We start from the raw sequence: 72,089 nt of genomic DNA, 5'->3' as shown, positions 1-72,089 counted from the left end.
TTCTTTGGTTTTTGCTCTGACATGTACTGTCACACACAGGTGTGTGCTTTTCCAAATCATGTCCAATCAATTGAATTTACCACAGGTCGACTCCAATCAAGTTGTAGAAACATCTCAAGGATGATCAATGGAAACAGGATGCACCTGAGCTCAATTTCCAGTCTCATAGCAAGGGTCGGATACTTTTGTAAATAAGGTATTTGAAGTTTATTTTTATTTTTATACATTTGCGAAAATTCCTAAAAAACAGTTTTTGCTTTGTCATTATGGAGTATTGTGTGTAGATTGCAGAGGATTTTTATTTATTTAATCAATTTTACAGTAAGGCTGTAACGTAACAAAATGTGGAGAAAGTCATGGGGCCTAAATACTTTCCAAAGGCACTGTATATGCTTGGTTTTAGTAGTGTCATAGACATTGCACTTTCTACTCCACTTTGCTTTTATTGAATTTCATATTTCTGTTTGGTTTCTCTCAAAACGCTCCCCTGGTTTATTAATTCAGCAGGGTTTTGAGGGACAGCATAAGTCTTTGTCCTTTTCAGTATGTTTACCCCTGCACTTACGCCTGTAGCTTCTGACTGTTGATACTGTATATATACAGTTATTGTCAGAGAATCCCATCAGGATTGACAAAGTAACGTGTGTGAATCAGGATGGAATGTGAACTTCCAAATTCTGCCATTCCCAGTCTGTGAGTCAGCTGTGACTCAGAGGTAAACCCTCACCACTCAATAGGTCCGCCCTCCACCCCCTCATACCTGGGCACTGTTTAAATACATTGCGATGCTTCAACCGTTTTCCACCTCCTCTTAAGTTATCACTGGTCTGACTTGGCTGAGATGGTGTAATCTATGCAGTGGGATCCTTGCCGCTTCACTTAGCCGACTGAGTGAGCTTGATCAGTGATTACTCCAAGGAAAGTATTCACACAGGGCTCAGTTGTGACAGTCCCTGGAGAGGATCCCTGTGATAAATGCCCTTTTTTATAATTTGCCACAAACATTTTCATTATTAACACAATGCAATCATAAGTGCAAAAAATGTATGCCTTCAATGTTTACATATTTGGGTAGCCTAATTATTTAGAGCGATGTGAAGTGCTTTGCATCTTGCCTGTTAAGATTCACCTTGATTGTTCAGCGCTGGAACAGAGCTTAATAATATAATATGCCATTTAGCAGACGCTTTTATCCAAAGTGACTTACAGTCATGCGTGCATACATTTTACATATGGGTGGTCCCGGAAATCAAACCCACTACCCTGGCATTATACGCGCCATGCTCTACCAACTGAGCTACCAAGGACCCCTTGATGATCTGCATTATTTATAAGGCAGGTTTTTCCGTCAGTGGTTGAACCAGGCTGAGCATTCAGTCAGCGGTGAGCTGGCTACGGCTGTGGGATGGTGTGGTGGAGGGAGGGTAGCAGAGGGACTTTACAGGGGATCAAGCCCTTTCAGAATGCCCAATTACACCTCACCTGTTTGGCAGCCATTTTCCTAGCATTGAGGAAAAACTAAAGCCATGCACATCAGTATTGGCATGTTGGAGAAGGCCTTCATGGTGTTAAAACATTATTGATGTATCATGCAAATAAAAGCGCATCCCTCCAAAAATGCATTTACAGGCGATTACTACAAATATTATGGTTCAGTACATAAACACGGTAAATGAGATGTGAAAATACAGCTGCATCTTGTTGGTTTCCTGAGGTAACCGCATAACATGAAAGACATTAAGGAGATAGTATGTGTGTGTAACAGACAGACAGACAGACAGACAGAGATGGAGGAGAGAGAGAGAGAGAGACAGAGAGACAGACAGACAGAGGGAGGGAGGGAGGGAGGGAGGGAGGGAGGGAGGGAGGGAGGGAGGGAGGGAGGGAGGGAGGGAGAGAGAGAGAGATGGAGGGAGAGAGAGAGATGGAGGGAGGGAGGGAGAGAGAGAGAGAGATGGAGGGAGAGAGAGAGAGAGAGAGAGAGAGAGAGCGAGAGAGAGAGAGAAGGTATGGCCAAGAAAAACCTGGATGCATAACTGGAACTGTAAAGAAGAAACAACAATGAGGGAGCATTTGACTTGGCCCAAATTCACTGCAAGCAGGTTGTCCATCAGTCATGCTTAGAGAGTTGCGAGAGGCAGAGGTGAGTGGTGCAATAATTCATCCAGCTACTGCTACAGTAGGACGGGAGTCCACCCTCATTACTATCCCAAATCACATGCCTCCCTCAGCCAGGCTTTCAGTAATGAAGGGATATCAGTGGACAAAAAGAAGGGGAGTGACTAAGTGGCTCAGATTTCCTTTGCTAATGGCTGGCTTTAATGCAGACATTTTGGGCAGATCTTATCTAGTTGTTTGTCCGAGAGACTGTGTGGTGTTATCAAGCACTGAAAGAGGTTGCTTCACTCAACACCCTCAGACCACATCAATCCGTAACATCTCTATGGGGGATATAATGTTGGGCGCTGGAAAACTGCCAGGAAAGATCAACCTACAGTACAGTACTGTACCTCAACCACATCTAATGATTTTTGAATCTGAATCATTTTCAATCTGATCCAATCTTATCCGTCCTAGTGGATAAACTTGGAAAAAGAACATTATGTTATGGTTTGGAAAATTACAAGGTTCATTCTTACCAGAGCAAGGAATGTGTTAGTGTTCTAACATGAATCCCTTATTAACAGAATGAAAGACATTGAAGAGGAACCCAAATATGTCGATGGTTCAGCGATATCTGAATATGTGACATGTGGAGTGTTTTTGCAGGGATAATTTTGACCCTGGTTTGGCTGGGGATGAGAAGGAGGAGATCCATGGCTGGCATTGTTGATGTATCAGAGGAAGTGAAGGCTTGAGCCTGACAGTATTCTAAATGAAAAGGTCACATTGTGATGAATGAAGACTCACAATGTCTGCATGCTGGGCGAGCGTGTGAAATCACACATTCCACACAAACCAAACAGCAACAACTTCCAGCCAACTTTGTGGCTCAATGGCTGAACTTGTAAGAATTTTTTCAACATCATTTTTTGAAAGAGCATCATAGGGGAAGCGTGTTCCAAAATGATGAGCCTATTAGCATGGAAAGCGATTCAGGAAGATCCTTGCAAGTACAGTGAGTCATTTGTATCTTTCAATTCCCATTCAAACCTTTATTTTGAGACTCATTGACACAGTTAAAATGGACATGTCTATGTGTATTGCCTTCGGAAAGTATTCAGACCCCTTGACTTTTTCCACATTTTGTTACGTTACAGCCTTATTCTAAAATTGATTAAATATATCATTTCCCCTCAAGAATCTACACATTATGACAAAGCAAAAGCAGGTTTATAGAAATGTTAGCACATTTATTGCTTATTTAAAATAAAACAAAAACAGAAATAGAACATTTACATACACTACCATTCAAAAGTTTGGGGTCACTTAGAAATGTCCTTGTTTTCAAAAGAAAAGGCAATTTTTTGTCCATTAAAATGACATCAATTTGATCAGTTGTGTTAGCTAATCCAAGTTTCTAATTTGAAAAGGCTAATTGATCATTAGAAAATCCTTTTGCAATTATGTTAGCACAACTGAGCAAGAGGACAAGCACATTAGAGTGTCTAGTTTGAGAAACAGACGCCTCACAAGTCCTCAACTGGCAGTTCCATTAAATAGTACCCACACAACACCAGTCTCAATGTCAACAGTGAAGCGGCAACTCCAGAATGCTGGTCTTCTAGGCAGAGTTCCTCTGTCCAGTGTCTGTGTCCTTTGCACATCTTAATCTTTTCTTTTTATTGGCCAGTCTGAGTTATGGCTTTTTCTTTGCATCCCGGAGTCGCTTCTTCACTGTTGATGTTGAGACGGGTGTTTTGCGGGTACTATTTAATGAAGCTTCCAGTTGACATTCAAGCCTAAGAGTTCAATCTTGGTTTCATCAGACCAGAGAAGCTTGTTTCTCATGGTCTGAGAGTCTTTAGGGGCCTTTTGGCAAACTCTAAGCGGGCTGTCATGTGCCTTTTATTGAGGAGTGGCTTCCATCTGGTCACTCAAGTTGTAGAAACATCTCAAGGATGATCAATGGAAACAGGATGCACAGCTAAATTTAGATTCTCATAGCAAAGGGTCTGAATACTTATGTAAATAAGATATTTCTGTTTTTTATTTTTTATAAATGTACTAACATTTCTAAAAAATAGTTTTTTGTCATTATTGGCTAATGTGTGTAGATTGCTAAGGAATTTAATTTTGTTTTAATACATTTTAGAATAAGGCTGTAACGTAACAACATTTGGAAAAAGTCAAGGGGTCTGAATACTTTCCGAAGGCACTGTAGCAATAATTGACAGCTAAAGGAGAGACTCCAAAGAGAAAGAGACACAAATTCCATTAAATGAGAGTGGCTAGTGCAGACAGAGCCGAATACACACAAAAATACACATTTAAGACTTTTACTAGTAGCATAAGCTTCTCCCCAGTATTCAAGCTCAGAGATAATATGTCATGGAGCATAAGGAGCATAATTCAACAGGCTTTAAAGATAAGATAACACATGGAGTCAGAGATCGGCCACATGCAACAATGATTCCAGCATCAATCTAAAACTCCAGCGGTCACTTCATAAGTCTTTCTTATATCCCTCCAGAAGACAGGCTTTTAGAGAAGCTGTTGGAGAGGACTTGGCTGGGCTAGTTGTAGGCTAGAGTAGACCATACCCGTCTATTTACACATACACACATACATCTGTACAAATGATATTGTAGCGACACGTGAAATAAATCTACAATGATGATTCTTCACACACATACAGTATATGTGTGAGAGCATAAACTGAACATTGTTAAAGCTCATGTCATAAGGTTTCAATAAGCACATCTGAGAAAGTGAGTGAACTCAGGAATTTTTGAAAAAGTTATACACAAGTTCAAAGCCCCCATAAATCAATCTGTATTCCAATCTTAATCCAACATTTTTGTATTGTGTAATTTTGACAGTGAGAGATCACAAACATATGATACTTTGCTCTGTATGGGATTCAAAATTGCATGCCTGTTTCAATGCATGAGTTTGAAATGGGGTTTGGTTTGAACCAGTTAAATGGACTTCAGTAATTGAAGTACTGTACAGCAGCTCTGACTCCAGGAGGTCTTGATTACACAGCCCATATTTAATATCTAATGTATCCTGCTATTGCTGTTGCTCCATTGCCTGACGCCACCTTTGTGCCTGCCAAGTAGAGGTCAATGTGAAGGCATGGTATTAATAGAACCAACTGTCTTGTCTCTCTGTAAAATGGAAAGATAGCATGATGCTACACTGTCTTCCCTTTGTCACTTTGTCAGTAGACACAGCACAGAAACCTTCAGAGATACAATGCTCAGGATTTTGTGGTGGTGGTGGTGGTGGTGGTGGTGGTGGTGGTGGTGGTGGTGGTGGTGGTGGTGGTGGTGTTGTGTGTGTGTGTGTGTGTGTGTGTGTGTGTGTGTGTGTGTGTGTGTGTGTGTGTGGTAGTGGTGGTGGTGTGTACTTACACTATACTGTCTATATATAATACTACTACATTTTCGTTCACAGATATTGAAGCTTTTTACATATTTGATGACATGACAAGAACGTACTCCAGGGTGACACCTCTTTTTCAGACTGGTAGCTAGTTGTTAAAGAGTTCTGTGCCTTGGTGGTACAGTCAAGTACACTATGATGAGTGCTACAACCCTCCCCCTGGAAGCTAGGTTGCTGAGTGCTTTTTCTTCACACCATTATATCAGAGCTGAATGCTTTGAGTTTGTCCTGATATTACAGATATTCCTTGAAAGTCACCATACCCTCACTTAAAGGGATAGGCCATTCAAAAATGGCATAATTCTTTTCTTTTTAATTGACGTCATCTAAATCAAAATAGATTTGCAGAATTGACTCTCACTGGGACATAAAGGCAGTGACAGAAAATATTATAAAAATAGTTTTGTTTTATGCCTGTCTGGGATATCCGCCCACTCAATTCCGTCTTACTGCCTATGTTTAATGCTCTGCAACTAGTGTTGAACTTATAGCCTTGGCCCATAAAGGAAAAGGAAGGATTTCCTGGAGGTTAGAACAATGACCCCTGTCAATGGCCTCCTGACCGACGCACACCGCAGCCCAGGTTGACGTTAACTAGATTTAAAAGGCTTGTTTCATGAACCTGAGCTTGCTGATCCTCTGCCATTCCATTTTACCAACCTGGGAAGAACAGTAGAGTACATCACATGTACACTGTAAATGTGCTAAATCATTTAACACACTCACCTACATGATCTGACAGGCTATGGAATAGCATTTGATTGACTCAGAGGAAGAAACAGAAGCCACGTTTATACCTAGTTCTAACATGCATCCTTTGTCCTGATCTTGTCTTCATTCTGATTGTGTCCACAGTTTTTGACAAGTGTAGAGGATTGAAAATACTCATTGTGAACTGATTTTTATCAGATCTTATAAGTGTAAATGATCAAGATCAGGACAAGATCGGGACAAGATCAGGAAGAAAGACACATGCTAGCGGCAGGTAACATTCCAGGTATAAACGGGGCTTAAAAGAGGTGACCAGATGCTGAATTCATTGAAAATATACATTCTGCATTTCGCTGTATACACTTCATATTAAACCTCCAAGCCAAGGAAAACAAATCAATATAGAATGGAAAATGCACATCAGCCCCTTTTTTCCTTAAAACTCATTAGAATATGAGGATGTGTTGAATAAAAAGTCAGTATACTCCAGGCAACAAATACTTATTTTTTTCTTCTCCATTTACTAGACTTAATATGCAATATCGATATCTATGACACTATGAATCAGTAAGATTGATTTATACTGTATGTTGACATTTTGTTAACTTACTGGCCCAGTATGCCAAAGACGACCAATACTAGTATACATTACTATTCTGACACACAAGATAGTACAAATCCAATTTCCATTTTGATCAAATAGACATTTTGGGGCTAAATGTTTGGAAACGCAAAACTCAATCACTCCATGTTGGTTGGGTCTGCACTCCTCACTGTGACAAGGATCCCACCATACTGTATGTGAGCCCAAAGTAATCCCCAGATGGTGAAACACGAAGTTCAATTTGCAGGAGCAGACAAATGTAAATACATTTAGCTTGAATCATAATGGAATGGCACAAACCTTACGAGATACACACATACATGCAGGGCCTAAACACCCATTCATTGCATTCAAGTACATTGTAAATTGTAAAGAGGATTGATCAGCGCTTCCAGAAATGTTGCACAGTGGCCAGTGATTGATGAGACATGAAGTACACTAGCACAGTGAATGCTTTCTGTCACGAACCCCGCTTCCTGAGTCTGTGTTTGCCTGTGTTTCTGTCCTGGAGTGTGTTTCCGGTGTCCTGGAACGCACCCTGTCTGGTTGCCGGGCAAATTAGCTTGTTGGGAGATCGATGTTCACCCGCACCTGTATCCCATCAGTAATCTGCACACCTGTCCTGATCATCACCTCTCCCCTTCAAAAGCTCTGACCTGACATCCATTCCCTGCCGGATCGTTAGCCATGAACAGTATGTTGTGCCATAGTATCAGCCTCAAGTTGGATAGAATTTGTTTTGTTGTTTTGTACGTTTTGCTTGCCTTCAACTTACCTCACCTCCGTTTGTTCTGTCTTCAGTTACTCACCCGGATCATTTACCCCATTCCCGCCTGGTCATCGGAGGATTCCGCTTCCCCATTGGATCCACCTATTTACTCTCATCAACTCACCACCGCTGCCCGCTACGCCACCTGGATGTATCTACCCACTCACATTCACTTGTAAATAAATACTCACCTTCTTCCTACTCTCCTTGTCCTGGTCTGCTTCTGGGTTCGATTTTGAAGAAACGTGACACTTTCACACAACAATCAGTCACCCTGAGCAGCAGAGCCCTGGCCATCTGTGGGGTCTGTAGGAGTCACAAGCCTTCAGACAAACATGCCAATGCCCTGGGTTACACTGAGCATGATAGTGGAAGCTAAGCCAGGTCCGTGGCTGGAGCGGCTCATTTTTTACCTGACCAGCTTGAAGAAGAATCCAATGACAGGGTTTGGTATATCAGTCTTTGGTGTTTTAACATCTTCCTAATTGAAGTGTTGAACTGCTTAAAACCAGTTAGCTCAGGGAGTATATATGCAGTGTTAAAACAAAACATCCAATGGGAGACCAATTTTGTTACAAACTGGTTTAGGATTATTATAATGGTTACCCTAATGTATTTGTATGGACTGCGAGAGTGGTTATCCTTTGCAGGCACTTACATAAATGTACAGTATGCTACGTCACTTGGGATCAAATTAGAATCACTCACAAAGTATTTTTTATATGCTACATTTTAGTGGCTGAGTTCTGTTGTATATTAACGTGAATGAACATAAAACGCTTTCTTCTTAAATCCTGAAATGCTTGAGTCTCTCCAGAGGTCTCTTGTTTTGTGTAGTTGGACTGAACACATTTACCTTCACTGCAAGTGTCACTTTATCCGTACTTATAACTCTCTACCATGTTTTATTTGACAGACAATTACAAGACCACTTGCTAGACATAGTCCAACCATTTGTGATCCAGAAGTTTTTTCTCTTGCAGATAACCCTAACCTCCTCTCTCTACTCCCAGTCTACCCACAGATTGCCTGACTATGGATGGCAATCCTAGCCAGCCGTGTTACATTAAGGTTGTGTATATTTTGACAGAGATGCTATGCTGATGGTAAAGATGATTATTCAACTATTTCCACCCTCACACCTCTGTCAGAGGCTCTCATTTGCCCAACACACAGGACAGGTTACAGGTCAGATTCCTGGGGCTAAATAACCTGAGGAGGACAGTGGTTAAACCCGCTCTGTAAAACCACCTATCAGTGATTCTTTAAAGTAGTACAGCATACACCCATTTGTAGCAATGGTTGACTGTGGCCTGTTTCACTGGTGATTAACTTTTTCAACCACTGAACAACATGTTCCAGAGCAGGGCGACAAGGTGTTTGTTGGCCGCTAATGTAGTCTGATTTGAACCAGAGTGTTTACACTTGACTAACTATGCCAATGTTTATGTGGTCTCTGAGTTTCCTTTGAATTACCGCTGAACCCACAACATTCCCTCGTAGTGTATACAAACTCTCACAAGCGAGGAAGCCTGAAAGACTGTTTCCCTCAAAATTAGCTCCATGACTCCCATTTTAGAGTTATTTTACAGTCTACATTTTTTCTCAGTCATTTATGTAGATTTCATTTCTCCCCATTGGTTTGAAGTATTGATATTATCATCAAAACCATTATCATTGAAAACTATAAAGCAGATACTATTTATCTAATTGGCTGATGAAGTTGTGGCATTAAGTTGCTGTTAGCAGTTATCCATGTCCTTTTCACTCACATCCACTAGACTAAGATATATCTGAGAGTTAGCAGATGTAATAGATGTCCCAGGAAGACAAGAAGACGGGTCTCAGCGCCAGTGTAACAGATGTGATCGTACTTCGTAACACTCTTACATAGTTTTTTAAAGAAAGGACTACTCAGCCAGGAGTCCCAGTTGATTGGTGTTTATTCTGACGATAGACACAAGGAAGCACATTAGATGTGCAGGGCAACCGTATGTCGATGGCTGTAGATTTGTGCGTCGTCACTTGAATGTCTATATCAGACTGGGTCTTTTGTAATCAAGCATCGTAACAATGACAAACATTTTAGAAAATACAATAAATGTGCACTGAGTGTAGAAAACATAAAGAACAACTTCCTAATATTGAGCTTCAATCCCCCTTTTGCACTCAGAACAGCCTCAATTCAGACTCTACAAAGTGTCAAAAGTGTTCAATAGAGATGCTGGCCCATGTTGTCTCCAATGCTTTCCACAGTTGTGTTAAGCTGGCTGGATGTGCTTTGGGTAGTTGACCATTCTTGATAACCACGGGAAACTGTTGAGCGTGGAAAAAAATAGAAGCGTTGCAGTTCTTGACACAAACCGGCGCACCTGGCTCCTACTACCATACCCCGTTCAAAGGCTCTTAAATCTTTTGTCTTGCCCATTCATCCTCTGAATGACACACATACACAATCCATGTCTCAATTGTCTCAAGACTTAAAAACCCGTCTTTAACCTGTCTCCTCCCCTTCATCTACACTGATTGAAGTGGATTTAACAAGTGACATCAATAAGAGACATTGCTTTCACCTGGATTCACCTGGTCAGTCTATGTCATGGAAATATCAGGTGTTCATAATGTTCTGTACACTCAGTGTAAGTACCTGACGATGGACACTAGGAAGCACATTAGATGTGCAGGACAACAGTATGTTAATGGCTGTAGATTCGTGATTTGTTTGTTAGCCTGGAAATAACTGTGAATTAGCAAGGAGCCAAAAGCACATCCCAGGATGCCCCCAATATCTAACAGACACTGTACACGCACGCGCGCACACACACATGCACGCACGCACGCACTCACACACACACTCACACATACATACAGTTGAAGTCAGAAGTTTACATACACCTTTGCCAAATACATTTAAACTCAGTTTTTCACAATTCCTGACATTTAATCCTAGTAAATAATCCCTGTTTTAGGTCAGTTAGGATCACCAATTTGTTTTAAAAATGTGAAATGTAAGAATAATAGTAGAGAGTGATTTATTTCAGCTTTTATTTCTTTCATCACATTTCCAGTGGATCAGAAGTTTACATACACTCAATTAGTATTTGGTAGCATTGCCTTCAAATTGTTTAACTTGGGTCAAACGTTTCGGGTAGCGTTCCACAAGCTTCCCACAATAAGTTGGATGAATTCTGGCTCATTCCTCCTGACAGAGCTGGTGTAACTGAGTCAGGTTTCTAGGCCTCCTTGCTCACACACACTTTTTCAGTTCTGCCCACAAATTTTCTGTAGGATTGAGTTCAGAGCTTTGTGATGGCCACTCCAATACCTTGACTTTGTTGTCCTTAAGTCATTTTGCCACAACTTTGTAAGTATGCTTGAGGTCATTGTCCATTTGGAAGACCCATTTGCGACCAAGCTTTAACTTCCTGACTGATGTCTTGAGATGTTGCTTCAATATATCCACATAATATTATTTCCTCATAATGCCATCTATTTTGTGAAGTGCACCAATCCCTCCTGCAGCAAAGCACCCCCACAACATGATGCTGCCACCCCCGTGCTTCACGGTTGGGATGGTGTTCTTCGGCTTGCAAGCCTCCCCTTTTTCCTCCAAACATAACAATGGTCATTATGCCCAAACAGTTCTATTTTTGTTTCATCAGACCAGAGGACATTTCTCCAAAAAGTACGATCTTTGTCCCCATGTGCAGTTGCAAACCGTAGTCTGGCCTTTTTTATGGCGGTTTTGAAGCAGTGGCTTCTTCCTTGCTGTGTGGCCATTCAGTTAATGTCGATATATGACTCGTTTTACTGTGGATATAGATCATTTTGTACCTGTTTCATCCAGCATCTTCACAAGGAGATACTTTGCTGTTGTTCTGGGATTGATTTGCACTTTTCACACTTAAGTCGTTCATCTCTAGGAGACAGAACGTGTCTCCTTCCTATATACACAGTACCAGACAAATAGTTTGGACACAGCTACTCAATCAAGGGTTTTTCTTTATTTGTACTATTTTCTACATTGTAGAATAATAGTGAAGACATCAAAACTATTAAATAACACATATGGAATCATGTAGTAACCAAAAAAGTGTTAAACAAATCAAAATATAGTTTAGATTTTAGATTCTTCATAGTAAACACCCTTTGCCTTGATGACAGCTTCGGACACTCTTGGCATTTTCTTAACCAGCTTCACCTGGAATGCTTACCCAACAGTATTGAAATAAAGAAAAACCCTTGAATGAGTATTTTCAATTGCTCCTGCAGTTTTGCTTCAATACTGCGTTTTACTGACGCCTGGCCCAGAAAGACAATTTCCATAGACAGACACATAATTCCTAATAAGACACTTTAGCCATCACTTTTGTGCACAAAACGTCCATTGAATTATTCAAATAATTGTTGCTGAGGCCAGTGTTTTTTTCTCACTCACAGCTGAAGATATGAACATTTTATATTCATCTAATGGCTGCCATGTCTTTGGATGACGTCGTCACTGCTCGCGCTGCTCCCTGTGAGTGTGAGTTCTAGGGTTAGTGAAATGGTCAGAGTGAGGTGTTCTCTCATTTGTGTCTGGAAGTAGCTAGCAAGCCAACATTAGCCAGTTAGCTTGGGTGCTTGACTGCTGGCGTTGAGAGGTCAGAACGCTCTGATCAACCCTACTCCTCGGGCCAGGCGTCCAGTGTGCACTTTGAATTTAGGAACGGACAATCTGACAACACTCTGAATTTAAGAATGCCCAGAGCGCACTCTGGCACTACAGAATTCATTTACGAATATACCTGAAGTCGTATGATGTCTTGCTAGTAATTTCTTATACTAACAAGCTAGTAAGAGGTTGCATAGCAACGGCATCAACTTCCGGTAGACAGGCGAAGCGCTAGTATACTCAACTGAAAGGATGTTGTTCGTTTACAGTACACTAAAATGAACTAATAGTATATAGTATATACTCATTAAGTATGTAGTATACAGTATGTTAGTATGGGTATTCCTCTTACTGTTAATGAAGCTGAAAAGTCAGTCAAACGTTAATGGGCATCATTTCCCAAACGTTAACCCTGCCAAAGAATCTCTAAGAGACTATACTGTGACTGAGATAAATGAAAGCTGCCAAAACATCAACATAATACACTTCCTAAAACCCAGAACTAGAGAGCTCCTTGCATTCGCGGCAGGTAGCCTAGTGGTTAGTGTTGAGCCAGTAACCGATACTTTGCTAGATCGAATCCTGAGCTGACAAGGTAAAAATCTGTCATTCTGCACCTGAACAAGGCAGTTAACCCGCTGTTCCTAGGCCGTCATTGTAAATAAGAATTTGTTCTTAACTGAAAAAATTCACTGAGAGGACACAAATGGACCAACATTTATTTTGGACCACCCCTGCGAACGGATGAATCCTTTAGAATAGGGTGCATAATGTTAATTAAACATAACATAGGTTCCTGGTTGGAAATGCAGCTAAGTTACATTTGGACAAAAACAAATCACCATTGGCTCTTGAAGAGTTTTTGGTGGAATCAAACAAAGATAATATGGAGAGGTTTTATTTCTGAGTTCCAGGAGTTTTCAGGAATCATAATTTAAGTATGTGAAAGAGACTTAGTGGGTACTATTTTGAACCAGCTTTAACAAGTCTGAAAGTCTGAAAAACAATCATGAATATCCTGTTAGTGAGAATGTAGGCTTGATAGTAACAGCTATTCCTGATTATTTTGATTTCTCTTACTTCTGAGAATCAGGCAGTGAGGTGCAAAGAGCTGTGTCGCACGTGATGGACAGTCAGCCAATAATCCTCCCAACACTGAATAATTTACCGAATGCTGAGCCTGGGGAATCCAATACACTCTGTAAACCAAACTTCTGAAGTTTGGCTGGTTGAACTCATGCACACACTCACACACACCCAGATAAACACACACAATCCTTTTCCCCGATGCATGCATATGCACGCACACATGCCAACGAGGGTATAAACTTCAACAGAAAAGAGAAATGCACATGTCCTCGGGGCGATATTATGGCTGTTAAAAGGTTTGTCTTACTCGTTTCTGCAGCAAGGAAAGAACATGTTGGAGAAATTCATAGGCCCTCCCAGAGGAGAGCTCTCTCCCAGCCCAGTGCTTCCACAGCCGTACCTCATCTAGGGGGAGGAGATGACACAGTCCTGCTCTCTGTGCTCTCATATCTCTGTTCTCTGATAAATGGGAGAGCATGGAGAAAAGGTACTCGGCAGCCCACACTGACGTGAAGATCAAGTTTGAATCCCTCCACCGCAGAACAGTAACTGGAGGGATTTTACACCCACATTTTCTGTAGTATATCAGCTATTCGTCCAATATCTATGACTTTTTCATGTGGTAATATTGTAATATTGTACCTTGTATATTACCCTGTTGTATGACATACTCCTACATTATATGACCGTACTGGAATAACGCATATAACAATAGATCGGTCGTTGTGAACATTCATCACTTAATAAAGGAAATATATTTAGTCCTCTGTAGCTCAGTTGGTAGAGCATGGCTCCTTTGGCGTCACTTAATTCACACAAGTCTGTCAAATATGTCCAATCACTGTTCAGTTGTCCATGTTTCATAAGCCAATCGTGTATAGATTCTCCTTCTTTGGAAGAAGGACACAACAATAGCGTCCTTCCATCTTTGAATTATGGATGATGTGAAAGGAAAAAGCAAGCTGGTTGACTAGAGCTAGCTCGACCAAAAGCAATCCTGATAGAAATGGTGTGGGAATTTCATTTTTCAACTTACAAGGTAAGATCCGAGAGTAATAGCTAATAAATCATACTGTAATTCGTTATATTGTTGCATGCTTGTAGTATCTGGGATCTACATCTGTTTATATTAGTTACTGTGCTGTTACTAAGCAGTAATGCATTACGGCAGTGTTACGTTACTACACCTAATAGGAAATGCACATGCGCACTGGAATGCCGCGAACTGTAGAGCACGAGGGGATTTGACTAAACGAAAACTAACTGTACTCCCGTCTCCTGCCTGGTCATTTCTCCACAACACAAATATTACAGTGGCGACGAGGATGAGATAATCATCAGCACAGTGAATGTCGATTCCAAAAGGAAAAGTGCCACAATTGTGGAAAGGTTGGACATTTACAGAGAGTGTGTAAAGCCTCGAAACGCACAGCAAGAGCGCACAAAGTGTCAGACGCAGCACAAGACGAGGAAGGTACAACTGAGGCAGAAACTGGCTACAAAAGATCAAGTTGAACTGGGGAGAAATCTTCAGTCTCAGAAATGACAAACCAGTGAGTCAGGCTACACTCACTAACATGCTGGAGACGCACAAAGAACTTGATGGCTACGGTGAAATACAAGACTTCACAGCAAAAGTCAGAGTGCAAGAAGGAACCAAGCCTGTCTTTCACAAACCACGTCCAGTTCCCTATGCTCTTAAGGAAGCAGTAGAGAAGGAACTGGACCACCTACAGAAGAATAAAATAATCACGAAAGTAGCGAGGAGCGACTGGGCCGCTCCGATTGTTGTAGTCCCAAAGAAAGACAAGACCGTCAGAATGTGCGGTGACTACAAGGTCACAGTAAATCGCTGCATACTACCAGAGGAATATCCACTACCAAACGCTGAAGATCTGTTTGCCACTCTAGCTGGTGGGAAGGTTTTCAGTAAGCTGGACCTGGCATTCGCTTATCAACAACTGAAGCTGGATCCGGAGTCAGAACAGTATCTGACCATCAATACACACAAGGGGCTATTCAGATTCAATCGCTTGGCCTATGGAATCTCGACAGCTCCAGCGATATTCCAACAAACAATGGATCAGATCTTGGACGGTATAGACCATGTTGTGTGCTTCATGGACGACATCCTCGTGTCAGCACCAACCATTGGAGAGCACCTTGTAGTGCTGGACAAAGTGATGTCAAGACTGGAGAAATACGGAGTGAGAATGAAACGCAGCAAGTGTGAGTTCCTCCAGGACTCAGCGGAGTATCTCAGATACAAGATTGATGCACAAGGCCTGCACCCAACCAACAGCAAGGTGGAAGCAATCGTAAACGCTCCAGCACCCACAAATATCTCAGAGCTGAGGTAATTTTTGGGGCTCCTGAACTATTACGGAAAGTTTGTGGCAAACTTGTCCACATTGTTGCATCCGCTTCACCAACTGCTGCAGGCCGATACAAAGTGGAATTGGTCCCCACAATGCGAAGAAGCATTCAAGACTTGCAAACAGCGTCTGCTAAAGAGCAAGTTGCTTGCCCACTATAACACAGAGATGAAGCTGAGTCTCGCGTGTGATGCATCTCCATACGGAGTAGGAGCCGTCATCTCACATGTTCTACCGTCAGGTGAAGAACACCCTATTGCATTTGCATCACGGACTCTGTCACCAAGTGAGAAAAATTACGCTCAAATTGAAAAGGAAGCCCTGAGCATAATATTCGGAGTGAAGATGTTTCACAAATACCTCTACGGAAGGAAGTTCCAACTGCTGACAGATCACAAGCCTCTGTTGGCCATCCTTGGACCAAAATCAGCTATACCAACCCTTGCTGCACTTCGAATGCAACGTTGGGCTCTGATATTGTTAGCCTACGACTACGAGATTGAGTACAGACGATCCAGTGATCACGCAAATGCCGATGCACTATCAAGACTACCATGCAATAGTGACTCCGACAGTGAAGATGATAGAGCAGTCTTCCAGATCTCTCTCATTGATGAACTGCCCATATCTGCTTTTGACATAGCAGAGGAAACAAGGAAAGACCCAGTGCTTTCCAAAGTCTTGGACTTAACATTAGGCGGTTGGCCAACCTTCGTAAATGACGATAACCTTCGTCCATTCATCGACAAGAAAGACCAGTTGTCCACTGATGAAGGGTGTGTTCTGTGGGGATCAAGGGTGATGGTACGTGATTTCATACACCCCAAGTGCCTGTGGAACTCAGGTGTGATCTTGCAACGCAGAGGACCTTTGACTTACCAAGTCCAAATTGGTCATAGCCAGGTCAACGTTCATGTGGATCATCTGCTACGGTCCAATGCCACAGCAGAGACATGCCGAGAGGACAAGGACAATTACGACCCCCAGGACTATTCTCCTGACTGTGGACGTACGGGAGAGACAGAGCCTGACCTTCCACCCGAACCTGGCACACCACAGGAAGCCCAGGAGGAGCGGAGATATCCTATTCGACAGCGAAGGGCACCTCAAAAGCTTGACCTGTGAGTTGAGCTGGTTAAGGAGGTAACGGACAGTAAAACAAACACTTTAATATGTCCTAGATAAAAGGAAAGAAAAAGGACATTACCTGGGTTAGTTATTAGGACACAAACTCCATCTTCGGGGCAGAATAATCCCCTGGATTTGTGCTGGGCTCTGAAAAGTCTGCTTCAACCCAGTAGTTGAAAAATGTTTAAGAATGCATTGTTCAGATATTGCATTAGTAGTTACCTAACATATTTACCTTGTTCTCTGGGAGTTAAACACTATGGGGGAGGAGTGTAGTATCTGGGATCTACATCTGTTTATATTAGTTACTGTGCTGTTACTAAGCAGTAATGCATTACGGCAGTGTTACGTTACTACACCTAATAGGAAATGCACATGCGCACTGGAATGCCGCGAACTGTAGAGCACGAGGGGTTTTGACTAAAGGAAAACTAACTGTACTCCCGTCTCCTGCCTGGTCATTTCTCCACAACACAAATATTACAATGCTAATAGTTGCCAATTTAAGTAAAGGACTGCCATTGTCATCGACAATTTACTAGCAACATAGGTAGATAGCCAGGAGTTGTGGTGGTAGCTAGCTAGCTAACATTTCATGACAAGGCAAAATATGAATCCAGCTAAGGTTGTTTCTTCACTTCTGTGAAGTTGCTATATCTATTTTAGCTAGATGATTTGTCATGACACACTGGAAAGGCGACACTGACAGCTGTGAGATTTACTCAGATTCCAAATTTGCATTCATTTTGACATGTCAAGTTAAATATTAAGCCAGTTAAAACTGCTATAGATGCAGCTGTATAAGCTAGCTACTGTGGCAATCGTTTGCTTTGATATCCAGGGGAAAAACTTGTATCTTGTAATAAACACGCCTAACCATAGCTACAAATAATGTATTTGTTTATTCATTAAAATCAGCCAATGATAAAGCCTCACATAGCTAGCAGATATTGCCTAAATTGACTCATTTGCAATGATGCTTGATTAGTCTAATTGCTTGAATACTGACTAATTTCCCAATAACCATGTATTTTTGTAGGCTGACTGTATTAGCCTAGTTTACATTAGGTTTGTTATGTACTGCTTATTGTTCTTGACTTTGCCGTGGATGGGAGAGATTAGTATGTCAGGTGAGACTCCAGTCCCTCTCACAGGTGTGTTGTAAGGCAGAAGTAGAAAGTGCATTGTCTTGGATTCTCTCTCTTACCTGTCCTTACCTTTTACCTCTGTAGTACCAGCTAGTCCAAAACAAACATTACCTGCTTAGTGTACACTACAGTCAAGACGGTAAAACACAAAGAGTCAGACACACTTTTATTTGTGTCTTAATTGCAAAAAATGTAACAAAAAATTAAAATCCATTGTTTAAATGTCCGGTTGCTGCAGTATTTGTTTTCCTGCTGTAGCAAACTAGCTCAAATTAAGATCCTGTGCTGTGTCATTGTTGTGTGTGTGTGTTTGTTTCACATTTGTCATTAATAAACATGTTTCTAATATAATCTATATTTCACACAATCCTTTGAATGACTTTTTATTTATTTAACCTTTATTTAACTAGGCAAGTCAGTTAAGAACAAATTCCTATTTACAATGACGGCCTACCAAAATGCAAAAGGCCTCCTGCAGGGACCGGGTCTGGGATTAAAAATAAAATAAAAATATATGGTAAAAGACACATCATGACGAGACAACACAACACTACTTGAAGAGAGACCTTAGACAACAACATTGCAAGGCAGCAAACACATGACAACACAGCATGGTAGCAACATGACAACAACATGGTAGCAACACAACAGGGTAGCAGCACAAGACATGATATAAACATTGTTTGGCACAGACAACAGCACAAATGGCAAGAAGGTAGATACCACTCCATCACGCAAAGCAGCCACAACTGTCAGCAAGAGTGTCCATGATTGAGTCTATGAATGATAAAATCATTCTTTGAATGAGTGTTTGTTGCAGCTCATTCCAGCCGCTAGCTGCAGCGAACTGAAAAGACGAGCGACCCAGGGATGTGTGTGCTTTGGGGACCTTTAACAGAATTTGACTGGCAGAACGGGTGTTGTATGTGGAGGATGAGGGCTGCAGTAGATATCTCAGATGGGGGGAGTAAGGCCTAAGAGGGTTTTATAAATAAGCATCAACCAGTGGGTCTTGCGACGAGTATACAGAGATGACCAGTTTACAGAGGAGTATAGAGTGCAGTGATGTGTCCTATAAGGAGCATTGGTGGCAAATATGATGGCCAAATGGTAAAGAACATCTAGCCGCTCAAGAGCACCCTTACCTGCCGATCTATAAATTATGTCTTCGTAATCTATTATGGGTAGGATGGTCATCTGAATCAGAGTTAGTTTGGCAGCTGGGGTGAAAGAGGAGCGATTACAATAGAGGATTTAACTTTAGCCTGCAGCTTTGATATGTGCTGAGAGAAGGACAGTGTACCGTCTAGCCATACTGCCAAGTACTTGTATGAGGTGACTACCTCAAGCTCTAAACCCTCAGAGGTAGTAATCACACCTGTGGGGAGAGGGGCATTCTTCTTACCAAACCACATGACCTTTGTTTTGGCAGTGTTCAGAACAAGCTTGAGGGTAGAGAAAGCTTGTTAGACACTGAGAAAGCTTTGTTGTAGAGCATTTAACACAAAATCCAGAGAGGGCCAGTTGAGTATAAGATTTTATCATCTCCATATAAATGGATGAGACAGCCTCCTACTGCCTGAGCAATGTTGTTGATGTAAATTGAGAAGAGCGTGGGGCCTATGGTCAAGCCTTGAGGTACTCCCTTGGTGACAGACAGTGGCTGAGACAGCAGATGTTCTGACTTTATACACTGCACTCTTTGAGAGAGGTAGTTAGCAAACCAGGCCAAAGACCCCTCAGAGACACCAATACTCTTTAGCCGGCCCACAAGAATGGAATCGTCTACCGTATCAAAAGCTTTGGCCAAGTCAATAAAAATAGCAGCACAACATTGCTTAGAATTAAGGGCAATGGTGACATCATTGAGGACCTTTAATGGGGGAGATCAAGCTGATCCTAACTGTTGTAGGCCTATTTCTATTTTGCCAGTTCATGAAGGAAGGCTTGCTCATTAAAGTTTTTTAGCAAGTGTCTATGACAAATTCGGACAGGTCATTTCACAACTTATTTGTAGGTCAATATTATTTGTAGGTCAATATTTCAATATAAGTTTTACGGTCTCCCAACCAATTGTGCTATTATGTGGGGGTTTTTCGCGATATTTGTAAATTATTTTGTACATAATGTTTCTGCAACCGTATCTTACAGAAGAAAATAGTTTCTGGATGTCAGGACAGTGATCACTCACCTCGGATTAGACAAATATTTCTTCAACAACAACAACAACAAGCAGGACTCACACGATATTCTCCAAACACCCCACAGGGCAGACATCCCAATTATTCGCAAAAGGAAGCAACGCAGAGGACGAAGAGCCGGATGCCTCATCCAGACCCGCAGAAGGCAACTAGGAAAGCTGCCGTTACCGTCAATATTACTCGCCAACGTGCAATCATTGGACAATAAATTGGTACGATCATGAATATCCTACCAACGGGACATCAAAAACTGTAATATCCCATGCTTCACGGAATCATGACTGAATGACGACATGGATATTCAGCTAGCGGGATACAAGCTGCACCGGCAGGATAGAACAGCACACTCCGGTAAGACGAGGGGGGGCGGTCTGTGCATATTTGTAAACAACAGCTGGTGCACAAAGTCTCTAGATTTTGCAGGCCACACTACTTGCCTGGAGAGTTCTCAGCTATACTTTTCATGGCTGTTTATTTACCACCACAGACAGATGCTGGCACAAAGACCGCACTCAGTCAGCTGTATAAGGAAATAAGCAAACAGGAAACCATTCACCCAGAGGCGGCGCTCATAGTGGCCGGAGACTTTAATGCAGGGAAACTTAAATCAGTTCTACCAAATCTCTATCAACATGTTAAATGTGCAACCAGAGGGAAAAAAATTCTAGATCACTTGCACTCCACACACAGAGACGCGTACAAAGCTCTCTCTTGCCCTCCATTTGGTAAATCCGACCACAACTCTATCCTCCTGATTCCTGCTTACAAGCCAAAATTAAAGCAAGAAGCACAAGTGACTCGGTCTATAAAAAAACAGTCAGATGAAGCAGATGCTAAACTACAGGACTGCTTTGCTATCACAGACTGGAACATGTTCCGGGATTCTTCCGATGACATTGAGGAATACACCACATCAGTCAATGGCTTTATCAATAAGTGCATTGAGGACATCGTCCCCACAGTGACTGTACGTACATACCCCAACCAGAAGCCATGGATTACAGGCAACATTCGCACTGAGCTAAAGGGTAGAACTGCCGCTTTCAAGGTGCGTGACTCTAACCCGGAAGCTTACAAGAAATCCCGCTATGCCCTGCGACGAACCATCGAACCATCAGGCAAAGCGTCAATACAGGGCTAAGATTGAATCATACCACACACACATGTGGCAGGGCTTGCAAACTATTACAGACTACAAAAGGAAGCACAGCCGCGAGCTGCCCAGTGACACGAGTCTACCAGACGAGCTAAATCACTTCTATGCTCGCTTCGAGGCAAGCAACACTGAGGCATGCATGAGAGCATCAGCTGTTCCGGACGACTGTGTGATCACGCTCTCCGTAGCCGACGTGAGTAAGACCTTTAAACAGGTCAACATTCACAAGGCTGCGGGGCCAGACGTACAGTATTACCAGGACGTGTGCTCCGGGAATGTGCTGACCAACTGGCAGGTGTCTTCAATGACATTTTCAACATATCCCTGATTGAGTCTGTAATACCAACATGTTTCAAGCAGAAAACGTTTGACCTCTGTCATTGCCAACAAAGGGTATATAACAGAGTATTGAGATAAACTTTTGTTATTAACCAAATACTTATTTTCCACCATTTTCCACCATAAATCATAAATAAATTCATTAAAAATCCTACAATGTGATTTTCTGGATTTTTTTTCTCAATTTGTCTGTCATAGTTGAAGTGTACCTATGATGAAAATTACAGGCCTCTCTCATCTTTTTAAGAGGAAAACTTGCACAATTGGTGGCTGAATAAATACTTTTTTGCCCCACTGTATATGCATAGTCACTTTAACAATACCTACATGTACATACTACCTCAATCAGCCTGACTAACCGGTGTCTGTATATAGCCTTGCTACTCTTTTTTCAAATGTCTTTTTACTGTTGTTTTATTTCTTTACTTACAAACACACACACACACACACACACACACACACACACACACACACACACACACACACACACACACACACACACACACACACACACACACACACACACACACACACACACACACACACACACACACACACACGCACACACACGCACACACACACACCTTTTGTTTTTTTGCACCATTGGTTAGTGCCTGTAAGTAAGCATTTCACTGTAAGGTGAAACACCTGTTGTATTCGGCGCACGTGACAAATAAACTTTGATTTGATTTGATAACAAAAATACATGTCTCTCATATAGTAAATTGTCAAATATGTGACAAATATGAAACAATAACTGATTCAAGATAATTGCATGAGCAAGGTAACAAGGTAACCTCATCAGAACAACACTTCTATATGTTCTAATTATGCTACCACAATCAACGTATTAACTCAAGTAACCTTAAATTCACCAATGTGAAAAATAACAGCACTTTTGGAGACTAAAGATTTTATTTCTGACTGAGGCTGGATTCGATCTTGGGACCCCTGGGTCCACTTTTCCCCTTCCTCAAACACAGGAAAAAAATGTTTTAATTGTTTTTCAGCTGCTCATAAAAATAAATAATTACATATAAACACTTATATTATGAAGAGGAACCCTCCATTTTTCCCTTTTCTTTATTATTAAAAAAAAGATGATTCCCTTCTTTCTCTCTTCCCCCCTTAACATACTATTGTTCCCCAGCTTTGGCACAAATGAAGGAAAAGAGGAAAAAAAGGGAAAAACTGACACAGCCCCTGAGGGCCCACGGTAATGAGTGGGCATTGCAAATGAGTTATTCTGAGTGAATGACACAACTGGATCCAAACATAGGAGAGGATCCACCTAAACAGAGGAAAAAACTCCTAGTTTCAGGAAGAAGATGAAAAGGGGTGGAGTAGTGCTATATGGAATCTAGTGACGAGTTGCCACTTATCAAACCAATTAAGTATTTTGCATGGGGTGGAGTTAGCTGGCAGTAGACAGGTACTGGTGGCAGTAGACTTTGGCTCAGGAGGACATGCACTGGATGTGTTCTGGCCCTCCGTTCTTTTAATCAGAGGAAGCTGGAGAGCTCCATATTCATCCGTGTATCCCTCTGCTCTCTCACGATGTGTCTCAGATGGAGAAAGGGAGAAAGGAGAAGAAAGAGAAAGACAGCGAGAAAGAGAATGTTCAATCTCAACACAAATGTCATTGTAGCTACTACTAGAGAGAGAGAGATGTACTGGTTGGTTACTGCAATAGAGATGAGGGTGGGTTATGGTGTGTTCCACTCACCCTCTGGGGCCGTCTGTTTTGTTATGTGCCTCACGAGGAACCATAGGAGCTGTACATCGTACTGGTCTCAATGGCAAACTCTGTCCTTGTTCTTTTTCGTCACCTGAACAACCACAACAGTCACATTAAAACTCACAACTTTGGTATGCAGTATCCAAGCGGTGGTGAGCAGTATCTATATGCACTGGGATGTTTGGTATATTAGTGGTATGTTGAGGTTTGTATGAGGAGAAGTACCGTACGTGCATACATTTTTTGTATCGGTGGTCCTGGCTACAAGAACGCCAGGATAGTGGGTTCGATTCCCAGGACAACCAATACAAAAAATGTATGCACGCATGAAGTCGCTTTGGATAAAAGCATCTGCTAAATGGCGTATATTATTATATTATATTTTATAACAAAGAGACAAGGCTAACTCTTAACAAGTGTGAGAAGATACACATTCATCATCATGGGTGTCCTTTTAATTGAGTTGTAGTACTGGGAACTTCACATGAATACAATCTGTTGCAGTTTCTCAGTTTAGATCAACATTGAGATAAGCCTTCATTGTATCTAGATGTAGTACCTTTATGATTTGTTTTCCACTAAATGAGCTGTGACAAAGATTGCATCTGCTTCATGGTTGAGAGGTTGAAATGCTATGATTTTCTCTGTTTGATAAACCCTAATGGAAGCGTTGTCATGTTAATCTTGACATGTCTAAATGATATGTTACCATCACTAGACTTCAACTGTTGAGATTCTTTTCCACTTCAGTGACATTTCCCAGTTCTCATGTGTGTACTGTATTTGGCATATAACAACACTTCCAAATGAATTTAATGAACAAAGAGCAGCCTTTCAAAACCCAGTTTGAAGTTAGAGTTGGATAAAAGCAGAGAAAAAGGGAACCAGCAAGAAAAATTCACCATGGTGTTGTTATAACACATACAGCTGAAGTCGGAAGTTTACATACGCTTAGGTTGGAGTCATTAAAACTTGTTTTTCAACCACTCCACAAATTTCTTGTTAACATACTATAGTTTTGGCCAGTCGGTTAGGACATCTACTTGGTGCATGACACAAGTAATTTGTCCAACAATTGTTTACAGACAGATTATTTCACACAATTGCAGTGGGTCAGAAGCTAACATACACTAAGTTGACTGTGCGTTTAAACAGCTTGGAAAATTCCAGAAAATGATGTGATGGCTTTAGAAGCTTCTGATAGGCTAATTGACATCATTTGAGTCAATTGGAGGTGTACCTGTGGATATATTTCAAGGCCTACCTTCAAACTCAGTGCCTCTTTGCTTGACATCATGGGAAAATCAAAAGAAATCAGCCAAGACCTCAGAAAATAAATTGTAGACCTCCAAAAGTCTGGTTCATCCTTGGGAGCAATTTCCAAATGTCTGAAGGTACCACGTTCATCTGTACAAACAGTAGTATGCAAGTATTAACACCATGGGACCACGCAGCCATTTTACCGCTCAGGAAGGAGATGCACTCTGTCTCCTAGAGATTAACGTACTTTGGTGCGAAAAGTGCAAATCAATCCCAGAACAACAAATCAAATTTGACTGTGAAATGCTTCCTTACAAGCCCTTAACCAGCAATGAAGTTCAAGACATAGAGTTAAGAATTTTTTTGTCAGATAAACTAAAGTAAAAAATGTAATACAATAAGATTACATAACAAAAACGAGGCTATATACAGGGGTTACCTGTACCAAGTAAATTTGCGGGGGTATAGCTGAGTCAAGGTAATTTGTACATGTAGGATAAAGTGACTATGCATAGATTATGAACTGTGAGTCATCAAAGACCTACTAAAGAACAAGAGGATGACCTGTATTTTCTCTGCCTGTCAGAATTTGTGACAGCAGATCAGTAACTCTGCCCAGAGGAACAATCTGAAACATTGCATCTGGTATAACAATGTTCAGGTCTTACTAGAACTAAGGCAAGTGTACTGTAGTATACAGTGTTACTGCACTCCAAGTGTAGAGAACCACATGAGATCAGCCACACAGGAGTCTCCAATAACTGTGGTCACCATCACCACACATGTCAATCTGTCCAATGATCCTCAACAGCTACCAACTATCTGTAAGTTCAATGGCAGATGGATTCAATCAATGTGCAGCTTGCGCAATGACATACCACCCCAAAATCACTGGCTGACTTTGTTTGAATTTATTTGAGCCATATGTGTATCTGAAAACATTTGCATTCTTTAAATAATTTGAGGTTTCATGTGGTGTACTTGATTGATTTTGTGATAGAAAGGATGTACTGAATGTTGAATGGTGGACCAGGTGATACCTTTCTACCAGTTTCCCTTAAGGTGATTGTTTCTAATGAAACTATTTCTGGTTCAAGATACTGTTGGTGAATTTGTGTGAAAACGTCAACGAATGTTGAAAGCTTAATCTTCTGTAACCAGACCTTGATGCCACAGAGTTAACGAGAAGTTATGTTCCCTCATTAGTCTACCACATTAACCACACATGCCCAATTGGACTGGAAATGGGTGTCAGTGTTGGAAAACTCTGGGTAAGGGTTTGGAAAACTCAAGTTATGAAAACAAAATCAGGACATCTCATACAAGTTATTTGTTTTTGGTGTCACATGTGGTGCCACCGTTTGGACATGTTAATAGTTGCCAACCAGATATATATATGTTTTCCTTTACTATAATGACTGGGCTAAAACAGTGTGCTTTAAACAATTAAGAGATGTCTGACATTCAAGCCAACACTTTGATTGCAAAAAACCCCCAGACTTCTCCTTTATGGACAGCAGATCCATGTAAAATGAGGCAAAATAAAATAATATAATTATCTTTTTTCCTGAAATAAGTAGTTTCAATGGAAAAGTGTTTTCTTGAATCTTATTTTCTTTGGTCTACTGCTGAGGTGCCAACCACAGTAGCTTTAATATCGGCAGTTCTCTCTCTTTATGTAACACATCCCATGTTTTCTAATTCCCACAGCTGCTGGATCCAATTAGGTTATAGCTGCATCTATAAGTGCCAGCTTGTTTCAACAAGGATTTCCCAGTTACTGGAGACAGAATATGATTGATTTGTACCATTGAAGAAATATGATGGATAGATACTACCAGTACTTTTATCACTACTGTTACACCAATCACTGTACTACTACAGAAACAGCTTCTATAATAAAAAGACAGATCAGCTGCATTTCAAACAGACAGCACTGAAGATTATGTTTCACAAGGGTAAAAGCAGGGCTAAAAGCACACAGGGCATGTCCTCATTTTTATCTCCAATCAGTGCACTCTGCCTGCTCCTGCTGAACAGTTTCAAGTGGAGGTTGAGGTGACAATTGATGAGAGGGTGTCAAAGAACCGACACCTTCTACAGAGTCATCCCCATCCAGCAGCCAATCATATCACATACAGAGCCAGTCATCCACAACCATCAGCCAATCATTGTCCACCAACAGACCCTCTTCTGATCACACCCCACCTTATTGGTTCAACAGTATGCACATCCACTGTACCCACTCAGCTTGAGTATTCTTCTATCTGGACACATTGTCCTACCTCTGCACCAAGGGAACAAGTGCAGGCATAGGGACTTTTTATTTTTTGTGCATAGCGCCCTACCTACTTTACCCAACTGTTTATTTTAGCTAAGATCAGAGGGAAGAGGGTGCTTACCTGGCGGCTTGTCTGACACTGCCAAATACAATACAAAGTAGAGTTATAAACCTTGGCTGTGAAATAAATTATTAAAACTGAAATGCAGTAACTAAGGATTCCCTGAGGTGTAATCCTTCCTATTTTCCATCCCATGTGGCATTTTATGGGAAAATTAAACTTACATGTCCAACATACATAACATTGACAAAAGTATGTGGATACCTGCTCGTCGAACATCTCATTCCAAAATATAACAGCCTCCACTCTTCTGGGAAGGTTTTCCACTAGATGCTGGAACATTGCTGTGGGGATTTGCTTCCATTCAGCCACAAGAGCATTAGTGAGGTCAGTCACAGATGTTTGGCGATTAAGCCAGGCTCTCAGTCGGCGTTCCAATTCATCCCAAAGGTGTTCGATGGGGTTGAGGTCAGATCTCTGTGCAGGCCAGTCAAATTCTTCCACACCGATCTCAACAAACCATTTCTGGAACACGCTTTGTGCACAGGGGCATTGTCATGCTGAAACAGGAAAGGGCCTTCCCCAAACTGTTGCCACAATGTTGGAAGCAGAAAACCGTCTACAATGTCATTGTATGCTGTAGCATTAACATTTCTCTTCACTGGAACTAAAGGGCCTAGACCGAACCATGAAAAACAGCCCCAGACCATTATTCTTCCTCCACCAAACTTTACAATTGGCACTATGTATTAGGGCAGGTAGCGTTCTCCTGGCATCCGCCAAACACAGATTTGTCCCCACACTGCCAGATGGGGAAGTGAGATTCATCACTCCAGAGAATGTGTTTCCACTGCTCCAGTCCGATGAAGGTGAGCATTATACCACTCCAGCCGACGCTTGCCATTGCGAATGGTGATCTTAGGCATGTGTCTCGGCCACGGGAACCCATTTCATGAAGCTCCCAACGAACAGTTATTGTGCTGATGTTGCTTCCAGGGGCAGTTTGGAACTCGGAGGTGAGTGTTGCAAATGAGGACAGACGATTTTTATGCTCTACACGCTTCAACACTTTGTGTTCCCTTTGTGTGAGCTTGTGTGGCCTACCACTTTGCGGCTGAGCCATTGTTGCTCCTAGACACTTCACAATAACACCACTCACAGTTGACTGGGGCAGCTCTAGAATGGCAGAACTTTGACGAACTGACTTGTTAGAAAGGTGGCATCCTATGATGGTGCCACGTTGAAAGTCACTGTGCTCTTATATACAGCCATTCTACTGCCAATGTTCGTTAATTGAGATTGCATGGCTGTGTGCTCGACTTTAAACGCCTGTGACCAATGGGCCTTGCAGAAATAGCCAAATACACAAATTTGAAGGGGTGTCCACATACTTTTGGCCATGTAGTGTACCTGGAGACTTGATGCCTTTTATTTATTTATCTACTTATACATTTTTCTATGGGGTTGATCAGCTTTAATACTGCAGATAGATTGTAGCTTCCATCAATTTAATAGCCTGCATCATATCCAATCCCCATCAAAAATGAAGTCGGAATTTCACATACACTGGAGTCATTAAAACTCGTTTTTCAACCTCTCCACAAATGTCTTGTGAACAAACTATAGTTTTGGCAAGTTGGTTAGAACATCTACATTGTGCATGACACAAGTCATTTATCCAACAATTCTTTAGTCAGATTATTTCACTTTAATTCACTGTATCACAATTCCAGTGGGTCAGAGGTTTACATACACTAAGTTGACTGTGCCTTTAAACAGCTTTGAAAATTGGCTTTAGAAGCTTCTGATATGCTAATTGACATAATTTCAGTCAATTGGAGATGAACCTGTGGATGTATTTCAAGGCCTACCTTCAAACTCAGTGCTTCTTGGCTTGACATCATGGTAAAATCAAAAGAAATCAGTCAAGACCTCAGAAAAAAATGTAGACCTCCACAAGTCTGGTTCATCATTGGGAGCAATTTCCAAATGCCTGAAGGTACTACGTTCATCTGTACAAACAATAGTACGCAAGTATAAACACCATAGGACCACGCCGTCGTCATACTGCTCAGGAAGGAGACACTTTCTGTCTCCTAGAGATGAACGTACTTTGGTGCGAAAAGTACAAATCAATCACAGAACAACAGCAAAGGACCTTGTAAAGATGCTGGAGGAAACAGGTACAAAGTATCTATAGCCACAGTAAAACGAGTCCTATATCGACATAACCTGAAAGGCTGTTCAGCAAGGAAGAAGCCACTGCTCCAAAACTGCCATAAAAAAGCCAGACTACAGTTTGCAACTGCACATGGGGACAAAGACCATACTTTTTGGAGAAATGTCTTCTGGTCTGATGAAACAAAAATACAACTGTTTGGTCATAATGACCATCGTTATGTTTGGAGGAAAAAAGGGGAGGCTTGCAAGCCGAAGACCACCATCCCAACCGTGAAGCACGGGTTGGCAGCATCATGTTGTGGGGGTGCTTTGCTGCAGGAGGGACTGGTGCACTTCACAAAATAGATGTCATCATGAGGTAGGAAAATTACGTGGATATATTGAAGCAACATCTCAAGACATCAGTCAGGAAGGTAAAACTTGGTTGCAAATGGGTCTTCCAAATGGACAATGACCGCAAGCATACTTCCGAAGTTGTGGCAAAATGGCTTAAGGACAACAAAGCCAAGGTATTGGAGTGGCCATTACAAAGCCCTGACCTCAAGCCTATAGAACATTTGTGGGCAGAACTGAAAAAGCGTGTGCGAGCACGGAGGCCTACAAACTTGACTCCGTTACACCAGTTCTGTCAGGAATGAGCCAAAATTCCCCCAACTTATTGTGGGAAGCTTGTGGAAGGCTACCTGAAACATTTGACCCAAGTTAAACAATTAAAGGCAATGCTACCAAATACTAATTGAGTGTATGTAAACTTCTGACCCACTGGGGATGTGATGAAAGAAATAAAAGCTGAAATAAATAATTCTCTCTACTATTATTCTGACATTTCACAATCTTCAAATAAAGATCCTAACTGACCTGAGATGGAATTTTTACTTGGATTAAATGTCAGGAAATGTGAAAAACTGAGTTTAAATGTATTTGGTTAAGGTGTATGTAAACTTCTGACTTCAACTGTACCTGCTGGAGTGCATGCTAGGGGTGGGTGTCGCTATGGTGACCACAATCGAGTGTTACTCCATGACTTTAAGTCATCTCAAATTGCTCAAATTACGCATTATTTATGACAAGATTTAGTTGAGGTTTAGGGTTTAGTGAGTGTTTTGTTCCAAATAGAATGGTTTTAGTTTTACAAATATTTAGGGCTAACTTATACGTTAACACCCACTCTGAAACTAACTGCAGCTTTTTGTTGAGTGTCGCAGTCATTTCAGTCGCTGTAGTAGCTGACGAGTATAGTGTTGAGTCATCCGCATACATAGAAACTCAGGTTTTACTCAAAGTCAGTGTAATGTCGTTAGTAAACATTTTAAAATGCAAGGGCTTTTGTGGCTTTTGTTGCAGGGCTTGCAAACCATTACAGACTACAAAGGGAAGCAAAGCCGAGAGCTGCCCAGTGACACGAGCCTACCAGACAAGCGAAACTACTTCTATACTCGCTTCGAGGCAGGGATGGTGTTCTTCGGCTTGCAAGCCTCACCCTTTTTCCTCCAAACATAACGATGGTCATTACTGCCAAACAGTTTTATTTTTGTTTCATCAGACCAGAGGATATTTCTCCAAAAAGTACGATCTTTGTCCCCATGTGCAGTTGCAAACCGTAGTCTGGCTTTTTTATGGCAGTTTTGGAGCAGTGGCCTCTTCCTTGCTGAGTGGGCTTTCAGGTTATAAGCTGATATAGGACTTGTTTTACTGTGGATATAGATACTTTTGTACCTGTTTCCTCTAGCATCTTCACAAGGTCCTTTGCTGTTGTTCTGGGATTGATTGCACTTTTCGCACCACAGTACATTCATCTCTAGGAGACAGAATGCATCTCCTTCCTGAGCAGTATTACGGCGGCATGGTCCCATTGTGTTTATACTTGTGTACGGATGAACGTGGTACTTTCAGGCGTTTGGAAATTGCTCCCAAGGATGAACAGACTCGTGGAGGTCTACAATTCTTTTGGCTGATTTCTTTTGATTTTCCCATGATGTCATGCAAAGAGGCACTGAGTTTGAAGGTAGGCCTTGAAATACATCCACAGGTACTCCTCCAATTGACTCAAATCATGTAACGATCGTTGTTGGAAGGATTGGACCAAAGTTCATCATATTTATTAATGTGAACCAGCAACAAAACAAATAAAGAATAACAAAACGAAACGTCCAGCATTGTCGGGCTCAAAAGCAACAATACAAAATCAAGATCCCAGAAACAACAGGTGGGAAAAGGCTGCCTAAATATGATCCTCAATTAGTTACAACGAATGACAACTGCCTCTGATTGGGAACCATACTAGGCCAACCTAGAAAAAAAACTAGAATGCCCACCCTAGTCACACCCTGGCCTAACCAAATAGAGAAATAAAAGGATCTCTAAGGTCAGGGCATGACAAATCAGAAGCTTCTAAAGCCATGACATCATTTTCTGGAATTTTCCAAGCTGTTTAAAGGCACAGTCAATTTAGTGTATGTAGACTTCTGACTCACTGGAATTGTGATACAGTGAATTATAAGTGAAATAATCTGTCTGTAAACAATTGTTGAAAAAAGTACTTGTGTCATGCACAAAGCCGACTAACCGACTTGCCAAAACTATAGTTTGTTAACACTAAATTTATGGAGTGGTTGAAAAACTAGTTTTAATGACTCCAACCTAAGTGTATGTTAACTTCCGACTTCAACTGTATATTTCACTGGTCATCCCCAAAGCCAACACCCCCGGAAGCTCTGGACTGGGGACCGTCGCCGGAAGCTATGAACTGTGAACCGTCGCTATATAACTGTAAACCATCGGTATATAACAAAGGTATGAGATAAACTTTTGTTATTGACCAAATACTTATTTTCCACCATAATTTGCAAATAAATTCCAAAAAAAATCCTACAATGTGATTTTCTGGATTTTTTTTCTCATTTTGTCTGTCATAGTTGAAGTGTACCTATGATGAAAATTACAGGCCTCTCTCATCTTTTTAAGTGGGAGAACTTGCACAATTGGTGGCTGACTAAGTACTTTTTTGCCCCACTGTATGTGGTAGTGGTGGAGTAGGGGCCTGATGGCACACAGTGTGTTGTGAAGTCTGTGAATGTATTGTAATGTTTAAAAATGGTATAAACTGCCTTAATTTTGCTAGACCCCAGGAAGAGTAGCTACTGCCAAAGCAGCAAAGCAAATGGGGATCTATGACAAATACAAATACAAGTACAAATGCATCCGACGAGCATCGGAGCTGGCATAATACGATTCGATCTTAGTCCTGTTTTGGCGCTTTGCCTGTTCGTCGGAAGGCATAGCGGGATTCCTAATAAGCTTCCGGGTTAGAGTCCCACTCCTTGAAAGCGGCAACTCTAGCCTTTAGCTCAGTGCAGATGTTGCCTGTAATCCATGGCTTCTGGTTGGGGCATGTATTTACGGTCACTGTGGGGACAACGTCGTCGATGCACTTATTGATAAAGCCAGTGACTGATGTGGTGGACTCCTCAATGCCGTCGGAAGAATCCTGGAACATGTTCCAGTCTGTGATAGCAAAACAGTCCTGTAGTTTAGCATCTGCTTCATCTGACCACTTTTTTACAGACCGAGTCACTTGTGCTTCCTGCTTTCATTTTTTTCTTGTAAGAGGGAATCAGGATGATAGAATTATGGTCAGATTTGCCAAATAGAGGGCGAGGGAGAGCTTTGTACGCATCTCTGTGTGTGGAGTAAAGGTGGTCTAGAGTTTTTTCCCCCTCTGGTTGAACATTTAACTTGCTGATAGAAATTTGGTCAAATAGATTTAAGTTTCCCTGCATTAAAGTCCCCGGCCACTAGGAGTGCCGCCTCTGGATAAGCATTTTCCTGTTTGCTTATGACGTAATACAGCGCATTGAGTGCGGTCTTAGTGCCAGCATCAGTCTGTGGTGGTATGTAGACTGCTAAGAAAAATTGAGATGAAAACTCTCTAGGTAGATAGTGTGGTTTACAGCTTATCATGAGATACTCTACATCAGGCGAGCAAAACCTAGAGACTTCCTTAGATATTGTGCACCAGCTGTTGTTTACAAATATACATAGTATTATTAAGTATTATTATATTATTGATCGATTGACTATGACTTTTCAAATCCCACAGTAGTGCTATCTGCAGAGTTAGCTCCAGGGAAATGCTGCACTCCTCCAACAATGTTTGGACCAGCCACCAAAAACAAGCTACAGTACATGTGGAAAGTACCAAAACAAATGATTGAATGAGTCGTTCTCTTTGAAGAAATAGCTTTTCAATTGTATACTTGAATATTTTTGTCATCAATCATTTGGTATAAGGAAAAGCTTGGAATAATCATCGTTGTTAGTTTTCAATGCTAGATGGGCTGTTTTTGACATTTGCTCTTACAACACGTTTACTTCCACATCCTTCCCAGCCAGGTGTCCATCATGCGCATACTTAGTATGTGAACACAATTGAAATCTAACTTTATGTGAGCCAAAGTGTCTTTAATACTGAAAGGTGCTTCTCAGAATAGTCTTACAGAGAAAGCATTTTTAGATACATTGTACATATAACAATATACAACATTGCCATTGCTGTTCATTGAAATGAGACCTATTCAGAATATTTTGATACCTCAATGCCTTTTCAGTGGACAATATGACCTACCCTAGAATCCATACAGTTGCCCCAGGTATGCACTGATTATATAAAAGCAGTTGTCATGAAGCAGCTATATGGGTGTACACACCGGACAGGAAACCACATGAATAGCACTCCTTCTCTCACATTCACTTTTCAGTTCCTGCCCTCACTGAAAACATTATTTACCAAGAGGACAGTTGTTTTAGCAAACAAAGTGATCACTACTGCTGTCCATTCTTTTAGACCACACCCACCACCCTTCCTAAACATATCGTTGTATCTATTGGAAACCAAAAAGGAAAACAGTGCTTTGATTTTTCCCTTTAAGCGCTGTAATCCCAAACAAGTAGAAGTATTGTGAAAGTCATTGAACTCGTGCCAAAAGCTGCACCTAGAAATTTACCAAATGTCTCCCATTGGAGGGAAGCTTTCGACAAAATCCTATCATTGATTGTTTTCAAATCCACATGTCCATAAACTAAGAAAATTTCTCTCCGCGGCAGGAATGTGTTTATGTAAATACTGCTGAAGGTCAAATATGATGTTTGTCAACATGGTCTTAACTGGGTATTGATGTGTTAATGTGTGATTAAACTAGAGTTATGGGTCGTTAGGGGTTGGGCTTAAAATGGCCATTAAATGTATATAAATGCATAGAGTATCACTGAAACAACACTCCTATCCTATAGGTGGGGCCTGCATACGTAGGCTTATTGGCTCTTTGTTTTGTACTGGACTTTTTGGGCTGGTCAAAAGCAGGTAGAAGGTAAACGGGGGTAAGGTAATCAGATCCCTAAACATCTGTAGGTATTTGTCAGATCTTGCTATGTGTATGTATGTGTTTATGTATGTTAACTACCCCACCCTGGAAGCATTAGAAATGTGCCTCCCAAAACCAACTCCTCTTGCTCTGTTCTTGTCAGGATATTTACGTTCAGCATAATGGACTTCTTGCCCACCTGATGTTGAGTAACAGATTGGACCTTTGGTAACTAGGCTGAAAAACGTAGGCAAATTGTATAACCTATAGATGAAAAGTTTGATGGATCATTTTTTAAATTAATAAATCATCAGACCAGCCCTCAGCACACAGGATATAAAGGATTTTATTATGTCACTTACTCTTTTGGCTCTGCTAATGTAAATGTACCTACATAATGCATCTTTATCCTTTGTGCAGAGGTCAGTGCAGACTGTGACACGAGCATAAGCACACGCACATGAATCAACTGCAGTCCCGAGATATTCTAAGCCAGCCTCCTTTGATTAGACTTGAGTCTGCCAATGGTGTGTGTGAATGTGTCTGAGTGCGTGTGCGTGCATGCGTGTGTGTATTTGAATGTATTTATGTCTTAAAGGGGAGGGGAGGAAACGAGGAGGCGGAGAAAGGGGGCGAAAGAGTGATGAAGCTATTCAATCCCTCACCCCCTTCTTCCACTTAGCTCCCCCCTCTGTCCATCCTGCGCTCCCATCCCTCCGTACCTTAGCAGTGTAAAACTGGGCTCTCTGACACAAGCAGGCTTACGAAAAGCAGAATAGTCTACTACACTACACTGTACACCAACAGAAGAGGTTACTTTGAATTTGCAGAAGGAACATTATTTCAGTGTCTGCCTGTTTCTCTTTCTCTGTGGATGACAGGTAGCAGCTGCCGTGCTTACAATCAGCGGCGCGCCTACTTAGTCGGGACACTCAGTATCTCTGAAACTTCCATCGCTGCAGCACCGGGATTCGCAAATTATTGTGTAATTTAGATTAAGGCTGGAGTCACTCTCTCTCTCTTACTCTGTGAGGACAGAGCTGTAATTAACTCGCATTGAAGGAATCTGTGGGGTGAATAGCTCCGTCTTGGAACGTCTCATCTTGTTCAGAGAGTGTTGTGTTCTAAACGCAGGGAAATGGACAGACTGATCAAACTCATCTGGATCTTGGAGTTTAAAAAGTACTCTCATGAGATTTTAAAATATTTCAGTACTGCGTAAATAACATTCCATTTACTCAACACACTGCAGGAGATTTCTAGACAATTTATGTTGATTTACAAATTGTTAAACTGTGGGCTGATTGTTTATTGCCATAAGAGTTGCTGGATTTCTAGGGCAGATTCTCTCTCTGAAAGTCTGGCAGGTCTCCTTCACCCTACCTGGCAGTCTGGCTGTGTGTGAAGGAGGTAGAATCATCTGGAGGAAACAACTCTACACTACTAACAGACGTTGTGTTTCATACCCTTACTAAAAAAGCTCTGTATCTGCCCTAACACCTAGGCTTTGATAAGTCACTCTGAACACCTGAAGTTAAGACTATGGGGACTCTGGGCATCTTCCTCCACCAGCGGAACCTCTGGACGTGTGACAATGGTCTTCAGCAGATGCACAAATGCAGCAGCCTGGTAGTCCTGAAGGCTAACACCTCTACTTTCTGACTGCTTCATTACTGGACTGAAGGGAGAGCTGATACACCTCTCTCCTCTACTCTGCCTCGCCTGAGCGGAAGACGGAGGAGTATTGGCCATATTGATCCCATGCAGTTCTCACCTGGAAGTCAAGCGAAAAGTTAGACACACAGACGAGTCTGGATAAGCCGGGCAAACGGTAAGGACACGTGGTATCCTCTTTTGTCAGTGTAAACTGGGGGCTTATGTGGGAGGATGGTAATCACTGTTAGTGTCTTAAATGAAACATGAGCGGACCAACGGCACAATGTAAGGTGCTAAGTGTCTATGTCAAAATCACTGTCCCAGAGGCTATTGCGCTACAGTTAAATTTGGTTTGGTAGTGTCATGCTTAGCAGACCTGTGTAAGTCTGACTATATCATATACTATAATAGGGTGAATCCCCAAACAACACTGACTGTATTCTCTTTCCCAGAGAACAATTTGAAAGGGAAACACTTATAAACACTAAATTAAACCCCAGAAAGATTTAACTTTTTACTGGGTCAAGGTCACACAGTGATTATTGGTAATCTTATACAAATCTACTTTGAAACAAAAATATACACCTCACACACATCTATGGGCTTAAAAAAATATGAAACCTGTACCATATCAGATATAGAGTTTAAATGTATTACATCCTAATATTACACTTTATATACATCTCAGAAGACAGAAATATAACAAAACTGTTTGACATAGAAAAACTGTATTTATTTTTTTACTTTCCTCCCATGACGCCAAAGAGGTTGCTTTTGGTCATTGACTACAGGAAAGGGCTATGCCAACATTGTAAAATTCAACATGCAAGGAACTGAAATCGCACTTGAATTAGTAGCTCCCTATGGAGAGAGTCTGAGGCATGGGAAGCTAAACCAGTTGTCTCTGAGCTGTTCAACTGCCATAACCTGTGTAACAATCCGGCTTATAGCGCAGGCTGCTAACTATCTGGGAAACCAGTGATTTACCTTAACTACACTCTCCGGCGTTAGAAAGGGTCACAGCCGTCTACTCTGTGTGGACAACATGGTCGAACCAATGACGATGGCTCTATGGTTGACACATGACTCTAAAGCTGAATGTGTTATGACACATTTCGATTTTCATGTGACGTAACAGGGAGGCATGTTTTTAGTTCATGTCTAGGTAGAACCACTTAAATCTGGTCATTGGAATTACCCAATAATAAGTAAATGGGAAACCGCTAGTGCCCCCCCATTGTCTGGAACACATATTGCAATACTATGTTGAGAGAAGAGGAAGAGTTTAGGATGTGTGCTAACATATCTGAAATCCACCCATGCCAAACCGACAGGGAATATTCAAGCTCATGCTTACCAGATTACACAAAAGTCATTGGCAACATTATATTCTACGTACGTTTGTCGGCAGTCAACTTTACTTAAAGTTTGGTAGCATCTTGGGTCATTCATGTTTAAGACCCGTGGTTCTTATAGATTTATTGATTTGTTTGTTGGAGATGGAGCAGATTTAAGCTTGTTCACTTGTGTCTCTTTAAATGTATCTTCCAGCTGTGATAATTTACAGAGAAAAGAAACGTTTTTCCATCTTTTCCACTTCTGTAGCGAATGTGGAAGCTCATGTAATAGGCGATCACTGTTTTTACGCACACGAAAACAAGGGACATCTTACTACATCTTCCCCTCTCCGATGAACAAGAATTCAACATGCATAATCACTGAAGCATAACTGAAATGCAGTTTTGAAACAAGTATTATTTTCTTTAACATGCTACTTCCCATTCTGAAACACCATGAAAGCATGAAATTACACAGTCTGAACTATGCATTAACTTAGGTAAAATCTTTATTTTTGCTGGGTATGGTCCCCTCAACAGTATGTATTCTATTCACATAACATAGTCTTTCAGCCACTCTGGTGGCTTCACATCACTTTTTGGGCGAGCTTGTTAACCTGAGCCGGTGAGACAGGCAATGGGGAGTGTAGCCTTCTGTCCATGATGCAGTGGTGTGACTCTGTAAGCAAACAGAGCCCTATACAGATCCTTGTTATTTTTCAGCAGTCCCTTGACTGTTTTCACAGCCCTCTCTGCCTTGACACTTCTCTGTGTATGGTAGGGGCTACTGGTCACATGTGTGAAGTCATATTATACAGAAAAAGCAACCAGGACCTCAGCTACCCCTTGCCTGGAAAAAAAATGACTTTAATCCATTGATAACACCAGCTGATGTGGTTATGGGTGTCTTTGCTATTTCAATGTATCTTGAATAGTAATCTAATCCAAGAGAACATATCTGCCCCTACCTTTTGCCATGGCCGTTTTGGCAGCTCAGTTGCCATCATTGGTTCAGGATGATAAAGGTTGACATTTTGCACACACCTCACACTGGGCCACCAGCTTGGCAATCTGAGTACTTAGACCAAGCCACCACACCAACTGTAGAGCCCTCAGTCTACAATTGGATATCCTCATGTATCCTCATAAACTCAGTTTAGCATTTCTGGTTGTAGAGTCTCTGGTATAACTATCCATTGACTGTTCATGAGTAGGTCTCCATTACGGTGGAAGTCACTTTGGTGCACCCAATAGGGCTTCAGAAGCTGAGGCAGAGCCTACTGCCTAGGCCTTAGGCCATTCTTTTTTGAACTCCTGTACTCTCTGTCGGCAGATGGTCTCGCTGTTGCTCCTCTGCAATCTGCTGCAGTTTGTTCTGAGACACAGGTATGCTGTCTCTTACTCCATTAACAGACACCTGTACCTCACCCTCTAGACATGGCTTCTCCTCTGTTAATGGATGTTTAATTGGGGCCCTGGAGAGTGCATCTGCTGTGTTCAGTGCCTTGCCTGGCACATATACCATCTTGTAGGTGAACCTCAGCAATCTGAGGCGGAAGCGCAGAACTCTGGGAGGCAAGTCGTCCAGTGCTTTTGTCCCTAACAGAGCCAACAGTGGTTTGTGGTCAGTCTCTGCTGTAAGTTGAAGGCCAATTAACTATTGCCTGAGCATTTCACATGCCCATGTGATAGCCAACGCCTTCTTCTCCACTTGTGCATGCCTTTGCTCTGTGTCAGATAAGCTTTGTGAGATGTATGTTATTGGACACCACTCCATGTTGTCCTGCATCTGTGTGAGGACCGCCCCTAGCCCAAAGGATGGTGCCTCTGCTGACACATTTGTCTTAGCATGGGGGCGTTACTGGGCCAGCACTCTCTGTGAGGCCAGGTGTCCTCTGATTTTGTCAAATGCTGCCTGTTGCATGTCATTCTCTTTTGAGTCATTCTGAGTCATTCTCTTTGGCTAGTCAGTCTCTCAGGGGTTTGGTTGTGTCTGAAAGTTACTCACATATGTGGCCATGCCTAAGAAGGTCCTGACTCCAGCCACGTTCTGGGGGATGGGCATGTCTGTGAGAGTGCTGATCTTCTCCGGGTCCGGCTCTTTTCCAGCTGCACTGATTTTGTGTTCCAAGAACAAGACGTTTGACTGTGCAAAGGGGCATTTTTCATTGAGTGTCAGGCCAGTCTTTCATCATGTTCTGCTCTGTCCCGTCTGCACATGAGCACGCCGTCCACGTGGACTATGATGCCCCTCAGCCCATCCAACAGCTGGGACATGCGTCTTTGGAAATGCTCAGGACCGGGAGCGATTCCAAATGGCAAAATGTTGAAACCGTACCGGCCAAACGGTGGGAGCGCCCTACTCTCTGGTGACAGGAGTATCTGCCAGAAGCCTGAGCGGGCATCCAGCTTTGTGAAGACCTGTGAACCATCCAACTAAGCCAGTGAGTTCTCCACTGATTGTAAGATATGTCTCTCTCTGCAGTGCCTCATTCAAGTTAGTAATGTCCCCATTGGCTTATGGGACCACCACCATCCCTGCACACCAATCAGTGGGACTCTCTATTTTAGACGCATACCCAATTTCTTCCATCCTTCCAAAGGGATAGGCACACAGCATGGGGTGATAAGGGCATAGGGGACTGCATCCTCCTTCAGGTGGATTTTGTAGTCACCTTCTAGCCTTCCTAGGCCAGAAATCACTTTTGAAAACCTCCCCTGGGTCGTCCAGTTCACTCACTCTCTCAATGAGTTGCAATGCTTCAATTGCTGGCAGCCCCGGCAGCGGTCTGGCCAGAGAGTCAATGACGAATACAGGCTGGATGGCGCTTCTCTTTACTCTCCAGTTTACACACAATCTCCCCTACCACTGGTAATATCTTATTACTGGGCCTGTACAGTTTTTTGTGTGTAGCAAGCCATCTCTACTGTAGCTATACAGCCTAGTGGGGATTGATGTCACTGCTACACCTGTGTCTGGTTGAAATGACTACAGTTTAATGTCGGAGTGCCAGCCAGCATCCCCCCCCCCCCCCCCCCCCCTACTTCCCCCAGAATTAGCTGACCTACTGTAACTGCTCTGACAGCTGGTGCTTAAAGCGAGTGAGGGAGACATCAGTCTCCATCTTCAGAAATTTTTTCAGTTCGTTCCAGTCATTGGCAGCAGAGAACTGGAAGGAAAGACGACCAAAGGAGGAATTGGCTTTGGGGGTGACCATATACCTGTTGGAGCGCGTGCAACGAGTGGGTGCTGCCATGGTGACCAGTGAGCTGAGATAAGGCGGGGCTTTACCTAGCAGAGAGTTGTAGATAACCTGTAGCCAGTGAGTTTGGTGACGAGTATGAAGCGAGGGCCAACCAATGAGATCGTACAGGTCGCAATGGTGGGTAGTGTATGGGGCTTTGGTGACAAAACGGATGGCACTGTGATAGACTGCATCCAGTTTGTTGAGTAGAGTGTTGGAGGCTATTTTATAGATGACATCACCGAAGTCGAGGATCGGTAGGATGGTCAGTTTTTCAAGGGTATGTTTGGCAGCATGAGTGAAGGATGCTTTGTTGCGATTTAGGAAGCCAATTCTAGATTTCATTTTGGATTGGAGATGCTTAATGTAAGTCTGGAAGGAGAGTTTAGTCTAACCAGACACCCATGTATTTGTAATTGTCCACTTATTCTAAGTCAGAGCCGTCCAGAGTAGTGATGCTGGACGGCGAGCAGGTGCGGGCAGGGATCGGTTGAATAGCATGTATTTAGTTTCCCCTGCATTTAAGAGCAGTTGGAGGCCACGGAAGGAGAGTTGTATGGAGAGTAGAATAGATAGTGAAGGATACAGTATATACATATGAGATGAGTAATGCGTGATATGTAAACATAATTAAAGTGACTAGTGTTCCATCTATTAAAGTGGCCAATGAAATCAAGTCTGTAGGTAGGCAGCCGCCTCTCTCTGCTAGTGGTGGCTGTTTAATAATCTGATGGCCTCAATGTTTTTCAAACTCTCTGTCCCAGCTTTGATGTACCTATACTGACCTCGCCTTCTGGATGGTAGCGGGGTGAACAGGCAGTGGCTCGGGCGGTTATTGTCCTTGATGATCCTTTTTGCCTTCCTGTGACATCGGGTGGTGTAGGTGTCCTGGAGGGCAGGTAGTTTGCCCCTGGTGATGTGTTGTGCAGACCACACCACCCTCTGGAGAGCTTTGCGGTTGTGGGCGGTACAGTTGCCGTACCAGGCGGTGATACAGTCCGACAGGATGCGCTCAATTGTGCACCTGTAAAAGTTAGTGAGGGTTTCCAGTGACAAGCCACATTTTTTCAGCCTCCTGAGGTTGAAGAGGCGCTGTTGTGCCTTCTTCACCACACTATCTGTGTGCATGGACCATTTTAGTTTGTCGGTGATATGTACACCGAGGAACTTTCCACCTTCTCCATTGCTGTCCCGTCAATGTAAATAGGGGTGAACAGGTAGTCCACGATCATCTCTTTTGTTTTGCTGACATTGAGTGAGAGGTTATTTTCCTGACTCCAGACTTCGTTTCAGTGTTGAGGATCAGCGGAGTGGAGACGTTGTTTCCTACCTTCACCACCTGGGAGCGGACCGTCAAGAAGTCCAGGACCCGGTTGTACAGGGCGGGGTCGAGACCCAGGGTCTCGAGCATAATGATGAGTTTGGAGGGTACTATGGTGTTGAATGCCGAGCTGTAGTCAATGAACAGCATTCTTACATGGGTATTTCTGTTGTCCAGATGGGATAGGGCAGTGTGCAGTTTGATGGCTATTGCATTGTCTGTGGACCTATTGGGGCAGTAAGAAAATTGGAGTAGGTCTAGGAGTTTGTCTAGAAGTGAGTGCTACAGGGCAATAGTCATTTAGTTCAGTTACCTTAGCTTTCTTGGGAACAGGAACAATGGTTGCCATCTTGAAGCATGTTGGGACGGCAGACTGGGATAGGGTTTGATTGAATATGTCCTTAAACACACCAGCCAGCTGGTTTGCACATGCTCTGAGGCTAGGGATGCCGTCTGGGCCGGCAGCCTTGCGAGGGTTAACACATTTAAATGTTTTACTCATGTCGGCCACAGGGAAGAAGAGCCCATCAGTCTTTAGTAGCGGGCCGTGTCGGTGGAACTATATTGTCTTCAAAGCGCTCAAAGGAGCTATTTAAATTGTCTGGGAGCAAGACGTCGATATCTGCGACGGGGCTGGTTTTCTTTTTGTAATCCGTGATTGTCTGTAGACCCTGCCACATATGTCTCATGTTTCAGCCATTGAATTGAGACTCCACTTTGTCTCTATACTGACGCTTTGCTTGTTTGATTGCTTTACGGAGGGAATAACCACACTTTTTGTTTTCGGCCATGTTTCCAGTCGCCTTGCCATGATTAAATGCGGTGGTACGTGATTTCAGTTTTGTGCGAATGTTGCCATTAATCCACGGTTTCTGGTTAGTGAAGGTTTTATTAGTCACAGTGGGTACAACATCTCCTATACACTTCCTTATAAACTCGCTCACCGAGTCAGCGCATATGTCAATGTTGTTGTCTGAGGCTACCCGGAACTTATCCCAGTCCACGTGATTGAAGCAATCTTGAAGCGTGAAATCCGATTGGTCAGACCGGGGTTAGATAGACCGGGCGCTTCCTGTTTTAGTTTCTGCCTATAGGAGAAAATCCCATTGGCTGTACAGACTCCGACAGCATGTCCCCAGCTAGCCATGTCTCTGTGAAACAGAATATGTTACAATCCCGGATCTCTCTTTGGAAAGCTACTCTTTCCCTAATTTCATTGACTTTGTTAACTAGGGACTGGACATCAGCAAGTAATATACTCAGAAGCGGTGGGTGGTGTGCGCGCATCCGAAGCCTCACTAGAAGACCGCTCCAGCACCCTCTCCTCCGACAGTGTTGTTTTGGGTTGACCTCTGGAATCAGTTCAAATGCCTTCGGAGGTGCAGACAAAGGATCCACTTTGGGAAAGTCATATTCCTGGTCGTAGTACTGGTTGTGCTGTTAAGTTGTGCTGGTAAGTTGACGTCTCTCTGATATACAATCCGATCTCGGATCAGTTCTTCCCTGAGTGCGCCAAACTGACTATGTTCTGCTAGCTTCTGAACAGCTGTGATAAATCTGCCAGCGGTTTCACCCTGCTTCTGCACACATTAAACCTACCTCTCTTAAACATAATGTTGTGTCTCCCTACGAAATGCGTTTCATAAGTCTTTACTTGCACTGTAGTTAAGTTTCTCTTCCTCAGTCAACAATGAAACATTTAATATATCCCCAGCTTCATCACCTATAGAGTAAATCAGTGTATTAACTTGAAATGCCAGATTTGCCATGTTTAAGTCTGAAACTTCTCAAAGCGCCTGATCCATTTTGGCCAGTTTTGAATGAACATACAATCAAAATTCTCGTGGGGCTAATGCGAAATCCGTCAGCACTAGCCACTGGCCTGTTCATGTTCGTGAGAGTGTCCATTGAACTTGGAGTTGACAACACTGAAATCCCGACAGTTTCTTCCTCTTGTAAGATGTTGCTAGCAGTAACCTAATCCTCACTCGTTAGCTAAGACCAATGATGATCTGCGCTGTTTATCTCCAAAAATGTGCCCTCCTTGCTATGAAAGAGTCTGTCGGCATGGATTTATGATTTACATGGTAAGTCCTTCACGTTTTTGTCATTATTAAAACCACTCTGACACCATGTAGTATTATCTAAAATAAGGAGGCACGACAAGGCCCTAGTGTCAGGATGTTTACTAGCCCAGTCTGCGCATGTCATACACAGCGCATTCGGAAAGTATACAGACCCCTTGATTTTTTTCCACATTGTTACATTACAGCATTATTCTAACATGTATTAAATCGTTTTTTCCCTCATCAAATCTACACACTATCAAATTGATTACAAATCAAAAACTAAAATATCACATTTACATACTCAGTACTTTGTTGAAACACCTTTGGCAGCAATTACAGCCTTGAGTCCTCTTGGGTATCATGTTACAAGCATTCTTTTCTGCAGATCCTCTCAAGCTCTGTCAGTTTGGATGGGGAGCGTCGCTGCACAGCTATTTTCAGGTCTATCCAGAGAGGTTCAATTGGGTTCAAGTCCAAGCTCTGGCTGGGCCACTCAATGACATTCAGAGACTGTCCCGAAGCCACTCCTGCATTGGGGTCTGTATGCTTTTCAAATGCACTGTATAGGTACAGATTCCCACAACGGACATCCTAGAACACTTTCCATAGAAGGTTCTACATGGACCCCAAAAGGGTTCTACCTAAAACCTAAAGGGTTCTCCTATGTGGAGAGACAAAGAACCCTTTTGGAACCTTTTTTTCTACGAGTGTAGTGGGTCGTTCAATGTCATTTCAGCAAGCCATGACACCCACCTTCTCCGACTGCTCTGAAATTGTTTCTGTAGTTAGAAACGGGTAAGATTAGCATTCCTGCAACAATATTTTGTTGAAATATAATTTGATTTCTGAGAAATTAAGCTAATTGATTGCACCCAAATTGGAAATTTTTTAAATGATAGGATTCATATAATATTCAATAAATATAGTACATAACATCGGATTTGGACCAACACTTACATGAGTAAGACATGAGGGTTTCAAAGAAATTGTCAAAAGCCACCCACGTATAACCCACACCCCACACAAATCCCAACCCAACAACTAGTATACAATACATTCTCTACCTTTGACAAGTAGTACAGCTCGGAGTATTGTTTCTTCATCCTATGTAATACATTCTCAGTGAATTTGCTATTATTTTCCCTCCTGTTCAGACAATTAGTCATAGAAGTTGTAGGTTTATGTCCCTTCCTACATTCTGATATTACCAGGTCCTGACCACTAGACGGTGATGTTCTTGCTATTAGGTGTTAATAAATGTAATCCCCCCCCCCTCAATGTTAAAGGGATAGTTCAACCAAATTCCAAAATTATATATTGGTTTCCTTACCTTGTAGCAGTCTATGAACAAGGTATGACAGCAACCCATGCTTTGGTTCAGTTTACCTGGCCACTGTTTCAAATTCTAACTTTTTAGCATTGGTCTCACAAATCCAATGCAAGTCAATATTAGCATTCATATCCAAATCATCTCAAGTAAAATAATTGAGTAATTCAATCCATTTTGAGATGGTTTGAACATGAAGAGTGATTCACAGGAAAACTATCTGAGAACATCTATCTCATTCACAACACTGGGCTTTATTAGGTGTTTTGTCTTTTGTAGCCTTTTGGTTGCTCCTCATTGCTATTGTTCTTTATTTTAAAATGTTGTCATTTCTATCTGCAACTTCTGAATGTCATTTTTGGACTCAAACAGTACCATTTTTGTAAATATTACCACATGCACTATAAGCACCTGCAACGTCCTAAAACTGCTAAATGCCATTTTATCTTAACAGGAACTGAACTGATAAAGTGCTATTTATATAACAATTTCCAACAACGGTATGCAGCAGTAACAGAGGTTTCTTCAAGTTGTTATCTAATATACACTAGACCCCCCCCCAGAGGCTCATTTACTTAGCTGGTGTCCATGGACATAACCCCAACCTGTAATCCCCACATGTTTCAAGCTGACTACCATCATTCCTGTTCCCAAAAACTCCAAGACATCCTGCCACAATGACTACCGCCCTGTAGCACTCTGGTCAAGGCACACATCAACTGCATCATCCCAGACACCCGTGGTCCACTCCAATTTGCATATTGCACCAACAGATCCACAGACGACTTCATCTCAGTTGCAGTCCACACTGTCCGCTCCCACCAAGAAAAGAGGAATACCTATGTGAGGATGCTGTTCATCAACTACAGCTCAGCGTTCAACACCATAGTGCCCTCCAAGCACGTCATCAAGCTCGGGACCTTCTGACTGAACACCTCCCTCTGCAACGGGATCCTGGACTTCCTCACGGGCCGACCCCAGGTGGTAAGATTAGGCAACAGCACATCCACCACGCTGACCCTCAAAATGGGTTCTCCTCAGGGGTGTGTGCTTAGTCCCCTCTTGTACTCCTTATTCACCCACGACTGTGTGGCCACGCACAACTCCATAATTAACTTTCCTGATGACATGACGGTGTTAGGCTTGATCACCAACGGTGGTGAGAAAGCCTATAGGGAGGATGTCAAAGACCTGTCAGTGTGATGCCAGGACAACAACCTCTCCCTTAACGTCAGCAAGACCAAGGAGCTGATTGTGGTCTACAGGGAACAGGGGTGGGTGCACACCCCATCCACATCGACGGGCCACAGTGGAGAGGGTTCGAGAGCGTCGGTGTCCACATCATTGAGGACTTATCATGTTCCTCTCACACCAGCACAGCCATGAAGTAGGCATGGCAGTGCCTTTTCTCCCTCAGGAAGCTGAAACAATTTGGCATGGCCCCTCAGATCCTTAGGAACTTTTACAGCTGCACCATCGAGCGCATCCTGACTTGTATGACCGTCTGGTATGGCAACTGTATGGGTGTGCCGTGAGAGTTATTTCAGATTCTCTTCAAAAGAGGTAGGGTTTCAGACGTTTTCGAAAGAAGACTCTGGGACTCCGCTGTCCTGACTTTAAAACTTCTTGGTGACGGGGCAGTATTTTCACGTCCGGATGAAATGCGCCCGGATTGATCACCTACCAACCAGTAAGAATTCCGGCTCTCACAGACCTGTTAGTTTTTCTTTAATAAGCCCTCCTGTTCTCCACTCATTACCTGTATTAACTGCACCTGTTTGAACTCGTTACCTGTATAAAAGACACACACTCAATCAAACAGACTCCAACCTCTCCACATTGGCCAAGACCAGGGAGCTGTGTAAGGACATCAGGGATAAAATTGTAAACCTGCACAAGGCTGGGATGGGCTACAGGCCAGTAGGCAAGCAGCTTGGTGAGAATGCAACAACTGTTGGCAAAATTATTAGAAAATGGAAGAAGTTCAAGATGACGGTCAATCACCCTCGGTCTGGGGCTCCATGCAAGATCTCACCTCGTGGGGCATCAATGATCATGAGGAAGGTGAGGGATCAGCCCAGAACTACACGGCAGGACCTGGTCAATGACCTGAAGAGAGCTGGGACCACAGTCTCAAAGAAAACCATTAGTAACACACTACGCCGTCATGGATTAAAATCCTGCAGCGCACGCAAGGTCCGCCTGCTCAAGCCAGCGCATGTCCAGGCCCGTCTGAAGTTTGCCAATGACCATCTGGATGATCCAGAGGAGGAATGGCAGATGTTCATGTGGTCTGATGAGACAAAAATAGAGCTTTTTGGTCTAAACTCCACTCGCCATGTTTGGAGGAAGAAGGATGAGTACAACCCCAAGAACACCATCCCAACCGTGAAGCATGGAGGTGGAAACATCATTCTTTGGGGATGCTTTTCTGCAAAGGGGACAGGACGACTGCACAGTATGTATGTATCGCGAGATATTGGCCAACAACCTCCTTCCCTCAGTAAGAGCATTGAAGATGGGTCGTGGCTGGGTCTTCCAGCATGACAACGACCCGAAACACACAGCCAGGGCAACTAAGGAGTGGCTCCGTAAGAAGCATCTCAAGGTCCTGGAGTGGCCTAGCCAGTCTCCAGACCTGAACCCAATGGAAAATCTTTGGAGGGAGCTGAAAGTCCGTATTTCCCAGCGACAGCCGCGAAACCTGAAGGATCTGGAGAAGGTCTGTATGGAGGAGTGGGCCAAAATACCTGCTGCAGTGTGTGCAAACCTGGTCAAGAACTACAGGAAACGTATGATCTCCGTAATTGCAAACAAAGGTTTCTGTACCAAATATTAAGTTCTGCTTTTCTGATGTATCAAATACTTATGTCATACAATAAAATGCAAATTAATTGCTTAAAAATCATACAATGTGATTTTCTGGATTTTTGTTTTAGTTTCTGTCTCTCACAGTTGAAGTGTACCTATGATAAAAAATTACAGACCTCTATATGCTTTGTAAGTAGGAAACCTGCAAAATCAGCAGTGTTATCAAATACTTCTCCCCACTGTGTACCTCAATACTCCAGTATCCCTGCACATTGTAAATTTGGTTCTGGCACTGACCCTGTATCTAGCTTCCTCTCTTATTTCTTATTAGTCGTGTTTTTTATTGAATTCTTATTTTGTAATTAGTTATACTTTTTGATATTGAATACTGCACTGCTGAGTAGGGCTTGCAGCTTAAGCATTTCACTGTACATTTGCATGTGAAAAATAGACTTGAACATGAGTCACCCTACAAGACAGAGTTGACTTCTGGGAGGAATATCATCCTTGGGAGCCTACTGGTATTTCCCCTGACCTGCACCACATATAATGGGAGCTGTGGTCAATGCCCTCCATCTAGTCCTCTTTCAAAATGCCTCAAATCTCTAATATTGACAAAGTACCTTTACCCCTCTCTCTGGCTGAGACATCATGTGGTGAATGAATTGCATTAATAGTAGGCTACATAATGGAAACCAGTTATCCTTACCTATATCAAAGCTATGATGTGGTTAACAGATTACCCCCCACTTCCATCCCCACACCTCCAGGTGGTGATTCCCTCCAGCCACGCTGGGTAAATTGCAGCCCACGTGATGGAAATAAACTGTGAGGCATTAGCAGTTGTAATCCAGGCCTGATCTTGGGAGCCATGCTCTGCTCTATATGCTGCTCCCCTGTTGCCCTGCTATTAGGCCTTGAAGACAACTGACCGTACAATAACATGAACTATTAAGAATTCAGCCCAAGCCTTCTCTTCTCGGGAAGAGAAAATGTAGGTACCGAATCACTTTTCCTGCTGTGATGTTCTCGGTGTAGTGTGTCGAGTTTGAGTCTTTTTGGCTTGAGTTTCGCTGAGTTACAGAGGTGACCTTGCTCACCTTTGATCTAAATGATCGTGCTTCTGTAGAGGCGTGCAGCCATTCACATTACTGTAGCAATTGAACCTTGTGTGTCAAGTGATTGACTGCATCTGGGGTCCCCTTATGCATGCTTCTCCACCTCCTCCTAACATTTAACCCTGAACGGACCAAAGCTTGTGGACATCACTGTACATGTACATTTGATTATCTTGTTGCACTTGGAATCTTCCTACTCTTTAGAGGTTTTCTTATGATATTGCAATTGATCCATGGAATAGACCCTAGTAGCCAGCCCAAACATTGTGCACCATTCACAGTGATACACCTCAACATAATCAATCCCAATTTGTAAAGCACTAAACAGCAGATTGTGTGACAAAAGCTCAATGCTTGTGGTTTATCTCTACCAAGAGCAAGGCATGTGCACATCGATGTCCTAGAATTCAAATATGGGGTAATCCTTATTCTGAATAGTTTTTTTGTGAGACCTACTTTTGCTTTCATGTCATTGTATTGCAATACTTTAATTTACTGTATGTCAGGGACTTGCACTGCACATGAGCAGATCATTGTAGAGTTGAGTTGATGATGTAAGGTTGCATGTATGGACAACTCCCATAGTGATTTACTTCCCCTTCATACACTTGTTTATTAGTTACTGAAAGACCCCACTTCATCACGTCTCCATGTATTTTTACTCAAGTGATTACAGCACGTAAATTACACAAACGGACACTATATGAGACAGACAGATGGGCTGAATTAGTCTCTATTGTTGTTGAGGCCTGTGAATGTCTATAGAGGAAGAGTGGCCTTGGAACATTGTGGATCTGTACCAAATGTGAATCACCTACTTGACTATAGGAGTAAGAACAATTTGGTTTATTTTAGTTTGTTTGGAATTATTCTATAAATACTCATAAAGTTGATTGATTTTGTTTCCTTTGGGTTGGGAATAGAAATGTATAAAGCCTGACATTTAAAGTTACAGCTTATTTTCCAAAACTTCCTTTGTGAATTGAATTGTCTCCTTGTGAGGGGACAGGGTGTAGTGTCCTTGGATACGTGGTCTATGAATAATAACCCTAGTTGTTTTCCTGTCTCACTGTAGTCTGCTCATTTGATATACAAAAGGTCGCCATGAGAAAAGAATGCCTTCTCCTTGATATCAGTGGAGTAGTTGATGAAGAACTCAACTTAAAAAATACATTATAGAAGAATGCACTTTAAAAAATGAAATACGAGTGGCTCGACAAGCTGTTTCTCTCTCTCTCTCACACACACACACACACACTTTTTCTTGAGAGGATGGTCAGGGGGCCAGAACATAACTACAAATTTGTAGACTGCAAATTTACCTCAAGAAGACTAAACATATCATATTTGAATAAAACATCATTTCAAACTTTGCTTACATTTGTATAAGATCACAATATCTCTCTATTGTGGGAATACTTTGGAACAGATTTCCAAAATTAAAATCACTTGGAGCTGAGGCTGCACTACTTTTGTGACAAAAAAATGTACCCCGCACTGCAGACGGCTATATCGATCCACTAATACATGCAATTTCTCATTAAGCAGGATTAGGCAACCGCCTATAGTGGCAGACTGAAAAGGGTAGCATTTTCTGAGAAACTGATCAAGACTTACCTCCAACAACATAAAAATTCACATAATTCTGTGCCAAAACAATGACAATTTCTCTCAACCAGTGGCATATGAGATTTTTAGGTGAGTGCTGATGCCGCCCTGTGATAAGCAGTGCCTACTTTATCAAAGGCGGGCACAAAATATTTAGCTTGTCCATTCCCAGTGCATCTCTCCAGGGTACTGTTGGAGAGCTCCATCGCTGCCTCACTCCACCAACTTTCCGTCAAAATAATGATCTAACATAAATCATGTAGCAGATGTATGTGGGCTTTTTTCTGTAGCCTACAGGCTGGAGATAAAATGTATAACAATGTAATGAGACAGACACTTTTTACATCATGCAGGTTTCTCCGATTTTAAATAGCCTCACCTAAATGGTGCCCAATCAAAAATGAATGTGCTGACATCTTAACAGTAACATATCCTTAAAACAGGAGAAGTCAAAGTAAAATGGACAATATGGAATGGATGATGTCTGGACAACTGCTGTTCATAGTTTCACCCCGTGGGTTAAATCTAAACAAATACATGTATTTAACCCTTATTTTACCATGATCAGTGGGTTCAAGTTTGTATCCATACATTTGAGGAGCTGATCATAGCGAAAAAATCAAATACTTGTGCATTTCCCGACATGTAAACACATTGCAAATAGGCTCAGGATAACTCCAAAACTCTGACTCTCTGAGGTCATTTAAGATCCCATGGCACTTATTGTAAGAGTAGAGGTGTTAAGCCAGGACACCGGGGTTAAATTCCCAATCTGGCCCTCCAAACCATCATGGTCACCTAATAATCCCTAGTTTACAATTGGCTCATTCACCCCCTCCTCTCCCCTGTAACTATTCCCCAGGTCGTTGCTGCGAATGAGAACGTGTTCTCAGTCAACTTACCTGGTAAAATAATGGATGAATAAATAAATACACATTTCAATGTCCACGGACATAGATTTTTGGTTATGTCCGGACCAAATCTGAACCAATAACAGGTGTCTATGTTTGGTTCAGATTGATTTATTTTGGGGCCAGGAGTAGTAAAGGCCCAGTGCACTACTTTTGTGAGAAGAACATTTCCTGATCTGCAGACGGCTATATCGGTCCGCTAATACGGGAGTTGTAAAGGCCCAGTGGACTACTTTTGTAAAAAACTTGAATAAATAAATACAAATAATTTGCCCTGCTCTGAAGCACCTCACTCACATTGCTCTCTTAGATATCTAAATTCTTATTAGCCAATGCCCGTCACGTGATCGGGTTCTCAAAGGCATGCAAGCTCCGAAGTAGGCTACTAGTGTAGACAGACAGACACATCTGGGATGCAATGGCGCATGTCTTTCTTATAGAATTGAGGCGCATATTGAAGATGTTAGAACTGACCACATTTTACTTTTCATCAACTATATTACAAAAGTGTACCTATTCTATTGGTCAGTATAAGGGCAAAAGGCAAGACCCAAATGCAGACACAGGAGGCAGATGGTAGAGCTCCAATATTTATTATAAAGGGAGTAGGCAAAGGCAGGTCGGGGACAGGCGAGAGTTCGTCAAACAGTACCAGACGATAGGCAGTCTCACGGTCAGGCCAGGCAGGGGTCAGAAACCAGATCCGAGTTCAAAACACTACAAGAGGATAGGCAGGCTGGTAGTCAGAACAGGTAGTGGTCAGGCAGGCGGGTTCGGAGTCAGGACAGGCAAGGGTCAAAATCAGGAGGACTAGAAACAAACAGAGACTGGGGAAAAAGGAGCAAGAAAAACCGCTGGTTGACTTGGCAAACAAGACGAACTGGCACAGAGAGACAGGAAACACAGGAATATATACACCTGGGATAATAAGCGACACCTGAAGGGGGTTGAGACAATCACAAGGACAGGTGAACCAGATCAGGAGGTGACAGCCAGCTTGTCTTTCTGTGCAATAAATACATTTTCCAAACAGACTCTGGGACAGTTGTGGGAGGATGGATCACAAATTATTACAACCACTCTACACCAAAACATTTTTTTAAAGCAATGAGGCTGATGCAACAGATAAGAACATTTAGCTTAACATGTTGATAAACTATTAGGCTATTTATTCACATTACAAGTGCATCAATGCTATATGCTATAAGCACGAATGTTCCAAAATGCAATTAGCAGGAAAACACTTCTCCAAAGCTCACTGCATGGGTTGTTAATATGACTAGGATGGTGTCTTTGGCTACTAGACAACAAAAGAATGTTGAGAACATGAGAAAATTAGCTTACTGATTTCAATGGCATATGAGGAAGTGTTTATAAAATAATCCCCTTAAAATGCATATGGTCAGAACATGGTAAGACATTACGTTTATGGGTAAATAGTTTCAAAACATTCAATGCCTCTGCTCAGATTGCAAGGTGGGTGATGTTGTCTACCCACACCAGAAGCGATCAGGACATGCAGATTGAAATATCAAAACAAACTCTGAACCAACTATATTCATTTGGGGACAGTTCAAAAAGCATTACACTTTTATGGCAATTTATCTAGCTAGTTGCTGTTGCTAGCTAATTTGTCCTGGGATATAAACATTGGGTTGTTATTTTACCTGAAATGCACATATTTCTCTACTCTGACAATTAATACACAGATTTTTTATTTATTTATTTATTTATTTCACCTTTATTTAACCAGGTAGGCAAGTTGAGAACAAGTTCTCATTTACAATTGCGACCTGGCCAAGATAAAGCAAAGCAGATCGACACATACAACAACACAGAGTTACACATGGAGTAAAACAAACATACAGTCAATAATACAGTATAAACAAGTCTATATACTATGTGAGCAAATGAGGTAAGATAAGGGAGGTAAAGGCAAAAAAAGGCCATGGTGGCAAAGTAAATACAATATAGCAAGTAAAACACTGGAATGGTAGATTTGCAATGGAAGAATGTGCAAATTAGAAATAAAAATAATAGGGTGCAAAGGAGCAAAATAAATAAATTAAAATTAAATACAGTAGGGAAAGAGGTAGTTGTTTGGGCTAAATTATAGGTGGGCTATGTACAGGTGCAGTAATCTGTGAGCTGCTCTGACAGTTGGTGCTTAAAGCTAGTGAGGGAGATAAGTGTTTCCCGTTTCAGAGATTTTTGTAGTTCGTTCCAGTCATTGGCAGCAGAGAACTGGAAGGAGATGCGGCCAAAGAAATAATTGGTTTTGGGGGTGACTAGAGAGATATACCTGCTGGAGCGTGTGCTACAGGTGGGAGATGCTATCGTGACCAGCGAGCTGAGATAAGGGGGGACTTTACCTAGCAGGGTCTTGTAGATGACATGGAGCCAGTGGGTTTGGCAACGAGTATGAAGCGAGGGCCAGCCAACGAGAGCGTACAGGTCGCAATGGTGGGTAGTATATGGGGCTTTGGTGACAAAACGGATTGCACTGTGATAGACTGCATCCAATTTGTTGAGTAGGGTATTGGAGGCTATTTTGTATGACATCGCCGAAGTCGAGGATTGGTACGATGGTAAATTTTACAAGGGTATGTTTGGCAGCATGAGTGAAGGATGCTTTGTTGCGAAGTAGGAAGCCAATTCTAGATTTAACTTTGGATTGGAGATGTTTGATATGGGTCTGGAAGGAGAGTTTACAGTTTAATCAGACACCTAAGTATTTGTAGTTGTCCACGTATTCTAAGTCAGAGCCGTCCAGAGTAGTGATGTTGGACAGGCGGGCAGGTGCAGGTAGCGATCGGTTGAAGAGCATGCATTTAGTTTTACTTGTATTTAAGAGCAATTGGAGGCCACGGAAGGAGAGTTGTATGGCATTGAAGCTTGCCTGGAGGGTTGTTAACAGTGTCCAAAGAAGGGCCAGAAGTATACAGAATGGTGTCATCTGCGTAGAGGTGGATCAGAGACTCACCAGCAGCAAGAGCGACCTCATTGATGTATACAGAGAAGAGAGTCGGTCCAAGAATTGAACCCTGTGGCACCCCCATAGAGACTGCCAGAGGTCCGGACAGCAGACCCTCCGATTTGACACACTGAACTCTATCAGAGAAGTAGTTGGTGAACCAGGCGAGGCAATCATTTGAAAAACCAAGGCTGTCAAGTCTGCCGATGAGGATGTGGTGATTGACAGAGTCGAAAGCCTTGGCCAGATCAATGAATACGGCTGCACAGTAATGTTTCTTATCGATGGCGGTTAAGATATCGTTTAGGACCTTGAGCGTGGCTGAGGTGCACCCATGACCAGCTCTGAAACCAGATTGCATAGCAGAGAATTATGGTGAGATTCGAAATGGTCGGTAATCTGTTTGTTGACTTGGCTTTTAAAAGGGTAAATGTTTGTTTTCTAGTAATGTCTCCTGCTTCAGGCTTCTTCCTCTTCTTAGGACTTTATTTGGCGGTTGGTAACCAACTTTACGGTCCATTACCACTACCGACTGTACTGGAGTGTGGAGCTCAGTTCAACTTTCAATCATCGATGTGGGTATATGCTCCTAAAAACCAATGAGGAGATCGGAGAGGCAGGACTTGCAACGTGTTGAGCGTCACAAATAGAACCAAGTTCTATTTTAACACCTGGCTATGCAGATGCTCGTGATGTGTGTACATTTATTTTGCGACGCACACATGCTGACCAAACCGCATGGGTGCGCCATTGCGCACAAGTTGATTTTGTTCACCCACACCAGACACGATCAGGAGACACGACATGCAGGTTGTAATATCAAAACAAACTCTGAACCAATTATATTAATTTGGGGACAGGTCAAAAATAATTAAACATTTATGACAATTAGCTAGATAGCTTGCTGTTGCTAGCTAATTTGTCCTGGTATATAAACTTTGGGTTGTTATTTTACCTGAAATGCACAAGGTCCTCTACAATTAATCCACAGATAAAACGGTCAACCCGAATTCCTTTCTCATCGTCTCTCCTCCTTCTTTCAGGCTTCTTTTTCTTCTTTGGACTTTATATGGCAGTTGGCAACGACAAAGATGAACTGAGTGTGGACCTCAGTTAATTTTTCAATCACCCACGTAGGTATATGCTCCTAAAAACAAATTAGGAGTTGGCACATGGGTATATGCTCCTAAAAAAACAATGGAGATGGGAGAAGCAGGACTTGCAGTGCGTTGAGTGCCACAAATAGAACCAACTTCTATTTTAGCGCCTGGACATGCAGAGCCTCGCTGGCGCGCGCAATGATTAACTAACATGTATGTGTATATTTACTTTGCAACGCTCACGCACGCGACGTGAGCAATGTTGTCAGGCTAAAGCCCAAATCAAACAAAATGGGGTGTAACGCATGTGAACGACCGTGTACATGCTGGATTTAGAATGCATGGTAGTGAATGACATAAAACAGACGGGCTGCAAGCTTCAATGCAGTAAAAAGCATCAGGCACTTCAAATTAGAAGAAGACCCATTCAGTGTCTCAGATTTAGGCAAGTACACCATTGGCTCTCTTCCTAACTAGCACCACACAGAATAGCCGACACCACTGCACTTATGCTGCACAAAAGCTGATGTATCTGGATTTATACCCTTTCTCCCACTGAGACCTGTAGGTCATGCCCAATATGGAGGTTATGACTCTATTGTGCCGTTATAACAGAGGATATGACTAGTTTAGTCCAGGTACCAGTCTTTTTAGCTAACATTCCACTCCTGGCCACTCCTTGCTATTGCCAAAGTCAAGGCAATGGCAAATTGACATTTGTCAATGACAAGGAGTGGCAAGTGGAATGTTAGCTAAAGAGACTGGTACTGTGGCTATGATGTCTAGCTAGCTTTACCACACCATTTCCTGTGTGTCAGTGCTGTACAGAAACACAAAACCATGAGCAACTTCTAAAGAAAGCTGTGGCCATAATGTAATGTAATAACAAAATAATACCATCGCAATGAATCACGTTTCTGCTGGAAATTGACATGCCTACTGCTCAAATAGGGAGATCAGACCATGGCATTGTGAATATAGTAGGCCTATAATATAATAGTGTGGTATGGATGAAAATGAATAGGAACACGTTATGTTGTTTGAATGCCTGTTTTCTATGAGCGCACTCCTTTCCCTATGTGCCAGTTACAATGCATGCAGCATTGCCAAGTGCTTTACATATTAGTGAGTAATCCTTTAGAGCGTGCTGTGTAAGTCCTCAGGAGATGATCTATGGGACTGTTAGTATCTGACTACCAAAAAAACCACTCCAAAACAGGATGTTTCTATTTACAAGACAGTAAAACCATTAAATCAAATCAAATGTTATTTGTCACATACACATGGTTAGCAGATGTTAATGTGAGTGTAGCGAAATGCTTGTGCTTCTAGTTCTGGCCATGCAGTAATATCTAACAAGTAATCTAACCTAACAATTTCACAACAACTACCTTATACACACAAGTGTAAAGGAATGAATAAGAATATGTACATAAAAATATGAGCGAGTGATGGCCGAATGGCATAGGCAAGATGCAGTAGATGGTATAGAGTACAGTATATACATATGAGATGAGTAATGTAGGGTATGTAAACATAATATAAAGTGGCATTGTTTAAAGTGGCGAGTGATACCTTTACGTCCATTTTTCCATTATTAAAGTGGCTAGAGTTGAGTCAGTATGTTGGCAGCAGCCACTCAATGTTAGTGATGGCTGTTTAACAGTCTGATGGCCTTGAGATAGAAGCTGTTTTTCAGTCTCTCGGTCCCCGCGTTGATGCACCTGTACCGACCTCGCCTTCTGGATGATAGCGGGTTGAACAGGCAGTGATTCGGGTGGTTGTTGTCCTTGATGATCTTTTTGGCCTTCCTGTGACATCGGGTGGTGTAGGTGTCCTGGAGGGCAGGTAGTTTGCCCCCGGTGATGTGTTGTGCAGACCTCACTACCCTCTGGAGAGCCTTACGGTTGTGGGTGGAGCAGTTGCCGTGCCAGGCGGTGATATAGCCCGACAGGATGCTCTCGATTGTGCATCTGTAAAAGTTTGTGTGTTTTTGGCGACAAGCCAAATTTCTTCAGCCTCCTGAGGTCTAAAAGAGGCGCTGCTGCGTCTTCTTCACCACGCTGTCTATGTGGGTGGACCATTTCAGTTTGTCTGCCGAGGAACTTTCCACCCTCTCCACTACTGGCCCGTCGATGTGGATAGGGAGATGGGCAGGGTCGAGACCGGGTCTCGAGTTTGGAGGGTACTATGGTGTTAAATGCTGAGCTGTAGTCAATGAACAGCATTCTTACATAGGTATTCCTCTTGTCCAGATGGGTTAGGGCAGTGTGATTGCGTCGTCTGTGGACCTATTGGGGCGGTAAGAAAATTGGAGTGTGTCTAGGGTGTCAGGTACGGTGGAAGGGATAAGGTCCTTGACTAGTCTCTCAAAGCACTTCATGATGACGGAAGTGAGTGCTATGGGGCGGTAGTCATTTAGCTCAGTTACCTTAGCTTTCTTGGGAACAGGAACAAGGGTGGCCCTCTTGAAGCATGTGGGAACAGCAGACTGGGATAGGGATTCATTTAATACTTCCGTAAACACACCTGCCAGCTGGTCTGCGCATGCTCTGAGGACGCAGCTGGGGATGCCGTCTGGGCCTGCAGCCTTGCGAGGGTTAACACGTTTAAATGTTTTACTCACGTTGGCTGCAATGAAGGAGAGCCCGCAGGTTTTGGTAGCGGGCCGTGTCAGTGGCCTGTATTGTCCTCAAAGCGAGCAAAGAAGTTGTTTAGTTTGTCTGGGAGCAAGACGTCGTGGCCCGCGACGGGGCTGGTTTTTCTTTTGTAGTCCGGGATTGACTGTAGACCCTACCACATACCTCTCGTGTCTGAGCCGTTGAATTGCGACTCTACTTTGTCTCTATACTGACGCTTAGCTTATTTGATTGTGTAACGGGGTGCGTAATTGGTGGCAGAGAAGTCAGGTGCAGAAGAGCAGAACTGGGTAATAACCAGAGATTTATTAAGCAAAACCAAGGCATCCAGAACAACAAGACAAATAGGCACAAAAATAACCTGTTGTGCGCTCACGGCGAACATGCACAGCATTACAATAAACAGTCTCACACAAAGACATGGGGGGAACTGAGGGTTAAATACACAACAAGTAAATAAGGGAATTGAAACCAGGTGTGTGGAAAAACAAGACAAAACAAATGGAAAATGAAAAGTGGCTCGACGATGGCTAGAAGACCAGCGACACCGAGCGCCGCCCAAACAAGGAGAGGAACCGATTTCGGAGGAAGTCATGACAGATTGCCTTGCGGAGGGAATAGCTACACTGTTTGTATTCGGTCATGTTTCCGTTCACCTTGCCCTGATTAAAAGCAGTGGTTCGCGCTTTCAGTTTTGGGTGAATGCTGCCATCAATCCACGGTTTCTGGTTGGGGAATGTTTTAATAGTGACTTTAGTGACTATTAGTGACTTTTCAAAGACGTTTGTCGATGCCAGTCGATAGTGTCTCTGAGTAAAAGGCAAACAACCGGTGTGTATTGCCAGAAACTGTAAAGCAGATCTTTTCACTTCCAACCATGTTTTCCCTCCTAGTCGGCCACTCTACAGAGAGGGACAGAAACACAGGCTCTGATGAAGGCCCTACAGAGGCCAACACACTCACCCCCAGTCTGGCAAAGCACTTTGACAGAGCTGATCTGGATATGTCCTCAGCCACTGTCAGTTTACCATTTCCTGATCTGGAGAAATGTTTTGCACCCCACCATCTTCCCCGCCCCGTACAAACAAAAACAGATTTCAAACATGGGAGGGATCTGAATCAACTGATACTGTTAATGGTAAAGTGTGGGAATGAACGTGGAAAGTAAAATGTGGTACAATAACATACATGTATTTGCATGGGAAAACAATTACAAACACCGGTGCGTGAGCAGACAAACATAAAGTAGTGAAAAGGTCAAGGGTCTTTGGTGTCTGGAACAGGATTGTTCTGCTTAGCTTCACGTCTACTGTCCACAAGAGGAGACTGGTGGGAAGAACTATAGGAAGACGGGCTCATTGTAATGGCTGGAATGGAATAAATGGAACAGTACCAAACACATAAAAAATATGGAAAACGCATGTTTGACTCAATTCCATTTATTCTATTCCAGTCATTACAATGAACCCATCCTTTTACAGCTCCTCCCGCCAGCCTCCTCTGCTGTCCACACTGACAATTAGATAGAGTCCAAGTCCAGGTATGAAAATTAGTGCTGAGATTCATGGCCATGTGATTAGCAGTAGGCCTATGGTGAAATGTCTGCCTTGCTGAACAGTAGTGGTGTTTTCAAATGCTTTCTGTTGTGCACATATTGGCTTATGCTATTTGGCTAAAGCCGAACAGGTTATACTTCAAGACAGACACATCACAGTATGGTGGCATGCAACACAACACCAAACACTTAAAGGCCCAATGCAGCCATTTTTATCTCAATATCAAATCATTAATTGGTAACAATTAAGTATGTTACTGTGATTTTTTTTCAATTAATACTGCAATATGTAACTTTTTGGGCAACCTGACCAAATTCGCATAGAAATGCGAGTTATAGATATGTAATTCTCAATGAAAATAAGTCTCAGAAGTGGTAGATCTGTTCTATGTGCGTTAATTCTATGCGTCCCGTTTTTAAGTTTCGTTTTTGCGTATTTTACTTTTGGTTCTGTACACTACCTCCAAACTTCTGAAAATGCAATCGTTTTGATTATTGAAAAGATATTTCATAGAGGTTAGATGGTACAATGACTCTACACCAGGGGTGTCAAATTCATTCCATGGGCCTAGTGTCTGCTGGTTTTTGTTTTTTCCTCTCAATTAAGACCTAGACAACGAGGTGAGGGGAGTTCCTTACTAATCAGTGACCTTAATTCATTAATCAAGAACAAGCAAGGAGCGAAAACCCGCAGACGCTCGACCCTCCGTGGAATGAGTTTGACATGTGCTCTACACCAATGGAGGCTGCTGAGGGGAGGATGGAATATAATAATGTCTGGAATGGATTGTAAAGGCTGGAATGGAGTGAATGGAATGGTATCAAATATATGAAAGCCACATGTTTGATACCATTCCATCCACTCCATTCCAGTCATTACTATGAGCCATCCTTCTTTCAGCATCCTCTACATTGCTTGTTTTGTGACATAAACTGAAATAAGGAAAACTATTCCAATTTTAGGTTTGGAATTCTCTTCCCGTCTATTAACTGTGATGTCACCAGGCGGGCCAAAAGTCCAACCCGCCCGAAACAGGCAGACATTTCTAGAGGTCTTTTCAAACCGACCATACACTGAAAGGGCATTATCATATTTTTTTAAACAATTTCTCAGTATTATTCCAGCATCATAGTGTAGAAATATACTGTCGCCTCTTCACTGTTGACGTTGAGACTGGGGTTTTGCGGGTACTATTTAAGCTCTCAGTTGAGGACATGTGAGGCATCTGTTTCTCAAACTAGACACTCTAATGTACTTGTCCTCTTGCTCAGTTGTGCACCGGAACCTCCCACTCCTCTTTCTACTCTGGTTAGAGCCAGTTTGCGCTGTTCTGTGAAGGGAGTAGTACAGTGTTGTATGAGATTTTCAGTTTCTTGGCAATGTCTCGCATGGAATAGCCTTCATTTCTCAGAACAGGAATAGACTGACGAGTTTCAGAAGAAAGATCTTTGTTCCTGGTTTTGAGCCTGTAATCGAACCCACAAATGCTGACACTCTAGATACTCAACTAGTCTAAAGAAGGCCAGTTTTATTGCTTCATTAATCAGCACAACTGTTTTCAGCTGTGCTAACATCATTGCAAAATGGTTCTCATGATCAGTCAGTCTTTTAAAATGATCAACTTGGATTAGCTAACACATCGTGCCATTGGATCACAGGAGTGAAGGTTGCTGATAATGGTCCTCTGTACGCCTATGTAGATTTTCCATAAGAAATCAGCCTTTTCCAGCTACAATAGTCATTTACAATATTAACAATGTCTACACTGTATTTCGGATAATTTTGATGTTATTTTAATAGACAAAAATGTTGAGAAACATTTCAGAAACAAGAACATTTTCTAAGTGACCCCAAACTTTTGAATGGTAGTGTTTATAAAACACAGGGAAATCATGTTTTTGACTGCACTGGGCCTTTAAAAGAGACTTCAGAAACAATATCGCAGAACATAATAAGTAATATGGTGAGAGTCCACAGTAGGCTGCTGAGGGGAGAACTGCTCATAACAATGGAGAAAATGGAATGGCATCAAATAACTGGAAACCATGTGTTTTTACACCATTCTGCTCTAGTCATTACTACGAGCCTGTTATCCCCACCTCCTGTGGGTGAGACAATATTGATTACACACAGAAGCATCACTGAGAGATCCCACAACAATGGGAGCCTAAATCAAGCTGTGAAGCCGATAAAACACTATTGGGTAGATAAGTAATAAAACAGAGTCTCTTGCTGCATAGTTCAGTTTAAACCATTACTATGTAGTCAATCCCTCGCAAAGCAAACTAGAAGATTGTGGAAAATTATTATCGCTCAGATCTTTTAAGGAACAATTTCAAGATAGTTTCAAGATGACAGATTTTAGGTGTTTCTTGTGACTCTCAACGCTGCGCGATGAGTATCTTCTGTAAACTAAAGCATGGCAGGCTTACGTGAGAACCACTGTAAATTCAAAGCTGTCTCTTCAAACACAGACATACCTGACAAGTCTCTGTACTGCAAATGGGAGATTGATCTCGTTCCAGTTGTAATCTTGTGGTGGAATGAGAGACCTCTGATGGCTACCATGCTAGTAATTGACTTTTCATCTGGGGCTTGACACTATGCCAGAGGAGAATCCCATCCATGCTCACAATAAGGGCAAGCTCTGTGAGGGAGTTTACACAAGCTGTACGCTGACTGCTATTCTCTGCTCACTTTTGATATACTGAAACATAAAAACAATAAATAAATGCGTTCAGAGACTTCATGCATGGGTTGCCGGAATTGAGTAACACAGGTGTGTTGACATAGAGTATCTGGGCAAATCCACACTTAGCACATCTGACAATCCACACCTGTGAAACAGTCATTGCAGAATGGCCTGAGCAGAGGGACAAAGTATTTTGTTGATGGTAATAACACTTGTGATAACATTTTGAGAATGAGATCTGTTGAAATGGAGGCACCTGTGCCAACAAGAGGCCATTCCCACTGTACATGGGTGATACTATGGAACTAAGCATCTGTATTTGCCATTTATTGCATGAAGTATTTGTCCCGTCACTCCTGTGCTTTCATCATTGTGGGTGTTCCAGTAAAAACAGTCCCCCCTAACCTCTTCCCTTGTGTTTCCTTGTCTTTCAGAATGTCAATGCTCATTCTAAGATGAAGTTATGGAAGTGTGCCACCATCGCCTTCACTCTTTGTGGTACAGCACTCTCCTTCTTCCTCACTAGAATCATGGTTCCCACCCCGCCGCATCACTTCCTCTCCTGGGACTGGTCTTCACCGCGGACATCAGACTCCGCCTCCGCCTCCATCTCCTCCTCCAACTCTTCTTCCTCCCTGATCGGACCTCATCGCAAAGCGCGGTCGACAGATGGCATCAGCAACATTTTGACAGAATGTAAGCAAAACCATAATCTTCAGTCACCAACCATTCTGGTCCAGATGTTCTGATTGGTTTAGATGTTCTGATTGACCCTTGCTAAAGCTCTGATGTGATTGCATATTTCAATGGTCACTAAAGAAAACGTTATGGTGGAGAGCGGTCAAGGGAATGTACACTTTTTATGTGTTAAAATGTGTCTACAGTAAATTAGATAATTATCAACCAGTCTTTGTTTGGGGGCCATTATTAGTTTACCTGTACAGATAAAGCTAATTAACTACATCATCTCCATGACCATGGACCACAGAAGGTATTTGCACCCTTGACAGACAATGCTGCCGAACATGAAGGCTGCTTGGTCTAAAGTGGAGGAGTCCTACCCTCACATCACACCCATTGGCTCCGCAAGGACATCATGGCACTGAAAACAATGGATACACTCTACAAGAGAGCCATGGAAATGGTAAGGTATGTGAAGGGTCATCAAGTTATAGCAGCAATCTACCTCACCAAGCAAAGTGAGAAGAATAAGAGCACCACATTGAAGCTTCCCAGCAATACCCGTTGGGGTGGTGTTGTCATCAAGTTTGACAGTCTCCTGGAGGGGAAGGAGTCTCTCCAAGAAATGGCCATATCACAGTCTGCCAATATGGACAGCCCCCATCAAGAGGATCCTCCAGGATTATGTATTTTGGGAGAGAGTGGTAAGCAGCCTGAAACTCCTCAAACCTATAGCAGTAGCCGTTGCACGATTGAGGGAGTCAATGCCATCCTGTCTGATGTTCAGTCTCTGCTTGCAGATGTAATAGAAGAAATCAGTACTGCCCTGCCCACTTCACTGTTGCTCCAAGCAGAGGAAACTGCAGTTCTGAAATACATCAAAAAGCGTGAAGACTTCTGCCTGAAGCCCATACACGCCGCAGCGATCATGTTGAACACCAAGTATGCTAGCAAGAGCTTCCTGTCTGGTCAAGAGATCAACAAGGCCTATGGTGTCATCACTACAGTGTCTTACCACCTTGGCCTGGATGAGGGCAAGGTTATTTCCAGTCTGGCGAAGTACACTTCCAAGCAAGGGCTTCGGGATGGAGATACAATTTGGCAGTCGTGCCAACATCTCTCCTCAGCCACCTGGTGGAACGGACTTTGTGGATCTGAGGCACTTTCCCCTGTTGCCTCCATCCTCCAAATCACACCAACATCAGCCACCTCAGAGTGCAACTGGTCCTTGTTAGGGAACACACACATCAAAGCACGCAACAAGCTGACCAATACAAGGGTTGAAAAATGAGTGGCCGTCAGGGCAAATTTGAGGCTTTTTGATCCTGACAACGAGCCATCATCAACAAGGTTGGAAAGTGACAATGAAGATGAGGCTTCGGAGTCTGATGTTCAAGAGGAGGACAATGAGAAGGTCCAGGGAGAAGACATGGAAGCCTGAGAGGAAGACAACCAAAGCTTTAGTTTCTGGAATATCATTTTACAGACGCATGTTGAAAACGGTTTTGGGAGATGCGATGGGTCATTGGGATCACTCAATATTCCCTTTCTTTTGTTGTTCAATGAAATCATCCCATGTGTCACGCCCTGACCTTAGAGACATTTTATTTCTCTATTTGATTAGGTCAGGGTTTGATTAGGGTGGGCATTCCTATGTTTTCTATTTCTTTGTTTTTGGCCAAGTGTGGTTCAGAATCAGAGGCAGCTGTCTATCTTTGTCTCTGATTGGGAATCATACTTAGGCAGCCTTTTTTCCCACCTAATGCTGTGGGTAATTATTTATTTTCTGTGTGTGTTTGTGTGTGCCACGGTTGCGTCACATTTGGTTTCTGTTTAAGTGTGTTTTTTGTGAAAGTTTAACTTTATTAAAAGATGTGGAATTACATGCACGCTGCGCCTTGGCTCGTCTATGACAGGGGGTTTGAAGACAGTGAATGTGACACCATGTGAAGAGTCAACTCATTTAATTAAAGTTCAATTTGTAACTAAATCGTTTTTAAAATTTCTATTGGAAGGATTTAATCATTTGCAATTATATCTACGTATGATAAGGTTAAAGGTGTATGTTTCTGTCTCTACGATATGGTAAATACAGTTGAAGTTGGAAGTTTACATACACTTAGGTTGGAGTAATTAAAAATAATTTTTCGACTACTCCACAAATTTCTTGATAACAAAATTTAGTTTTGGCAAGTCGGGTTAGGACATCTTCTTTGTGCATGACACAAGTCATTTTTCCAACAGTTGTTTACAGACAGATTATTTCACTTATAATTCACTGTATCACAATTCCAGTGGGTCAGAAGTTTACATACACTAAGTTGACTGTGCCTTTAAACAGCTTTGAACATTCCAGAAAATTATGCCATGGCTTTAGAAGCTTCTGATGGGCTAATTGTCAACATTTGAGTCAATTGGAGGTGTACCTGTGGATATATTTCAAGGCCTACCTTCAAACTCAGTGCCTCTTTGCTTGACATAATTGGAAAATCAAAAGAAATCATCCAAAACATCAGAAAAAAACTGTAGCCCTCCACAAGTCTGGTTCATCCTTAGGAGCAATTTCCAAACACCTGAAGGTACCATGTTCATCTGTACAAACAATAGTACGCAAGTATAAACACCATGGGACCACGCCGCCGTCATACCACTCAGGAAGGAGAGGCGTTCTGTGTCCTAGAGATTAACGTATTTGGTGCAAAATGTGCAAATCAATCCTAGAACAACAGCAAAGGACCTTGTGAAGATGCTGGAGGAAACAGGTACAAAAGTATTATCCATATGGATAATGACCCCAAGCATACTTCCAAAGTTGTGGCAAAAAATTGCTTAAGGACATCAAAGTCAAGGTATTGGAGTGGCCATCGCAAAGCCGTGACCTCAATTTGTGGGCAGAACTGAAAAGCATGTGCGAGCACGGAGGCCTACAAACCTGACTCGGTTACACCAGCTCTATCAGGAGGAATGGGCCAGAATTCACCCAACTTATTGTGGGAAGCTTGTGGAAGGCTACCTTAGACGTTTGACCCAAGTTAAACAATTGAAAGGCAATGCTACCAAATACTAATTGAGTGTTTGTAAACTTCTGACCCACTGGGAATGTGATGAAATAAAAGCTGAAATAAATCATTCTCTCTACTATTATTCTAACATTTCACATTCTTAAAATAAAGTGGTGATCCTAACTGACCTAAGACAGGGAAAACTGAGTTTAAATGTATTTGGATAAGGTTTATGTAAACTTCCGACTTCAACTGTATATCCAATGCAAAAAAAAGTATATTTTTAAATGGTATTTATATTAATTTGCATATATTTCCGTTCATTCCCATATATTCCCGTTAATTCACATATTCCCATTAATTCCCACGGAAAGTTTCCACCTCTGAATATTCCCCAAAATGTGCAACCCCAGTTGCTACCATGCTGTGTTGTCATGTGTTGCTGCCATGCTATGTTGTTGTCTTAGGTCTCTCTTGTCATGATATGTGTTTTGTCCTATATTTATTTTTATTTTTAATCCCATCCCCCGTTCCTGAAGGCTTTTTACCTTTTGGTAGGCCGTCATTGTAAATATGAATTTGTTCTTAACCGACATGCCTAGTTAAATAAATTAAAAATAAATAAGAGCCACCTGGCCTTGTGTTAAGACACTGTCCTTACACACTGTCCCTTTGGCTTTGGCCTGGGCATTACTGAGGGTTCTTGTTATCTCTCATCCGCTGATGGGCATTCTATTTTCAAACTACCACAAAGTAGGTTGCAAACAGAGCGTGACTGAGGGGAATTTCTCCAAAGTCATTTTTACTAGCCCGAAATGTCTATCTGGTGTCCTTTTTCTGGCCCGGACTCAGAGTATGACTCTCAGACCATTATTCAGATCATCCAATAGAGATTTTCTAGGCGAGGTCAAGAGTAAGATCTGCTAGCCTAATCACCTAGCCTAATCACATAATCTTTCATGCTACTGCCAGGCCATGGGGAGATCTTCACACAATACAAACAACTGAATCGCAAACCATTTTGGAAAAAAATCACTTTGGGAAGGGCTTTTTCAGTTTAATTTGTGAATGCAAAGAACAACGAAGTGTTGTTGCTTCAAGACCACCATTGATTACAGTATCAGTCAGTGCAGCAAGCGAAAGCAGGGCTATTACAGTGTCTGAGTTGGTAGGGTTTAGTGTTTAACAAGCTCCCTGGTGTTTCAAAAGCCTTTTAAGTAAAGGTTGTGTCCTGGAGGGGATAGAATGAACTGTTAATTACAGCTCTATCTATCTTTAGAACAGACCCTAAGGGGCATAGTAGAACAGAATTGTCAGACAGATGAGCATCATTTTTTTATTACCTGAAAACGTAATTAAAGGGGTAACCTGTGATTGCTTCATCAATTTTTTGACTTTTAAATGAATTATATATACCCATTGATTCTTGAAGAATATAACTTATAAATGCCTCATCAACTTAGTTCAACTGTCGTATCGCATCAACCCCAAATATACAAATATTTGACTCCATCGTTTGTAAAAAAAAAAAAAGAATAAATTAAACAAACACTGTATAGCCTCATAACATGGAATCCCTTTCAATTAATTAATCCCTTTCAATTAATAAAAAGGTGTTATTTGTCTATACCGTTGATGCTGTCAACGCATAAACATGATGTGATCTCTACAGGCCCATTGACCACAAAAGTAAATTCTCAGTGTTCTATAAAGTTTTACCTCATATTTTGACAATTGATTTGGTATTTGGTAATCCCTATGGCATGAGGTTCTGGATCAGATGTTCAAATGCATTGGGCATGGGAAAGAAGTTCATTGACTCCTAATGGAGCAGGTTGAGAGCTTCAAGTTCTTTGGTGTCCTCATCACCAACAAACTAACATGGTCCAAACAGACCAAAACAGTTGTGAAGAGGGCATGATAAAACCTATTCCCCCTCAGGAGAGTAAAAAGATTTGGCATGGGTCCCCAGATCCTCAAAAGGTTCTACAGCTGCACCATCGAGAACTTCCTGACTGGTTACATCACCGGCTGGTATGGCAACTGCTCGGCCTCCGACCGCAAGGCACTATAGACGGTAGTGCTTACAGCCCAGTACATCACTGGAGCTAAGCTTCCTGCCATCCAGGACCTCTATACCAGGCGGTGTCAGAGGAAGGCCCTAAAAATTGTCAGACTCCAGCCACCCGTCAGAGACTGTTCTCTCTGCTACCGCATGGCAAGCAGTACCGGAGCACCAAGTCCAGGTCCAAAAGGCTTCTAAACAGCTTCTACCCCAAGCCATAAGACACCTGAACATCTAATCAAAATGCTACCTATACTACTTGCATTGCCCCCCACCCCCCTCTTTTACACCACTGCCACTCTATGTTATTATCTATGCATAGTCACTTTTATAACTCTACCCACATGTACATATTACCTCGACTAACCGGTGGTGTCCCCGCACATTGACTCTGTACCGGTTCCCCCTGTATATAGTCTTGCTATTGCTGCTCTTTAACTACTTGTTACTTTTATTTCTTATTCTTATTCATATTTTTTTTAACTGCATTGTTGGTTTGGGGCTTATTAGTAAGCATTTCATTGTAAGGTCTACACCTGTTGTATTCGGCGCATGTGACTAATAAAATTTGATTTAATGTGTAAATGTGCTGATGTTTAACATGTTGAACAATATTTACAACGTTCCTCGTTTACACAAATACTCAGCCACAGGTGTACCAGACAAATTGACATGATCTGAAAGGAGACTTTCTATAGACTCAGCAGAAAATATTGTCTACTTTCTCTGCCAAGTACATAGCTAGCAGCTGGACTGGCGATAAACCCACGCTCAATGATGATTATTGTTCACCAAGCCACCAATAACTTATTCTTCACCAAGCCAATGATCCATGCAGGTCTAATCAAGGATTCAAATGTTTCAATTGTTTGCAATGAATCTCTACAAAATGGGTCAAGGAAAGTCTAAAGCTAGCATTACACTGTATGTTCCAGTAAATTTCACAGGTATAGGTGATGTAGCTGTTAGCTTGTCACATTCCTATCATTTGAAAACCTGTACCAACAACCGAATATCTTTTATATTTTTATTTTCCAAACTGACATGTTTGAGACTGTGGTTTCACAGACATTCAAAGGTCTTCGTTGTACCACAAGCCATGCTATAGCTACAACAGATGTATTGTACGGTTCTTATGGTTGAATATTCTTTTGGCATATCACCATCTCTTCATCTCTTCTCTGCAGTCATGCACATGTTCCAGAGCTTTACAGAGGGGGAGCTGAAGAAGGTGATCGGGACTCTGGTGGAGAAGAAGGCACAGCAGGAGGCCAGGCAGGAGGCTCGGCAGAGCAAAAGGACTAAACGAGCTAAGAAAGCATCGAAGCCATGTTCCCTGCGGGAGGTGGAAGTGACTGTCAGTGAGCTGGGTCTGGGCTACTACAGCGACGAAACGCTGCTCTTCAGGTACTGCAGCGGGAACTGTAATGCTAGCCGCCGCAACTACGACCTCATACTGGAAAAATGGACGAGGAAAGGCATCTCAAAGAGGGAGAGGAGCCCCTGTTGCCGGCCCAAGGAGTACGATGACATTTCCTTCTTGGACAACAGTAACAGATACCAGACGCTCCACGAGTTTTCTGCTCTAGCGTGCGGTTGTGTATAACACCTAGATGGTGACCATTTGGGCTTTCCAGATACTGTATCGAACATGGGAAACGCAACAACTACTGCTACAAAAAAAAACAGGAGTACACAAGAATAGATCCCTACAGTATGACGCCAGGGAATGCGGACATTTGAAACTACCATCTATTCTACCATCTGTTCATTAATTTAGTTTGTTTAGCTTTCTTTGCCTTTCATGGGATATTTCTCTGTTGGTTTATACATTGTATGTCCTAGGATTATACATTTGTCATCATGGGGCAATCACAGTTAAAGTAACGATTTGTTGCTTGATTGTGGACTATGTAGCAATGCCTCCACTACCAATACAGAAGACCAGCTAAGGTATAACTAGTGCATTGTACACTGCAAGTCTGTTCTTATACTACACTTGTAAGAGGCCTGGTTTATTTTTTCAGGAATTAGTGTGTAGAAGTGTGTACATGGAAAATAGTAGAATAATATAGGGAATGCCAAGGACGACATGTACAGTATACAAAAGGATGAAACCAACATGAAGCTACCACAGTGTGCTTCTCCACAACTTCTTGATCTGCACCATTGATAACGCATGAGGTATCACGAAGGCAAGTCCAATGGAGCAGCAACAGCAGTACTAGGAAAGACTAGAGGCTTGAAGAAACATGTATAGCAGGCTTCACTTCATATTATGTGTATAGGCACTCCTTCATATCACAGGTAATGAACTGAATCATGACATTTCTAGCCTTCATCAGGAACTTTGAAAATCTACCTCATTTATGTTGAACAATAATGGACAACATCCGATGTAAAAACACACGAACATGTTCTTCAACAGCTTCCTCTGTATTCATCACTAGGACCAGACTAAAATGAGATATTTTAGTAATAAATAATGGCCTATATTGGCATATGAAGCTGTATTGTAAAACAAAAAAGAGCTAGCCCACAGCCTGTTCTATGCATGCTAAATAGAGACGGTATGGGTGATTTAGGCTTAATGACAACAGCTTGTTAATCAAATGGAATGGCTATAGCTGTATAAAGAAGCCAGTTCCCAGAAAGAACAATCCAGCAGAAAAACAATGTGCTATCAAAAATCCCTATCCTTCTACAGCAAGATCACTATGAGCTCCTGAAATATAACTTCAATGGTAATACAGCAATGCAGTCTGGTTTGATCATCTAAATGGGTGACTGCTGCATTGTAAATGTGACTGCGAGGGATTGTGCTTTAGTTTTACCATGAATTAGCCTCTGCAAATCCATACCATTTGTGCAAAACCCGCAATAGACTACCTTAATCCACTTACCTCCTTTATAACTTACTTGGCCAAAAGCACTGAGAAAGAGAGAGAAATACAAGCCACCATGCAGCATTACTATTTTTTTGTCACTAGAACACTGGAGATGTAAAGGAGTAGCCATTGGTTTTAACCACACATGTAATATACAGTGCCTTGCGAAAGTATTCGGCCCCCTTGAACTTTGCGACCTTTTGCCACATTTCAGGCTTCAAACATAAAGATATAAAACTGTATTTTTTTGTGAAGAATCAACAACAAGTGGGACACAATCATGAAGTGGAACGGCATTTATTGGATATTTCAAACTTTTTTAACAAATCAAAAACTGAAAAATTGGGCGTGCAAAATGATTCAGCCCCCTTAAGTTAATACTTTGTAGCGCCACCTTTTGCTGCGATTACAGCTGTAAGTCGCTTGGGGTATGTCTCTCTATCAGTTTTGCACATCGAGAGACTGAACATTTTTCCCATTCCTC

At 42.2% G+C, this 72,089-nt stretch overlaps 1 protein-coding gene across 1 annotated transcript; it reads left to right on the top strand.

The window, feature by feature from the left end:
* The first annotated feature begins 35,327 nt into the window (after positions 1–35,327).
* LOC116373966 (neurturin-like) lies at positions 35,328–71,820 on the top strand. Its single transcript, XM_031822593.1, has 3 exons — positions 35,328–36,436; positions 63,404–63,665; positions 69,905–71,820. The coding sequence occupies exons 2-3, from the start codon at positions 63,425–63,427 to the stop codon at positions 70,321–70,323; spliced, it is 660 nt and encodes a 219-aa protein (XP_031678453.1). The 5' UTR covers positions 35,328–36,436; positions 63,404–63,424; the 3' UTR covers positions 70,324–71,820.
* The last annotated feature ends 269 nt before the right edge of the window (positions 71,821–72,089 follow it).

This window comes from Oncorhynchus kisutch, linkage group LG4, assembly GCF_002021735.2.
Source record: "Oncorhynchus kisutch isolate 150728-3 linkage group LG4, Okis_V2, whole genome shotgun sequence".
Taxonomy (NCBI): Eukaryota; Metazoa; Chordata; class Actinopteri; order Salmoniformes; family Salmonidae; genus Oncorhynchus; species Oncorhynchus kisutch.
This window is presented reverse-complemented; position numbering and strand designations above follow the sequence as displayed.

Coding starts and splice junctions, on each gene's coding strand:
- LOC116373966 (XM_031822593.1), top strand. CDS start 63,425: ATGAAGTTATGGAAGTGTGCCACCATCGCCTTCACTCTTTGTGGTACA. Junction 63,666..69,904: donor CAGCAACATTTTGACAGAAT/GTAAGCAAAACC, acceptor TCTTCTCTGCAG/TCATGCACATGTTCCAGAGC.